The sequence below is a fragment of the Armigeres subalbatus genome, chromosome 1 (assembly GCF_024139115.2).
Source record: "Armigeres subalbatus isolate Guangzhou_Male chromosome 1, GZ_Asu_2, whole genome shotgun sequence".
NCBI lineage: Eukaryota > Metazoa > Arthropoda > Insecta > Diptera > Culicidae > Armigeres > Armigeres subalbatus.
Genome location: NC_085139.1, coordinates 4,402,424 through 4,474,512, shown reverse-complemented (window position 1 = coordinate 4,474,512; position 72,089 = coordinate 4,402,424). Strand labels below are relative to the sequence as shown.

At 40.5% G+C, this 72,089-nt stretch overlaps 2 protein-coding genes across 2 annotated transcripts; one reads left to right on the top strand and one right to left on the bottom strand.

Moving 5' to 3' along the window:
- Positions 1 to 16,227: 16,227 nt before the first annotated feature.
- Positions 16,228 to 65,656, bottom strand: LOC134208010 (zinc finger protein 37). Its single transcript, XM_062684112.1, has 3 exons — positions 64,191 to 65,656; positions 17,007 to 17,393; positions 16,228 to 16,938 (listed from the first exon to the last, which is right to left on the bottom strand). Exons 1-3 carry the CDS (start codon positions 65,591 to 65,593, stop codon positions 16,902 to 16,904), a joined length of 1,827 nt encoding a protein of 608 aa, XP_062540096.1. The 5' UTR covers positions 65,594 to 65,656; the 3' UTR covers positions 16,228 to 16,901.
- On the top strand, positions 24,027 to 26,685 carry LOC134207984 (uncharacterized). Its single transcript, XM_062684094.1, has 6 exons — positions 24,027 to 24,111; positions 24,427 to 24,695; positions 25,056 to 25,316; positions 25,563 to 25,708; positions 25,766 to 25,905; positions 26,360 to 26,685. Exons 1-6 carry the CDS (start codon positions 24,027 to 24,029, stop codon positions 26,683 to 26,685), a joined length of 1,227 nt encoding a protein of 408 aa, XP_062540078.1.
- Positions 65,657 to 72,089: the final 6,433 nt, after the last annotated feature.

Genomic DNA, 72,089 nt, shown 5'->3' with positions numbered 1-72,089 from the left:
CTCATCACTCATCACTTATCACTCATTACTCATCACTTATCACTTATTACTCATTACTCATCTCACATCACTCATCACTCATCATTTATTTCGTATCACTTATCACTTATCACTTATATCTTATCACTCATCACTTATCGATCATCACTCATCGCTTATCGCTTAGTGATAAGTGATGGAATCACTCATTACTCATCACTCATCACACATCACTCATCACTCATCACTCATCACTTATCACTCATCACTCATCATTTATTTCGTATCACTAATCACTTATCACTTATATCTTATCACTCATCACTTATTGCTCATCACTCATCGCTTATCGCTTAGTGATAAGTGATGGAATCACTCATTACTCATCACTCATCACACATCACTCATCACTCATCACTCATCACTCATCACTCATCCCTAATCATCACTCATAACTCATAGCTCATCACTCATCACTTATTAATCATTACTGATTATCAACATAATCATCACTCATTCCATTACTTATCACTTATCACACATCATTCATCACTCATCACACATTACTCATCACTCATCAACACTTACTCATCATTTATCACTTATCTCATATCTCTTTTCTCGTATCGCTTATCACTTATCACTTATCACCTAGCACCTATCACTAATCATCACACATCACTCATCACTCATCACTCATCACTCATCACTCATCACTCATTAACACTTACTCATCACTTATCACTTATCTCATATCTCTTTTCTCGTATCGCTTATCACTTATCACTTCTCACTTATCACTCATCACCTAGCACCTATCACAGCTCATCACTAATCATCACTCATTCCATCACTTATCATTTATCACTCATCACTCATCACTCATCACTCATCACTCATCACTCATCACTCATCACCCATCACTCATCACTTATCACTTATCACTTAATCTGAAAGCTTTTCAATCTTTTAGTCTTCCAATCTTTCAGCCTTCCAGTATTCCAGTCTTTCAATCTTTTAGTCTGTCAGTTTCACAGTCTTCCAATCTATGAGTCTTTATTTCTCTTAGTCCTTCAATCTTCAAACTTTCAACTTTTCTGTTTCCAAACTTTCAGCCTTTCTGTATTTCAGTTTTCCAATCTTTCAGCCTTTCAGTTGTTCAGTCTTTCGATCTTCTAGATTTAGTCTTTCAGTATTTTAATCTCTCAGCCTTTCAGTCGATCAGTCTATCAATCTTTTAATCTTTCAGTTTCACAGTCTTGAAATCTATCAGTCTTTATATCTTTCTATCTTCCTGTCTTTCATTCCTTCAGTCTTCAAACTTTTGGCTATTCTGTCTTCCAATCCATAAATTTTCAGCCTTTTGTCTTTCACTCTTCCAATCTTCCAGCCTTTCTGTCTTTCAGTCTTCCAATCTTCCAGCCTTTCAGTTATTCAAGATTTCAATCTCTCAGCTTTTCAGTCTTCCAGTCTTTCAATCTTCTTCTAGATTTGGTCTTTCAGTCTTTCAATCTCTCAGCCTTTCAATCTGTTAGTCTTTTAGTCTCACAGTCTTCAATCTTCAAACTTTCAGCTATTCTGTCTTTCAATCTTCAGTCTTTCAGTGTTTTAGTGTCTCAATCATTCGATCTTTCAGTCTATCAGTCTTCTTTAAATCTTTCAGTCTTCCAGTCTTCCAGTCTTTCAGCTTTCCAAACTATTGTTTTTTCAATCTTTCAGTCGCTCAGTTTCTTAGACTTTCAGTTTTTTTTTTCAGATCACACATCACTCATCCCTAATCATCACTCATAACTCATAGCTCATCACTCATCACTTATCAATCATTACTGATTACTCATCATCAACATAATCATCACTCATTCCATCACTTATCACTTATCACACATCATTCATCACTCATCACTCATTACTCATCACTCATCAACACTTACTCATCATTTATCACTTATCTCATATCTATTTTCTCATATCGCTTATCACTTATCTCTCATCACTCATCACTTATCTCTTATCTCTTATCACTCATCACCTAGCACCTATCATAGCTCATCACTAATCATCACTTATTCTATCACTTATCACTTATTACTCATCTCACATCACTCATCACTCATCACATATTTCGTATCACTTATCACTTATCACTTATCACTCATCAGTTATCTTTTATCACTCATCACTCATCACATAGCACCTATCATAGCTCATCACTAATCATCACTCATTCCACTAATCAACACTTTTCATTTATCACTCATCACTCATCACTCATCACTCATCACTCATTACACATCACTCTACACTCACCACTCATCACTCATTACTCATCACATTCCTCATTACTCATCTCTCATCTTTCATCACTCATCAATCATTACTCATCACTCATCAACACATAATCATCACTCATTCCATTACTTATCACTTATCACACCTCACTCACCACTCATCACTCATCACTCATTAACACTTACTCATCACTTATCACTTATCTCATATCTCTTTTCTCGTATCGCTTATCACTTATCACTTCTCACTTATCACTCATCACCTAGCACCTATCACAGCTCATCACTAATCATCACTCATTCCATCACTTATCATTTATCACTCATCACTCATCACTCATCACTCATCACCCATCACTCATCACTTATCACTTATCTCTTAATCTGAAAGCTTTTCAATCTTTTAGTCTTCCAATCTTTCAATCTTTCAGCCTTCCAGTATTCCAGTCTTTCAATCTTTTAGTCTTTCAGTTTCACAGTCTTCCAATCTATGAGTCTTTATTTCTCTTAGTCCTTCAATCTTCAAACTTTCAACTTTTCTGTTTCCAAACTTTCAGCCTTTCTGTATTTCAGTTTTCCAATCTTTCAGCCTTTCAGTTGTTCAGTCTTTCGATCTTCTAGATTTAGTCTTTCAGTATTTTAATCTCTCAGCCTTTCAGTCGATCAGTCTTTCAATCTTTTAATCTTTCAGTTTCACAGTCTTGAAATCTATCAGTCTTTATATCTTTCTGTCTTCCTGTCTTTCATTCCTTCAGTCTTCAAACTTTTGGCTATTCTGTCTTTCAATCCATAAATTTTCAGCCTTTTGTCTTTCACTCTTCCAATCTTCCAGCCTTTCTGTCTTTCAGTCTTCCAATCTTCCAGCCTTTCAGTTGTTCAAGATTTCAATCTCTCAGCCTTTCAGTCTTCCAGTCTTTCAATCTTCTTCTAGACTTGGTCTTTCAGTCTTTCAATCTCTCAGCCTTTCAATCTTTTAGGCTTTCAGTCTCAAAGTCTTCAATCTTCAAATTTTCAGCTATTGTGTCTTTCAATCTTCAGTCTTTCAGTGTTTTAGTGTCTCAATCATTCGATCTTTCAGTATATCAGTCTTCTAATCTATAAGTCTTTCAGTCTTCCAGTCTTCCAGACTTTCAGCTTTCCAAACTATTGTTCTTTCAATCTTTCAGTCGCTCAGTTTCTTAGACTTTCAGTTTTTTTTTCAGATTTGTCTTCCAATTTTTTAGTCGCTCAGTCTGTCTGTCTTTCAATTTTTCAGACTTTCAAACTTCAAGTTTTTCAGTCTGTCAGTCTTTTAGCTTTTCAGTTTTTCAGTATTTCAATTTCCAGTATTTTTGGTCTGTTAGTCACTTCGGCTTTCACTTTTCCTCTGTTTCAACCTTTTTTAGTCTTTCAGCCTTCCATTCATTCAGGCTTTCAGTATTTATGTCTTTCTGTTTTTTTTTAATTTTTCAATATTACAATCTTTCTGTCCTTCAGTTTTTAATCTTTCAGCCTATCATTCTTTCAGTCTTACAATCTTTCAGTTTTTCAGTCTCTCAGTCTACAAGTTTCTTAGTATTTCAGTCTATAGCTATTTTAGTGTTCCAGACTTTCAGTCTGTAAGTCTTTCAGTCTTTCCTTGTATCAGTCTTACTCACTTCTTCATTTATATAAAAAACCAAATTATTGTACAAAAGCTTATGACGCCAATACAAACTACCACCTTTATGGGCAATTTCGATCAGCCTTCTATATTTTAATATACCTACATGAAAGGCTCATAGAAGATATGACAAATAAGTTTTGATTTGAACAGAAAGCTGTAAGCGGCAACCGGTTGTTAAATAACTACAAATTCTTCATTATTCATATGTGCTAGTTGCAGGAATAAAGTACCGAGTTACCCCCACCCCTCCCTTAACTTCCGTGGAAAATCGCATAACCCTTCCTTCAACGTTTCTGCAGCCACTGTGACATATTTATGAACAAACTGTGTAATTTCCCTTTCCCAACGAACGAAAAGCGAACGACGACGGCAGGCATTTGAAATTTCAAACTTATTGTCGAACTGTTTGATTAAATTAGCCAACTTTGAATGTTGGTGTTCGGTCGTTTTGACGTTCGTTTTTTTTACGACACTGCACCATGCAATCGTCTGTTGCATGGCGAAGAAAAACAAGTGAGACTATGTGGAAATGAAAACTTTCGTCCGCCACAGCACGGAAGTGCCGGTTGTTGAAAAGCGGAAAATTAAATTATAATGAACTTCACTCAAAAGTTGAATCTGTTTGCAGGGGACGAACGATCTTCATTAGCGACGCTGCAACCTGTCGAAGGTAGACTTCTATCCACCGCGTTTATGAAATACGGCGGAACAAGGTAACACGACGATAATTAATTAACAATAATTTTAATAAGCGACCCGGCGAAATTGAGCTGTTCTTTCGATTCGCTCATCAAACGGGCCTGTCCTGTAATTGTTTTGACTTGTGCTGTAATTAAACTGTCGTCGGCGGAGTCCTTGCTGCTGGAACGAATAGCGGAATGAGGATAAAAAGGCTTCAGTTAATTGGACCGCTTGCGTAACAGTTGCTAACATATCTATAACTTGAATCGTTGATCCCATGCCCATTGGGAAAAAAAACCGAAAGCAACTAATTATACCAGATATGACGTCGTTCCTAATCGTTTCGATTGAATAAAGAAACAGTAGGCTGATGCTCGTCAGAACAAACCATCATCGAAGGAATCCATGAATTATTGACAGGTTGGCGTGAGGCTAACTTCGATGGACGTTCTCTGCCATCTATCACATGGATGGATCGGTGGAAAAGGTGGGTGGAGTTCATAGCTGGAAAAATGCACTCTGAACCATCCAATGGAGTGCAACTCATATTATTCTACGTTTGCTCAATTGCATGGGAATCGAAGCGACATTTGTCATTTGGTTGCGGTTGGGATTGGCGCTGAATTATTAACGCGCAATGGTTTGTTGGTTTTTTGCAAACAGATATCGGCACGGTAAGTGGCATTTTTCGCAATTTGCTTGGGTGAAAGTTTGATAGTATGTTGTTTTTTAATGACTTCATTTGCGTGGGGCAGATTAGAGCCAGGAAATTGAATCAAACTGCTTTCATACTATGTGTAGGTGTTTGATGAACGACTTTCCTGGTTGAGACCAGAAGTCAAGAGTACCCTGGTGACGAGGCCCTTCTGGCAGCATCACCCTAAAGAAATTTAGTTCTAGAACATCCTCTAATTACAAATCAATAGCAGCTGGCTGTGAATTGCGACTCGTCTATGAAGCTACAAATCCTTATTTGAACAGATCCACACTTTGGGCTTAGACGTCGTTGAAAATGGCTTCTAGCATAATAGGTCTGGTCAATCGGAATGTATGCTTCCTAAAGAGCGAAATAACCGAGCTCAGCAACTTCCTCGAGGAGAGGAAAATCGACTTGGCGTTCATCACCGAAACCCGCCTGAAACTCCAACGAGTTCAAAACAAGTTCCTGATGATGATCATGAACACTCCTCACAGGACTCGAACATCTGAGGTGCACCGTCTTTTTCTTTCTTGGGCAAGGGTAAACGGTAAGCATATGCGGTATTTCGAAAAATTTCGTTTCAGGTGGTTCGAAACGAAATTCCGCGGAATTTCGCGGAATTTCGCGGAATTTCGCGGAATTTGAGCATGGCGAAATCTAATTTCTTGATTTCGTTTCGTTTCGTAAAATAACAAAAATTTCGCTTGAAAAAACTAGCTTCTAACTAAATTTTACGGAATTCCGCGGAATTTCGAAACAAATTTAAACTTAAACCATACTTTACATTATCGAAAATTTTGGCTGCGCCGCTGTACAAAACCGTAAAGTTGTTTTCAAAACTTTATGTTATACAGATAATTCTATTAATGCTTACTATATAACCCCATTCTTAGTCGACAAATATGCATGTAGTTTTCAGTGTTTCCATGATTAAAATTTAAATTTTGTGGTATTTTTTTACTATATACTCATATTATGCATATGAATGCGGAATCGATCGTGTGTGTTCGAAAAAAGAGTATAGGGGAACTGTACCGGTTTTGGCCATGTTCCTAATTTGGCCAATTTTGCGAATAACTTCAAAAATAAAGCAATTCGCGAGGGTTTTATTAGTTCCAACGAAAGATATATCCCTCACGGTTCAACGCTGCTTTCAACTGATCGATAATTTTGGGAAAATATATATTTTCCAGGGTTGGCCAAATTAGGCACTAAGTTGGCCAAAACCGGTGCACCTCTCCTAGTTTATAAAAAGGAAAAAAAGAAAAAAGGGTGTATTATAGTATAGTATAGAGTATATACATATTGATTTTAATTTCAATTTTAATCATTCAAATTTATTCAAATGCTCATGCTATTATGTATGATACTGCCATCCGTCTTTTTATTTCATCTTTTCAGAAATCAAGAAGTCTATTTTTCGATCTTTGAACCAGAATGAAATATACTCTGAGGATAGCATAAATCTAAAACTAGCTAGTGTTGAAGAAAGATCCTCCATCATCCAGGACATACGAATGGAAACTTGGTGAGAGAATTCCATTATATATATTTACCAAATTATATTGAAACTATATGATTATATACCATAAACCAGAAAAAAAAACAAAACAACCATCAGGGCACCCGATTGAAGCGATTTGGATAGGAAGAGTGGAATCGCCAACTTCCTATTGTTAACATCTCGTGGATAAAGGGCGGGCTCTTCTCCCCATCTATTGGGTCAATCTGGGAAACGAGGGCTAGATTATAATATTGTATGTACGAACTTTCTTCTGGAAGGAGATTCTCTATTCCTCCCGTGGATTCGCATAAGTGTCTCTGCTTATGGAACCACCCCACCCATTTTTGGCCCTTCATACAGGAGTTTGATGAAATACAAACAATAGTATAATCATGATCAAATCGTTTGTCAGATATGGCCAGTGCTATCGGCAGGTGCCTTGCTACAATAGATGATAGTATCATCATCATCATCATCATGAATGCGGAATCGATCGTGTTGCTGCTGGTCATGGGACGGCAGCAAGTCGGGGAGAATCTGAAGTGATGAAAATCTACCTCGCGTAGCAGAAATTTATTTAACTAGTGTGCAATCGATAGTGTTGATGCTGTTCACGCCAGCTAGTGTGGGAGAACGCGAAGTGATGAAACTAATGTCTGCACCGAAGAGCACAAAATTATTTAGTGCGGAATCGATCGTTGGATTGATTTGAAACACAGTTTTCGTCTTCTTCAAAATAACTTCGTTCACAATAAATATTTTGTTGCTCACCAAGGGGTTTCACGTGAACTACCTTCTCAACTAACCAACGATTCCTTTTCCTTAGCGCTCACGGAGATGCAGAGCAGTTCGTGCTCAACTTCCAAGTAGAGTGGTCGCGTTTTACTACTGGAAGCCACACGGTTGAAATCGATTTCTTTTTTTTATTTCAGTTATATTCCGTTTCGCGTTCTGAACTCGTCGTTGAAAATACCGCGTGTTTGTCGCGATGAGTGTTAGACGCGAAAACACGTTCCGCATTGATTACGCGAACGTGCCGAAGAAGCCTTCATTCGAAGAGCTGCATGATTTCGTTGGTTCAGCATTGGGCCTACAATACGAACAAGTTGTTCGACTTCAGCCGAGCAGGGCCCTCGGATGTGCTTTTGTAAAGGTTATCAACATGGAGCTAGCACAGAAAATCGTGGCAGAACACGATAACAAACACGAAACCGAGATCGATGGCAAGGTATACAAACTTCGGATAACGCTTGAGGACGGAGCAGTGGAGGTGAAGCTGACCGACCTATCCGAAGATATCTCCAATGAGCGAATCGCTGAATTCCTCAGCGCATACGGTGAGGTGCTCTCGGTTACCGATCAAGTATGGGATAGCAAATACCGCTCTGCCGGTTTGCCAACGGGTACGAAAATCGTGCGAATGAAGCTAAAGCGTAACATCGAAAGCTATGTCACCATCGATGGTCAGAAAACAAATGTCCATTTTTTCGGCCAGCTTCAAACCTGCCGCTACTGCAGTGAATTTGTGCATAACGGAATCTCCTGTGTGCAAAACAAAAAACTGCTTGTACAAAAAACGTACGCTAACGTGGCCAAGCAAACCGGAGCAAGCACTACAGTTCCAAAACCAAATTCAACCAAACAGACAACTTCGTTTGCGAAACTGTTTGGTCCAAAACCCGGGGAGGCAAGCCAGCAGCAACAAAAACATTCGGTAAAAAAAGTGAGTGGAGCCGAACCGGTTTCCGCTGCTTCAAAACAGACGTCAAAACCAAGCGATGTAGCGCCGAACGTAGCCGAGCAAAATAGTCTTATGCCCCCACCAACCCTTCAGAATTTGCAATCAACGAGCCGAATGGTAACACGACAAACAAGTGATGGTAATGAAACCGACATCTCGACAGAATCGACAAACAGCAAACGACGAGGTAGTCGTCAGCCAGCCAAGAAGTTCAGACATAACTACGGTGACGAGACGAACGAGGAGTTGGATATGCAGAACTAATGGCTCTCAACAGCTACAATATCGCTTATATAAACATCAACACCATTACAAACCCGATCAAAATCGAAGCCCTACGAACCTTCCTCCGGACATTAGAAGTCGATATTGCCTTTCTGCAAGAGGTGGAAAACGAGCAGCTACTCCTACCGGGATACAGCATCGTGTGTAACGTGGATCACAACAGAAGAGGGACGGCGATAGCAATAAAACAGCATGTGCAGTTCTCAAACGTCGAGAAAAGTTTAGATGGTCGAATAATAACTATAAGAGTGCAGAACACCACACTCTGCAACGTGTACGCTCCATCTGGGTCAGCTTTACGCACCGAACGTGAGCGATTTTATAACAACACGCTTGCGTACTATCTTCGGCACCGCACTGAGCACACATTGATAGCTGGTGATTTCAACTGTGTGGTTCGACAACGTGATGCAACGGGCCACAATCACAGCCCCGCTTTACTTGCTATGGTGCAACAACTGCAACTGCTCGATGCATGGGAAAACCTTCGCCCGAACATGGCTACACGTATTATTATTATTTAATCAGACTAAGGCCGAAGTGGCCTGTGCGGTATATAAGAGTCTTCTCCATTCGGCTCGGTCCATGGCTACACGTCGCCAACCACGTAGTCTACGGAGGGTCCGCAAGTCATCTTCCTCCTGATCGATCCACCTTGCCCGCTGCGCACCTCGCCTTCTTGTGCCCGTCGGATCGTTGTCGAGAACCATTTTCACCGGGTTACTGTCCGACATTCTGGCTACGTGCCCGGCCCATCGCAGTCGTCCGATTTTCGCGGTGTGAACGATGGATGGTTCTCCCAACAGCTGATGCAATTCGTGGTTCATTCGCCTCCTCCACGTACCGTCCGCCATCTACACCCCACCAGATGGTACGCAGCAATTTCCTTGCGAAAACTCTCCAGCATCTTCCAGGTCTCGTGCTCGTAGAGGACTATCGGTATAATGAGCGTTTTGTAGATTGTCAGTTTGGTACGGCGGCGAACTCTATTCGATCGGAGCGTCTTGCGGAGTCCAAAGTATGTACGATTTCCAGCCACTATACGTCTCCGAATTTCTCTGTTGGTATCATTTTCGGCAGTCACCAGTGAGCCCAAGTACACAAATTCTTCTACCACCTCGATTTCGTCACCACCGATGCCAACTCGAGGTGAGTGGCTCACATTGTCTTCTCTTGAACCTCTTCCTATCATGTACTTCGTCTTCGACGTGTTGATGACTAGTCCGATCCGCTTGGCTTCCCTCTTCAGTCTGATGTAGGCTTCCTCCATCTTCTCAAAGTTACGTGCCATAATATCTATGTCGTCGGCAAAGCCAAATAGCTGGACGGACTTATTGAAAATTGTACCACTCGTGTTAATCCTTGCTCTTCATATGACCCTTCATCACCATCACCTTGCCGTAACCCTCTGCGGGTTTCGAAGAGACTCGAGAATGCCCCTGAAACTCGATCTACGCACATCACACGATCCATCGTCGCTTTGATCAACCGTATCAGTTTATCCGGAAATCCGTTTTCGTGCATTAGCTAGTCCCGATCGATTGTATCATATGCGGCTTTGAAGTCGATGAATAGATATTTCATGGGCACGTTGTATTCGCGGCACTTCTGCAGTACTTGGCGAATGGCGAACACCTGGTCCGTGGTGGAGCGTTCGCCCATAAAACCCGCCTGGTACTGCCCCACGAACTCCCTTGCAATTGGTGCTAGTCGACGGCATAAAATTTGGGAGAGTACCTTGTAGGCGGCGTTTAGCAATGTGATTGCGCGGTAGTTGCTACAATCCAGCTTATCGCCCTTTTTGTAGATGGGACACACGACACCTTCCATCCACTCCTGCGGCAAAACTTCCTCCTCCCAAATCTTGGTAATGACCCAGTGCAGCGCTCTAGCCAGTGCCTCACCACCGTGTTTAAATAGCTCTCCTGGTAGTTGGTCAACCCCAGGGGCTTTGTTGTTCTTCAGCCGGCCAATCTTCTCCTGGATTTCTTGGAGATCCGGAACCGGTAGAATTATGTCCTGCGCGCGTTCCCCCAGGCCCATCACCATACCGCTATCTTCGTCTGCCACATCGCCATTCAGGTGCTCTTCGTAGTGCTGCCGCCACCTTTGGATCACCTCACGCTCGTTCGTAAGAAGGTTCCCGTTTATGTCCTTACACATATCAGGCTGTGGCACGTGGCCCTTACGTGAACGGTTTAACTTCTCATAAAACTTTCGTGTGTTATTAGCGCAGTACAGTTGCTCCGTCTCTTCACGGTCTCGATCTTCCTGCTGACGCTTTTTCCTCCGGAAAATCGAGTTTTGTCTGTTCCGCGCCTGTTTATATCGTGCCTCGTTCGCCCTCGTGCGGTGTTGCAGCAATCTCGCCCATGCTGCATTCTTCTCTTCTACTAACTGCTCACATTCGCCGTCATACCAGTCGTTTCTCTGATCCGGGGGCACCGTGCCAAGTGCAGCGGTTGCGGTGCTACCAATGGCGGATCGAATATCTCTCCAGCCATCTTCAAGAGACGCTGCGCCTAGCTGCTCTTCCGTTGGGAGTGCCACTTCCAGCTGCTGCGCGTATTCTTGGGCTAGTCTACCGTCTTGTAGCCGCTCAATATTAAGCCGCGGCGTCCGACTTTGGCGCGTGTTGTACACCGTCGAGAGTTTTGAGCGCAGGCATACTGCAACGAGGTAGTGGTCGGATTCAATATTCGCACTGCGGTAAGTGCGGATGTTCGTGATGTCGGAGAAGAACTTACCGTCGATTAGAACGTGGTCGATTTGGTTTTCCGTTTCTTGGTTAGGTGATCTCCATGTGGCCTTGAGGATATTTTTGCGGGAAAAGAAGGTGCTTCGGACTACCATTCCGCGGGAGGCTGCGAAGTTTATGCATCGTTGGCCATTGTCATTCGATACGGTGTGCAGACTATCCGGTCCGATGACCGGTCTGTACACTTCTTCCCTTCCTACCTGCGCGTTCATGTCACCGATGACGATTTTGACGTCCCGCAGTGGGCATCCAGTGGGAGTTTGAATCAAATGGTCTGCCGAATCAACCGAGGTGATTCCATGATGTCCCCAGCCGCGGTTTAATCCCAATTGTTCCTCCGAGTATTTGTCTTTCATTTGGGTTTCAAATTGAAACTACATCGACAATACGCAGTAGCGAGCACAACCAAGATGCAAGAGACTCTCCGGCAATCCCAGGGTCGGCTGACTACTGGGTAATCAAGGGTTTTTCGCGGTAAACAAAAACTAACAACACAGGAACTTTCACTTTTCTTGTATAATTTATTGATTCCTAATTGTGGCGTGTGCGTGTTGTTCTGTGTAATCAAATTGTTTGTTAATTTGTTAAGTGTATCCTAATTTAATCGATCGTACCGGTACATACCGCTGCTGCTGTTGATGACGGGGCCGAAATAGCCGCCACAGTGACTCCAGTCCAACTGTGCGGCCAGAAATCTCGCCAGAATAGCGAGGCGAGCGGTGAACGGACAATCTTTGTCCGACGGGGCCAGCGGGCGTTGCTGGACGATGATGGACAGGAGTCTTCCCTCGTAGGCGCGATCGGTCGGCCGTGGCTTAGCCACCTTGGACGGCCGAGAGGGAAACTCCTCCTTGACGATTAGGGCCTACGGCCCGAGGAATCGTCCGGTAAAGGACTTCAAAATCCTTGACGGATTAGCCGCGGAAGCCAAATGACTTCGTTGGCCGAACCGTGTGCTGGACGAATTGGCAGTTCAAAAAAAAAAACATAGAAAAAGAGGTCCTATTGGATAGATTGAAATTAATACCAGGTTTTGAAGTGCTCCTCGACAAATTACCTGAACGGCATTTCCCCAATGTTCCGTCTAGCTCCTGCTAGGAAGGGGGGGAGGGTAACACACTGTTTTCACTGCACTTTAAAAAAAACACGTCTTCAGCACACGGACGCCTGATTTGGTAAGAGGCCGAAATTGGGCAATGGCTACTCTTTTATACAAAACTCCCACTTCATTTTCCCACTATTTTTCATCTTCCCTCATTTTCATTCCATCCAACATGGTATTTTTGACACGACCTCCCATGTTGGATGTTTGATAGCCAGCTAATCATATTTACAGCGGTACCAAACCCTAACGCTCCTGTGGTAGTTCTGCTGTTTTTACACGAGAAACGTGAAGGCTCCGACAAAACAACATGACAACAAAACAAAAATCAACAATTTGTAACCAAACGGTTACAAAATCCAGACATATGAGATGTAGTAAGATCTCCAAATCGTCCTGGAGTTTCAATCAAATAGTCTGCCGAATCAACCAAGGCTTCATGATGTGCATAGCTGCGGTATCAACCAAATTATGTCCTCCGAGTACTTGCGTCTCAAATCCAGACATATGAGATGTAGTAAGATCTCAAAATCGTCCTGAAGTTTGAATCAAATGGTCTGCCGAATCAACCGAGGCTTCCATGATGTCCCCAGCCGCGGTAGCAACCCAATTATGTCCTCCGAGTCAGTGTTGTAAAATGTCATTTGCATTAATTTGTATAATTTTCCCAGAACTTTTTCCAGAAGGTAGCTATCAAATCATGATGTATGACGAACTTATAGCTCTTAAATGTGCCTACAACTTTGTCTAACAAGACATTGCTGTAAATTTGTAATCTGGGGCGTGGGAGGCAAAATGTCATTCAAATGACATTATGTCAAATGACACGTGACATTTTGAAGAGTTTTTACTCTCCAGCCTCAGATGTTATATTTAGAGCAATGTACCCTTGGACAAAAATATAGCCCTACTCAAGCGTTATGAGTACATCTAAAATTATGGAACAAATTTGGCTTCTAAAGAAAGTTATGAACAAATTAGTCAAATGACATGCAGATGACATTTTACAAGCCTGCTCCGAGTATTTGTATTTCACTTCCGTCTTCAATTCTTGCATGTATGCAGTTGTAAGATCTCTAAATTGTCCTGGAGTTTGAATCAAATGGTCTACCGAACCTACTGAGGCTTGCATGATGTCCTCAGCCGCGGTATCATCCCAATCATGCCTTCCGAGTATTTGTCTTTCACTTGCGTCTCAAGTACATGTATATTAGATGTTTTAAGATCTCCAAATTGCCCTGGAGTTTTAATCAAATGATCTATCGAATCAACCAAAGCCTTCATGATGTCCTAAGCCATGCTTTCAACTCAATTATGTTCTCTGATTATTTGTCTTTCACTTGCGTCTTAAAACAAGACATACGCGGTGTTGAAAGATCTCCAAATTATCTCGGAATTTGAATCAAATAGCACAGACAAACAGACATAACACATTGAACATTCACTCATCAAATTCATCGTCGTACAAAGACTAACGACACCTGTTGCTTTCACTTAGTTGGGCGAATCACGAAGCAGATGACATTAGTGAGCAAACGTCAAACTAGAGTAAATGCGATGCGCACGCCACTTGTGACCGATTGGCCAACTAATGATTATTTAAAATGACCGGTAAATTAGTGAACGATGAGAATTTCATGAGTTGTATGTCTGTTTGTCTGTGCAAATAGTCTAATGAATCAACCGGACCGAGGAAATAGTCAGTAGTAGCTAACCGATAGCCGGTAAGAAAGCACTCAATAAAAGTTAAAACAGCACAGGCGCGATTTTTCTGAGCCCAATAAAGTTGTATTTAAATCCTTCAAGATAATAAAGTGTAAATGTGTGAAAAGTGGGGATATCTTGGAAGCTTTATGCTTTAGAAAGACTAGGCTAGGTGTACCAGTTGTAGCTATAGCACCAGTTGTCGCACTAGTGCTTTATATGCCAAATGACCAATCAAATCACCGCAAACCAAGTTCATATCGATAAAGCATATTCATATGACACGATAACACCTTTGATTTCTTCCAAAACAAGCAAAGCATAATTGTAAAAAAATATTTTGCTTAATTTTTATCGTCCTTTGCACCAGTTGTGGCACTAGTGGTCCCAATTTGGCCAGTTCCATAAGAAAACAATGGGATTTGCCAAATAAGGAACCAAAATTAAGAATAGTGCCACAACTGGTGCATGCGTTCCTATTATGGATTAATCAATTTTGAAGATATTAACAAATTTTATTGAGGTTTTCACAGATGTTCTAAGGAACAGGAAGTAAAACCTTTCGCTTGATATATAAAGTCCACCCACATGCCTTTTACTTATTTTTTTAAAAATAGTTGTTCTTATGTATGGCGACAATTGGTACACCGACCCTATATATTTTGGGAATTGAAAAGATAAGAAGCTTGAAGTGGACAAAGGAAGAAAGTAGTGTGCAAGAAAACTGTGATAATTAACACACAACGTAGGACCTTTAGAGTTGGAACAATTTGCTGAACGCGCGAACCCTAATCCCCCAACACATACTGTATATGAAAGTCGTCTTCTAATCACTCCGGACCAACATCACCGGCTGCAGGCTGTGTTCCAATTTACGCTTCCATACCAACCAACAGCGGCAGTCGCCAAGCGATGGAATCGCGTCGCGTGTGTTTGGGGGAATCTTTATTCATTTGTTTTGCTCTCAGCTGTTACGGATGAGTTGATCCTACGCCACTTGCTCTAAGCTTTTGGACCACTTTGAAGCCAGTACCATTAATTATCGAGCTTAGTTTGGAACACGCTATCCATGTACGTTGATCCCAAATTCTCTGTACCATTCCCATTTTTCTGATTAGTCACGAACTGTCACGAAGTAGCAACTACGAATTGCATGATTATCCAACAATTGCCAGGCATTCCTATTTTATTTGTGCATTTGAAACGAAATTGCTTCACTTATTGAATTTTGTTGTGTGCCTTAGTTAGAAATACAATCAATATCAAGATTTAAAAAATCAATCTGAAAGTGTCATACACAAGCTGACATCAACCACAAAACCGGAACACGATTCGAAACTCTTTCCATTCCAGTCCAGTCGTCATGGAATATTTAATAGATTTCCCTGACGACATTTAATGATGGTCAACATGAAAAGACTCTGTCGCATCGCCAGCTACCCACGTCACGTCAACCGCAATTCGCCAAAGGCCGCAGCAAACAAACAGACGAAACGGAGACACCTTTCGCAGCACGCCGCATCACAAAACATATCCTCAAGGAAATCAATCATATCGAAAAGAAATTATATCCACCCCGCCGCAATTCCCCGTTCTGGATGGGCCGGTAAATGCTGTTTGTTTTTCAATTTCCCTCTTGGGGTGGAATCAGTGCCGCGCAGTTCGTTGTCCCGGAAATTGGCCCCAGGCAGCGATTACGCGTCAGACCATTCATCCAGTGGCTACCTACCTGTTGACAGTCTTTTACCAGCTACTCACCCTAATCGTGTAGTTGCTCGATTGCACGCAGCAAGCCATGGATTGTGAAAGAACAGTAAAACAAACAACCCTCATCCAAGTAAACTGATTATATTGCTATTGCCTAAAGAATGATTCGTCCAGTACAAACCACGATTCCTACTTTCTTGTTCTTATGCGATTCCGATGTGTATTCTTCTGCAATATACGAACGACTTCGTTCCACTAAACGTCTAACGGTCTAATATCTACGCAACATATTCTATATCGGGGGACTTTCCCTTTGTTTTTGGTGAATGAAACAAGAGGGGAATAAAACGAATTGCTACCTTCTAAAAGGGATTCACTCCTAAGGGAAATTCCTAAACAATCGCACTTTGGTTCAAAAGAGCGTCTAATTCGTTTATTATTCGGAACAACTAGTGAGGGATGGTATCGAACAGTATAATAATCTTAGCGCTTCACAGAGTTTCCTTATCAGCTAATATCTGGCATTGGTTTGAATATCTTTTGATCAAAAAGAGTTTTGTCTGAGAATCCACTCCATTACCCATTCGTTCATTCCAGGCGCTGCTCACAGCCTCGGTGATTCACGTGATCAACGATTCGAGCCGCGGCCGTTGGTGTAACTGTTTCGGATGTCGCCGAACTGGACTGGTGTCCATACGTTTGCTTCACTGTTGGAGGCTGCTCAGTAGTCGTAGGGACCGCCGTTGTCGTAGTGGATTGCGACCAGATGGGCGCCGCTAGACGCGGAACTGGTCGCAGAACGTTCTGTCAGGTTTTGTCCCGTCCAAAGTGAAACGGTTGAAAGCTGTTGATGAGAAAAAAAACAGTACTAAGATCTCGATAAGAGCCATGGTGCAGACAACAGCAAGTTACCTTTTCAGATAATCTTCGTACTGATGGTGTCGGACGTATTGGAAGGCAGACAGGCGTTCACGTTGCTGAAGATAGAGTTCGCTAAGCGACTGCCAGCGTCGCTTCTCCAGCTCTGAGTAGTTCCCATTGGTGTGGCAGCCATAGGCGGCGGCTGCAGCAGCGAACGGGAAAATCCCAGCCCGGGGAAATGTGCCCGGAATGGCGTGGTTCGCTGGGACCGAAGCACCGGACACTGCCGCATGGGATCCTGTTTGGCCGCAAAAGATGGCAGCTGCTGTGGCTGCATTCTGTTGAGCCATCGTAGCATTCATCAGACCGGAATTGGAACCATCATGCCGGCTGTGTATTGTTTGGTGTGATTGGAGGTGCTTTTTCAGGTAACTTTGACTAGAAATATAAGAAAGATGAAACATGCATGATTAGTGATTACCAAACACGTTTTTCAAAAAAAAATATTTTAAGCTTTTTTAGTGGAATGTATTCAACCGACTAAGACGAGTTTATTACTTTCCATTTAATTCCACTACGTTTTGTTATCTTTGCAGATACGTATTCCGAGTCGAGTCAAGTACGAGTACTTGTGTCGAGTCAAGTACGAGTACTTGTGTCGAGTCAAGTACGAGACACTGAAGATGGCCTCACAGTTGAGGTCGAAATACGCATCTGCATAGATAACAAAACGTAGTGGAATTAAATGGAACGTACTAAACTCGTCTTAGACGAAATCAACCTTGTTTTGCAGAATCTCGAAGTTTTAGATGGCGCAAGCAAGATTTTTTTCTGATTTCCGATGTAGCACAGCCAAAAATAAATAAACATACGCGATTTCCACACAGACTCTCTAAGAAATATAGTATTTAACTTTACTGATTTATGACAGTCCTTAAATTATTGTTGTTATTGATACACAATCGATTTTTTGGAGTGCTGTCAAAAATCGACTTTTTAAATATTCGGGGGAAATTGATCCCTCTCCATGAACTTGAGTCATGGTATGAACCGGCTAACTCAGGTGCAACGTGGCACGCAACGTAGGCAATTCTCCATCGAACCACCGGAACGTGGCGTGCAACGTCATCAACTTCTGACCAGACCTACGGAAATGCAGATTCAGCAGTAATAATCAATAAAACCAATGCGCGTACCGCGCTCTCGTTTCAGTATCTTTTTATCAAGTGTCCGCGTCGGTTATCGTGTCCAAAAAAGCCAACAATTAGTAAATAAATGTTCAAGTTAAGTGAATAAAGTGTTTTAAGTCTTTTTTAAAAACCCGAACCGCCTGTCGGATACAAGATTGGCGCAGCCGTGCGGTTCTAGTGAGGTAGAAAATAGTGAACAAACAGTGTAAAGGTTGAGACCAATAAATCCAACCAAAGTGAGTCCGCGATACACAGTGGCTAAGTGCTCAGTGCAAAGCATCTGGTGAAACTCGAGGAGGCAACCAGAGTTGAGGCTCCACCGCCGTTCACATTGTTCAACTACCAGCTAGAAGAATCAGCACCCGTGATCCCGCACACACGATTGTAAAGGTGAGTGTTTTATTTTTCATTTTTTTCCTCGCGTGTTCCAAGAGAGCTCGAGCATTGAATGATTCATATACATTCACTGCAAGGAAGCAGTTCTTAGAGAAGCTTACCTTGCCGGAATTGCAGAAACTTTAGAGAATCTACAATTCCAGGACAGACACGAGTTCTAAGAGAACGTGTCATCCACAACTTAAGAATAAACACGAGTTCTAAGAGAACGTGTCATTCAAAAACCGAACCCGTTTACCCTGACGCATTTTTATGCCTAAGGAAAAAGCATTGAAAAACGCTAGGCGCAATTTCTTTGCCAACAAAGGCGCTAGCTCATCGGAAGAATCGTTAGCTTCCACCGACCAATAATCTAACGACAGAAATAACAATGGATCAGATTTCTGCACAATTGGAACACCTAACCCAGCAGCTTGCTGCACTCAATGCCAGACAAGTAGCACAAGATTCCGAAGTGAATTTACTCAGAACCGCTTCAAGAGTAAACGTCACGAGCGGTAATGACAATGGAATGTTGCAACTTTTATCGCGAATTCCCGATCCTATCAAAGGCATCCCTACCTTTGATGGGAATAAAAGGCAGTTACATGCTTGGCTGACCACCACAGAAACAACTTTAACACGGTTTCGACCACTTGTGACAGATGCTGTTTTTGAAATTTATGTACAAGCTATCCTTAATAAAATTGAAGGGCGAGCTAAGGATATTCTTTGCCTTGCAGGCAACCCGTCATCATTTGACGAAATGAAAAGTATTTTGATTGAAGCACTGGGTGATAGACAGGAGCTTTCAACATACAAGGCACGTTAATGGGCAAATAAACAGACGCACGATATGAGTATTAAACATTACTATAATAAAACAAAGGAAATGGTCCAACACATCAAAACTATATCTGAGCAAGATCCACTTTTTAACGCCCATTGGGAAGCAATTTCAAAATTCATAGAACAAGACGCACTAGCCGCATTTATGGCAGGTCTTAAGACCCCTTACCAAGGATATGCTCAGGCATCCGGCCCCAAAGATCTCGAGGATGCATATGCGTTCCTATGCAAATTCCAATCTACAGAAAAAATAGCTGAGGTTCACAGACCCCATAATTCCAACAAAAACTTCAAGGATTCAGGATTTGGAAGCAAAAGAGAATCCTCATATTCGCAGCAAAAACCTAACATACCCCCACCGAAAGCCGAACCGATGGAAACTAGGACAACTAGAAGTCGTTTAACTATAAACAACTTCGTTACTAAACCAGAGGAAAATCCCCCAACAGTCCCCAATTCAGATTCTGAACCAGAAGACGATGTGGACTTAGACTTAAATTTTCATTTGGTCGACATTCATGCAAAAACAACTTGAATTATCTCCCATATTTAAAGCTACTCCATCCTAGAACGAAAAAACCACTCAAAATTTTAATTGATACTGGGGCAAATAAAAACATAATTGCACCAGATGTAATAGAATGTGTTCAAAAAGTATCTGATACACCCATTAAAAACATTTGTGGATCACATACTATTAATGAAAAAGGTAAAATTGATCTTTTTAATGGCATTTTACATCCTTAAGTTTCATTATTTCTTCGACGGTCTAATAAGATCAGAAACTCTCGCTAAACTCAACGCACAAATTAAATATGAAAATGAAACTATTAAACTTATGGATAAGCAATTTTCATACTCAAAATTCTATCCTGCAACCCAATTGTATAATCATTGTATAGTTGTCGACACCACAACTAATGGCGACTGGTTCGTACCTACATTCCAGAAGCTAGACAAGAAAATTTTCATACAACCAGGCCAAAATACTGAAACCTAATCTAACGGTAAATAGTAAATAATTTCGAAACATTATCACCTATTCCCATTGATAGTCAAACCAAAATTACAGAAGAGGAAATACTCTCCTTCATCAGAACAAAGCACCTCTCTCTACTAGAGAAAAATGAATTGGTTAAAGTTCTTTACGAACACCAAGGCGTTTTACTTAAAAAAGATGAGATACTGTCTTCCACCTCTGCCATGAATCACAAAATTATAACCAAAAACGAGATGCCAATTTATACTAAAAGTTACAGATACCCCCACCATTTTCGTAAAGATGTCCATGAACAAATTGAAGACATGCTCAAGAACGGTATAATCAGACCTTCTAAAAGCCCATATTCATCCCCAATTTGGGTAGTCCCTAAAAAGACTGACGCCTCTGGAAAAAGGAAATTACGTGTTGTCATTGATTATAGAAAACTCAATGAAAATACGATTGATGATAGATACCCCATGCCCCAAATTGAAGACATTTTGGATAGATTAGGAAAATCGTTGTATTTTACAACAATTGACCTAAAGTCTGGTTTCCATCAAATTCCTATGGATCCAGCACACATTGAAAAAACCGCTTTCTCTACAGACAATGGACATTTCGAATTTACAAGGATGCCCTTTGGATTGAAAAATGCTCCTGCAACATTCCAAAGAGCTATGAACAATATACTTGCAGAGTACATAGGTACAAAATGCTTTGTCTATCTCGACGATATAATAATCATTGGCTTCAATTTGAAAAACCACCTTGAAAACCTCGAATGTGTTCTTAAACGCTTAACAGAATTCAATTTAAAAGTACAACTGGACAAATGTGAATTTCTCAGAAGAGAGACTGAATTTCTCGGTCACATTATCTCAAAAGACGGCGTGAAACCCAACCCCGACAAGGTGGAAAAAGTTTTAAAATGGCCTCTGCCAAAAAACCCCAAAGAAATTAAACAGTTTCTTGGTTTAGTCGGATATTACAGAAGATTCATTAAGGATTTTTCTCGTATCACAAAACCAATGACAAAATTTTTGAAAAAAGATTGTGAAGTTGATCTCAATGATAAGCAATACATTTCAGCATTCGAAACCTTAAAGCAAATTCTTACCACAGACCAAATTTTGGCCTATCCCCAATTCGATCAACCGTTTATTCTTACAACTGATGCTTCTGGATATGCACTAGGCGCTGTGCTATCTCAAATCCAGGATACCGTTGAGCGTCCTATCGCGTTTGCATCTCGAACCTTGAACGATGTAGAAACGAGATACGCTACAAATGAGAAAGAGGCTCTTGCCATTATATGGGCCGTAAATAAATTTCAATCATACCTACATGGAGCAAAATTTACCCTAGTAACAGACCACAAGCCCTTAACTTTTATCAAATAAGAATATGAAAATTCTCAGATGGCGATTGGATCTCGAAAATTATGATTATGAAGTTAAATATAAAGAAGGAAAATCAAACGTGGTGGCAGATGCATTGAGCAGAATGCCAATTGAAACAAATGTAAATGAAATCGATAATAATGAACATTTTATTATTCCAGGCCCAGAAGACAACCTAGAAGATCCGGAAAACCCTCCCAATCCCTCTTCAGATTCCCAAACTATCCATTCTGCAGACGAATCTGCGGATTATTTCATCCACTTCACTGAACGCCCATTGAACTACTATAAAAACCGATTAATTTTCAAAAAATTTCATACAGAAACAGTCATAACTGAAACACTTTTTGGCCTTTACAGAAGAACCATCATTTGCAGACCTAATTATGAAAAAGCAGACATTACAGAATATTTGAAAACATTTCATAATGGAAAGCAAACAGCCATCATGGCACCTGAATCTTTATATAAGTCTCTTCAAGATTCTTATAAAGAACATTTCAATCAAAACGGTCATTTCGTGATAACCCAAAATCTTGTAGAAGATGTGCAAGTAGAGGACAGGCAAAACGAATTAATTATTAAAGAACATAATAGAGCCCATCGTGGTATTGCTGAAGTAGAAGCCCAATTGAAACGTACGTACTTTTTCCCTCGGATGCAAACAAAAATAAGGAAATTTGTGAATACATGTGAAATTTGTAATACTCATAAGTACGAGCGTAAGCCGTATAATATCAAGATATCCCCTAGACCAGTTACAGAGAAACCGCTAGAGAGAATTCACATGGATATTTTTATAATGGACAAATGTTACTTCTTATCATTGATAGATTCGTTTTCGAAACATCTTCAAATGATTTATTTGAAATCAAAAAACCTTATACATGTACAAAAGGCTCTGGCGAAATACCCCAAGAAACAATTGTTGTTTGAAGAAATGTCTCTTACAGCTACGCTATTCAGCTGTATGTTTAATTATAATGGATTTATTGCATTTGATACTACTAAACCAACCTTGTTCGCCCAAAAATGGAGAATCTATTCAACAACAGTAGTTCTATAAGCATGTTGAAATAAATGTTTAAGCTATCACCTTGCCTCGATTGTTCAACTGCAAAAACAATAAAAGGGCTACACCAACATTAATTCAACGCTTGTTACTACAAGGCTTATTACCCGAACTAATAAAGCTTTTGTTCAATGTTTTACAAATAAGGCTGTTCGACAACAGTATGTTTGTGTAACATAGAAGATTGGGGGAAACTGTTATTCAACATTAGTTCGAGGAAAGGTTCTGAATACAATTTGAATAACGTTGGATTAGGTGGCTATAATATATCTCAAATAAAGCTTATTACAAGTTTCTACAACAAGCTTTTTTTTTAAATAAAAATGTTAAAAGAGGACTTCTCACGGATAGTTTTTATCTTGATATTATTTTATGGCTTTCATGAACTATCGATTTTTCAACTAAATAATTTATAGAACTGTGACTTGTTTTTATACATCAACTACGGTTATCACAATCTCCAACGATGCGAGACTCGAACTCAGGACCCTTCGATTGACATCCGCCTGCTCTTCCGCTGCTCCATGCAAGGTTATATAAATCGACCATGTTAAATGTAGTTATAAATTATTTAATACCAAACTGAACCACTTATTGCACAAACATTGCATAAACAACATTTGAGCATATTTATTAAATAGAATGTATATGTCAACAATATTGTTGAACACGTTTGCACTGCAACGTTTATACACATTCAGATAAGCACCGTATGTAGTTGCCCCGATTGTAGTTTAAGAATCGTTGAATAATCAATTCAGAAACAATCTGGTAACACTGCTTCCAATAGTCAATCCGTGCGCGCACCCGTTGCCCATCACTGTCAAAACAACAACAACAAACAGTGCCGTGCAGTGACTAAAGCGGTGAATATTTGCAGGAAAAATGAACAAAGGTACGTATTTTTAGTAATCTAATGAAAAACCATTGTTGAAGTGCAATTTAATATATTGTAGATTACTTTCTTGTTGTGGAGACAGTCGAGGCCGGTAGACCCGTCTTGTCGGTAGTGCCGCACAAATGGGTAGCTGAAAATTCCCTATTCTGGCCTCCAAAGCAGGCGAATGTGCTCCGGAAAGACGCCGGTTCAAGTCCAATGCCTTCTTGGACTAAATTGCCTTGTGCAGTGAAACGGAAGTACATTCCCAGTTTTGGGGAAGCGGGCGAGAAGCCGATGAGCTTTCAGGGCAATCCACCGACATGTCAGACTTCGCTACGACACGAAAAAAAAAGTTGAAGAAAACCTCAAAAGCCCTCGATCTAAACCACCTCATCACTGAAAAACGTAAGTAGATTATTGGTTCAGGGATCGTTCACATATTACATATTCACATATTATGTAACCATTGACAAAAGAACATTTTAAACTCTCATCTGCCCCACGTAACATAAATCAGTATAAATACCTAAACAAAAAAAATCCCGTAACACTCGACTAGATGTCCTCCCCCTTTCCTTACGTTACGTAATATGTGAACGATCTTCAACAAAATTTCAAAAATAGCATACGGAATAAAAAAGCACACTCTTCATTAAGTTCATAATTTGGATATTACATCTGCCAATAACATTAAAATGCTTTTATTCCTTTTCGTTACAGAATCTCAGATTCAAGGAAAGCCCTCAACCGGACAACGAGACTGGACAGAGAAGTCAAGCACAACAGCGTCCCAAATTCCTGTCGTTACTCAAACGATTGACCGAGTTTATTGTGATCTAGATTTATCGAATCTAATGACGAATTCACAAGGAACAACGTTGGACTCTCATCCGACTCTTGCACCTCAACCGGCTCAAATGTCATCATCAACATCGGCCCCAGTGGAAACGGAAGTGATTTCGGAAGGATACGTCCTTAACATCCAGCAGGTATAAATTTTGTTTATTGTAGTAGTAGAGTTAATGTAGCATAACAATCGTATTTTTTTACTTTTTATTTCTTTGCTTCACTGTCTACATCGCTTATAAATGAACTTATTTCAAAATAAGTCAAACTCAAAATTTGGTACTGTCATTATATGGATATATGTGCAAAGTTCATAGAAAATCAAGCTAACATGAGACAGTGGTATGTAGTGTATTGCATATCGCCTCAGTTACACAACAAAAGAAGCAATACAACCGGCAACTGATGCGTCTGGTTGTATGTGCTAACACTTTTTTTTCTCGTAATGAATATCAAATACTAAATTAAACCAATCTAATTGGTCTTCCACTTTCTGTTTTCAGCCGAATACGGATAGGATCATTAAGGAAGTTTCCGAAAAAGTCATCGAGCAAGTGAGCGTTAATGTGCTAAGCTCGATGGAAGCAATGCTGGCAAAAACCGCAGCTTCCTTGGAGATGAAGATCGATGCTGCCATTCGTCAAAGCAACAATGAGTATTATTCAGAAGCTTCAACATCCTTCCAGTTTTCGCCAGTGGCTACCACGGATGGAATAGATGCATTGGAAGAGAGTCTCAACGATGAGTCGTTTGCCAAGCAGTTCGTAAGTTGTATTTTTTACGATAATTATTTGTATTATTAACGTCTGTGTAACCGTGGTAATGCTATTTTTTGGAATATGTTGCCCTGTTCTAATATAGAAATCTACTGTCATTCAATTAATTATACCTGCAATACCATTATAGGTATTGTACACAAATTATGCAACCAAGGGAAGAGGTTTAACTCAACGTAGCAATCCATTCTTTTATATAAATAATAAATTAATTAGTTAATATATTTTTTTTAGTTTGCGCACATGAAGAAGAAAATTGGAAACAGCGGCGATGCGTGCAATTGTCAGAATATTGCTTATGGATTGATTGATCACTTTTTCGAAAGGAAGGTGATGCTCGATTGTTCCTGGACCGGAGAGAGTAAAGGAGGAAGTGCCAAGTATCCCATGAAAAAAAGTGTCAATATTCTTAACATGTTTTTCAAACTGGTTCACAGCGTGAACAATACATTTTCACAAGCGCTGTTGGAGGATCTGTTCAAAAGATTCACAAGAAATGCGAAGAAGCGAAGTGAAACAAAAGGCAAAAGGCAATCCTCAATTCATCGGCGATCAAAAACAAAAGGTTCTGAGAAAGGTAGGGATATTGAGTTTATTAAAAAAAATAATACTTGGCAAGGGTAATATTGAAAAATTATTGAAATTGGATGTTTTTAATGTAAAATGAGATCTTTTGTATAAGCGAAAGCTGAATAATTTTACCGCAAAATATGTAGCTTGTTTACATGAATTGACTTTTATATCCAAATTGGAATATTTTAAACGGTTTAATTTAATAAGAAGTAAACAATAAGCAACTTTTTTTTTACAAATTCTAATTTTCTATATTGTGACAATTACATCGCAACACAGGTTATAAGGGGTCGTCCATATACTACGGAAAATTAAAATTTCGTATGAAAAAATTCCGCGATGGGGAGGGCCTGGTTTATTGACGATCCCTAACTTATTTTACTATTCAATGAGCACATCCACTGTGATTACTTGAGTTTACTTAGCCAATTTCTTAATTATTTAAAAATCAATTTCAGAAATTCATTGTACTCCGCATACTACTGCTATCACCACCAATGACGTACACCGTGCCCCACAGATATCTGGTATCAGCGTTACTGAAGTTCCGGCGCGTCCGGTGGAACTTGGTGGAAGTAAGCGCTCAGATGTGGTAAATGTAGACTCAGATTCACCTATTCTCATGAAGATCGAAGAAGGCGCACTGAATGTTGCAATAAATTCAGAACATGGAGAGGATGAATATGAGGAGGAAGAAGAAAATGAAGGAGAAAATGAAGAGCACGAGGATGATGAACATGAGGACGAAGAAGAATCGTCGCAAGAGTCCGAAAGTGATTTTTAATGCGGTCCTGTAGACTTCGGTGGATTCCAATAACGATCTCATTTGATATAATGCTGTTTTAAGAATTTTTTTATTTGTTTTGTTCCAATGAACTTTGTTTTCTTGTTTTATTTTAATGAAATACAAATACAATCCTTTCATAAACTTTTACTTCGATATAAATGTGTTCATAAAGAAAAACTGAGAAACATTTTAGCATGATATTAAAAGGAAAAAGTGTGCAAAAGAGGTATGTAAACACATCTATCTGTTTTGTAAGAAATTGCAACAAACTTGCATAAAATGTCATCAATCTTAAAGCTTTGTATGCTCTTAAAATTAGAAACGTGAGCTAAATAAATATGAAAGAACGATGATCGAATTGGCAGCTTGAAAAAATCAGTTTGATTAGCGATTACTTTTCCATGTATTAGAATACTATTGTTAGGGTTAACCGAAGCATCAGTCATTTGAACAATTTCGAAATTCTTCGTTAAAAACCACGAATCTTTAAATGCATTATTAAGTTCCAATCCTGATCGCACTGCACATTTAACTGAACTGCCACGTTTTTTTACTGATGGAACAAATACAATATTGGTATTGTCACTATCTTTAGGTCCCCGATTCTTTTCCAGTATTCTGTTAGCAACTTGTTCAAGACAATAGTTTCCCTGCCTCACGCATTTTTTCAGTTGGAATAGATAATTCTCGAAGGGATATGCTGAAATTGTGCTAAGATTACCAAATCTTTCTACATCATTTACTACATGCTCAAGGTTGTGAATATTACTCGTTACGAATTCCTCACCGTATATTTCTATGAATCCTTCAATGAACTTTTCGAACAATGTTTGGGCGAGAGGAAGCCATTTCCTAAAATATTCAGTTGAGCATAGTCTAACAGCAATAAACAGAAGCAAGAAGTGATTGTACAATTTGTCGTCTATTATATCTTTAAGTACAACTATGCCAACATAGTTAAGAAATGAGTGCCATTCGGTGCCTTTCCAAAAGGCCAAACAGTCTAATCCTCTCATTTGTCGGTGTATTTCTTGAGGTAATTTGATTTTTAAAATGGAATCAGAAAGTTCCTGTATTTTTATAGCGGGCAACTTTCCCTCGTATCCTAGAGTTCCGTCTCGCCATCCTGTTAAGAGCCGTTTCATCACACCCAATTCCAACAAGTGAAGGGAATCGGCAACAACGAAGTCTTTGATCATATCAAATTCGGGAAGCTTCAAAATCGGTGAATCTTGTCCTGAATGGTGCTTTCCGTATTGCTTTTGACGAAATTTCAAATCCGTCCTCAAAGGGCAATGCAACATGGGAAACACAACTGTCCGGGATACGTAAGAATACTCTCCATTAATAGTGCACTTTAAGCAGCCATCCTTTCCGTTAAAGTTGATTACACCTGAACCATTTTTTAAAGAGAAGAATTTAAAATTAATGTTAATATTTGTTTTCTTTCATTTTATGAAAATATCACAGACAAACACACACACTATTTGGAACGAATTGCAATCAAAAACGAATACGTGATTATTGGAAACAGTGTAGTTGGCGAAGCTACGAATACGTGCAACCAATAAGGAGATCGCTTTGCCAATTAGCTATATTTGAAATCGACCGCTTAAAAGGCGGACGATGGAGATCGTGTTCAAACAAACGTATGTTATCTGTGAATTGATATTGGCCAAATTTAAAGGGAAATTATACGGTTTGCGAATGCTTTTTGCTCAAGTGCGGATTGAACATATGAACATAGACAAACAGACGTAAAGCTTGAACATTTTTCTGACAAACATTTTTCTATCGCTCAACTCCTCTACCACCATCTTGCGAGCATGTTACACGAAACGATGTTTCGTATGACATCGTCACCAGAAGGCGCTGGAGTGAAATGTCAAACCCGAAGGATTACGAAACTAGCGCCTCTAGTTGTGAATTGCGTAATCAATCAAATTCAAATTGATCGTTGAAGTCATGGTCGATGGTATTTTCTCTAGTGTTACGTCTGTTTGTCTGTGATATGAACATCATTAATTTTTGGGTGACAATTTTCTTCATTGTACTGAAATTCTAACTGCAATGCACTGGCAAACAGACGATCGATTTAAATTAGCCGCAAATATGCGGTTTATGGAAGTGAAAATTATGTCTATTAGGGATGTATGTTAGTTAAGTCATGCACAATGTATGTTAGTTAAGTCATATAGAGCAGAGAGTCACGAGCAAAGTTAGAGTGAGGGGAAAGGGATTAATATCAATTTTAATATAACATAATTTTTGCATAACTGTCTATATGTATGTAAACTATACCTTTAATTAGAGCTCGGGCTGGTGAATCACATATGAAGCAACGTAGTTTAATACGTATTATGTGGCCTTTGAAGTGAAATCCGTTTTGAAGTAATGGTATTGCATCATTTACGAACTGCGTCAAGTACTGATCTATATCAGTAGGTTTTGTTTTTCCCAAAAAGATTCCAATAGGCATCGGCTGTAGTTCTGGCATATTATGAACGTTGCATAGTATGGGCCAAAGTTGAAATTTTGAACTTTTATACACAGGCAAGCCGTCGATGTTAATGTTAATACTTATGTTTATATCTCCTGATATATTGTCAAACCACCTTTCAAGGCAAGCTTGTAGCCCATGGTGCCAGTATGTACCACCTGGGATCTTTTTGCAGAGTTTTCCAATATTCGAAGGAGTTTCCAGTAGCGTTCTTGGATCCATAGGTAAAGTTGTGTCGTTGTATTTTTCTTTGATCAACCCCAGCAAGTCCTTCAACGCATTATGATGGATGTTGTGACGAAGAGACCAGGACCTTAAGGCTTCACGTGAACTTTCTGTTGTGGAACTCACACATTCATTCTGCTGATTAATCAAATCATGCTGCTGCTTGGACTCAATATTGGCTAAATCATCAGCCGGACGAGTTTGAAGAACTGCATCAAATTTTTCGGAATCAACTTTTGAGGTAGTTGCAAATTTTGATTGCAAAGAGCCGCCACGGTTGAATTTTTAGAGGGTTTACAATTTAGTTCTTCGTATTGATAAGGTACCGATGTTTTATCTTGTGTGTTTCGGTCTGAAATTATGCTTTTTAGTATAATTTTATAATATTAAGCAAAAACAAGCTTTATACCATTCGTAGGATCTGGTACAGCTTTGAGTGCTGCGATTGACGCTGCTTTTTCCACTGTTTTGTGTTGTACTTGTAGCGTCCTATACAACAACCGGTATTTTTCACTAACCCGCTTTAATTTTCGGTGATATGTACCACTCTTTTTGAACTTTTTCAAGGATTTATCCATTTTCACAAAAATTCAATACACAGTGACATCCGCACAGCCAGATACAACATAATTGATTTTGTCAACAATGATGAACCAACAGCAATTATGTTGTGTTGAACAACATATGAAAGAACATCACTATAAATAAATAAGTAAGTTATTCTAACAGTTATCATACAGTAAACTTATTTCACAACTAATCAACATGTTTGGTTCAAAGGCTTCCAATCTAATATAAGACACATTACTTCATTGAATTGTACAACTTCGGCAGCGCTGTTGAATAACAAATTCAAACAAATGTTATTAAGCATCACATAAACATGTTATTCAATATCAACTTGATTGCACAAGATAGGATTTATTTTGGTGGGATAAAGAATATTTACAGTGAATAATTCAACTGTACTTCACCCAACCTGGGAAATTTTAGGGCAACATTTGTTAAACTTTTATTCGATGCTTTATTCAAATAACAACAAAACAGGGAACTAATGCGGTGATTTCAATCAGTATAACATTTATTAAACAACTTCTTAAACATGCTTTATTGTTCAACTACCACCGCTTCTATACAACAATTGTTCAACAAGCTTGTTGATTTATGGCTCTGAATTGTTTCTTGGGACATTAGCCATCATGGCGTTCCAAAAACAATCATAACCGATCACGAAAGTACATTCCTATCAATCCAACTTAGAAGTTTTCTTGCTGAATTAGGGACCGTACTGCAATATGCAGCATCGTCAGAATCCAACGGTCAAATAGAAAGAACTCATTCCACAATAATAGAAATTTTCAATACTAACAAATATAAATTCAAAGGAATGGGTACGAAATCGATTATCCAATTGTCTGTCGCATTATATAACGATACTGTTCATTTGGCTACTAAGTTTATCCCAAACGAAATAATCTTCAACCAAAACAACATTTTTAATCCAGAAGCAGTATTAAAAAACGCCCAAGAATTATTTGTAAAAACAAAACAAAATATTATCAATTCAATGGAAAAACTTGTAGAACAGAATGTTAATAAAGAAGATCCCCCACCCTTGGAAGAAGGACAGGAAGTATTTGTCATACCAAATATTCGAACTAAAACGCAACCCAGGGCAAATAAAACTAATGCAAATAGGGTATCAAGCAAAACATTTAAAAACAACAGAAATATAAAGAGACACAAAAACAAAATTAAAAGAGTTAAAAAATAATATTGTAATATCCTTAATATTGTTTCATTTTCAGATGGTTGTAATCTACCCACGATTTTTTATGTTTATATCAATCGTCATGTGCCATGAATTAACAATTAGGAACATTTACAACGATGCAATTCTTATGCAACAAATGAACTTATGTAAACTTCAAATTGGAAACATACGTATTGTACATCCGATAAATCTTACAGCTATCGAAGATACTATCAATCTACTAACAAATGTAGTTTATAACAAAAATCCCAACACTAATATACTATCAGAAATTGGTAAACACAAGATTCGAGAATTATACACAAATCTGCAACAAATCAAACCACAAAAATCTCATAGATCCAGGAGATGGGACATCATCGGTACAACGTGGAAATGGATTGCCGGGAACCCAGACGCTCAGGATTTGCGAATCATCAATGGAACTCTCAACGACCTGATAAAGGAGAACAATATACAATACAAAATCAACGATCAAATTGGTCAGCGAATCCAACAGCTCACCAATGTCATCAACCAAATCATCGAAAAAACCTATTCAAACCAAATTTTGATTAACGAAATCGACATGATTACGACAATACTCAACATCGATATAATCAACCAAATCCTCATAGGCATCCAGGAAGCCATACTATTTTCAAAAGTTCACATAAAAAACAGCAAAATCCTCTCTATGAAGGATATAAACCTCATCAAAACCATGCTGAGTAACCAAGGAGTCCAAGTAGAATTACCAGATGAAGTATTAAACTTCGTGAAACCACAAATGGCCATCACCAAGGATACACTCCTATACATTCTCCATGTACCGCAACTTGAAAACGAAGAATCAGCAGTCATCCGGATTTATCCTCTCACAAATAACAATTCAACTATCGAGGATTACCCGATGATTGTAATCAAACATGGTTCACAGCTGTGGACTACTTCTAAACCAGAAGATTACGTTCAACTAAGTACTTTCACTAGAAGATACGAAGATTCTTGTATCTACCCACTTATTATGGGAAGAACAACCCACTGCAGTACCAAATTCAACAACGAGACGACAATGCAACTCATAGCCAGTAATAAGCTGTTAATTACAAACGCCTTCAATGATGAACTCAAGTCGGATTGTGGACCCGATGATAGGAAGTTGTCCGGAAATTTCATTGTATCCTTTGGAAACTGCACAGTTAACTTCAAGCAGAGTAACTTCTCGTCAACGGAGATTATCAATGAATCCAACACTATTCAAGGAGCCTTACATAACATTATAATAAACAACCACCCTTCAAGCAGTCATGACATTTCTATGATAATCATCAGGACCATCCGCAAAAGGAATCAACTAGCCAAAGTATCCCTACAACAAGAATCAATTGAAACCTGGAAATGGAGCCTATTGGGAGGAATATCATTGTCGACAACCCTGATAATAATCGCTTTCGTCGCCATAATTTTCCATTTTAGAAATTCTTTCCACAGGGTAACAAAGAAAATAGCCAAGCGAAACAAACCCAAAACCAAAACCAAAGGAAAGGATAAGTTACCAAGTGTCGAGGACGCCACTTCTTCACCCCCCGGAGGAGTCATGGTATGAACCGGCTAACTCAGGTGCAACGTGGCACGCAACGTAGGCAATTCTCCATCGAACCACCGGAACGTGGCGTGCAACGTCATCAACTTCTGACCAGCCCTACGGAAATGCAGATTCAGCAGTAATAATCAATAAAACCAATGCGCGTACCGCGCTCTCGTTTCAGTATCTTTTTATCAAGTGTCCGCGTCGGTTATCGTGTCCAAAAAAGCCAACAATTAGTAAATAAATGTTCAAGTTAAGTGAATAAATTGTTTTAAGTCTTTTTTAAAAACCCGAACCGCCTGTCGGATACAAGATTCTTGCTTTGATAAAATTAGAAAGGTGCCCTCAGATTTTTTAAATATTTTTCCTTTAAAATACGCGGAATTTTCGAATTGCTCTGCGTATACGTGAACGATTTTTGTTATTGAATTCGACAGCACATGTAATTTTAAAATTTGGGGAGACTTGATCCTCTTTTTATGATATCTACGCAATAAATATTTTTTCCTGCCAAACCTTCATCAAATCTGTCAAATCTACAAAAAATTAGAAGCCTGAGAATAGATTTATATTATTTTGAATTTTTTCGCCAAATTTTTGTTTGGGTGACTAATGGGGGATCTAGTGTCCCCATATTGAGGCAATAACTTCAAATCCAAATATCCTAGAACTTTGATGGAATGTTAATATTTTCATCAGTACAGATCATTAAGCGTATTTATGGCTTTGTGCTGTGAAAAAACGAAAGCATTTGGTCATTGTTATGAAAAGTTGTTAAAATTTTGCTTGGCCAATCAAAAAATCTTTAGGAAGGTCAAAACATACAAACTGCCCTGCAGAATAAATAAGGTTGTCAATCCAAAAAATAACTCACCACATAAAGGTCATTTGTCTAGAGGTTCTATACTAAAAAATACGCTAGAACAAAACTACTTTAGTCCTCGATAAAATAGGGGGTGATCAAGTCTCCCCGGGGATCAAGTTTACCCACCTTCCCCTATATATTAAACCGTCGGATGTAAAGGCAAACTTGTTTTTGCTGCTTTTACAGACTGCCAAGGCTGAAAGAAATTCCTAAAGTTAATTCGCAACATCATGAAGTTTGAGATGTCGCAAGCGATCAAAAATGGCCATTTCTCGCGGAGCTCCATTGATCTTCTTTTGCAAAATTATGTAGTTTGGGATATCGCATGCAAGTTATAACTGTTCAAAATGGTCATTTTCACTGGGTCATCATTGCGGAAGAATCCGGAACATGTCCAACTTGTCCGGCAACCGCAAAATGAGCTCCACCGTTCTTTTTTTTTTTCTTTTTGACCCTTCCTTCGGACACTCAAAATAATTGTCACTTTAATTCCACTATAAAAAGTCATGTAGACTTTAAAAATCAAAATTTTTATCGGCCTTACTGGAATCAAATAAAACTTACTCAAATCACAAGTGCATCTTAATAAGAAATATAGTGGAATTCATAAGAGAACATAGAAAATAATATCTATATACTCTTCTAGTGAATTCTACTTATAATGAATGTATGAAAAATAAATGAGTGGGGTTCTCCGAGCGAAATGTGTGTTTATTAACAATCGCTAATGAAACATTTTGCAGAAGCATTATGAGCACGATTTGCAAAAAAAATATGTTTGAGTATGAATTGATTTTCTACTCCTTTTTTTTGTCCTCGTCCGCTTCTAGTGGACGGAATATCAACTACATACAGGGACACCATAGATAAAAAATTATCGAAGTTTCACTTAAAATGTAAGTACATGGCCAAACGAAAATTCACTTCAATTTTATTTTATTTTCTAGTGAATTAAGGATTATGAGTGCCATCACTAATGAATCATTTAAATTTTACACCCGAAACTACATGGAAAATATCTGCATATATTTTCAAGTAGCTTCTAAGTGAAAATTATTTTGAGTGGAAGTGTCTATATTTTAACTTTGTATGTAGAGATGTCGTAAAATCCCGATTAATCGATTAGTTACTAATCGATTACTCTTGATTCTTGTCGATTATTGAATCGATTAATCATTATATAGTAATCGATTCAAAATTAATCGATTATCACAACGATGAATCGATTAATCGAAATAATCAATTAATTTTCGACATCCTTATGATGTCGTAAAATTCTGATTAATCGATTAGTAACTAATCGATTACTCACGATTAATCTCGATTATTGAATCGATTAATCGTTGGGTAATAATCGATTCAAAATTAATCGATTATCACAACGATGAATCGATTAATCGAAGTAATCGATTAATTTGCGACATCTCTATTCGTATGCGTTACGCAGGTGTGTTACGTATTAATCTATCAAGAAATCTCGTGATGTATTAAATAAAATGTATGGTATTTGAAACAAATTCACTTTGACATTGAAAATATAATTATAACAAATGATATGATATCGAATTATGCCTATTTTTCTGATTTGTTTTAAAGGAACAAATAATTTTAATTGAGGAACATATAGAAGCATGTACAAAAAAATCTTCTCAGAAAAGCAAAAACGTAAAAATTGAAAGTGATTTCAAAAATTTCTTCAGTGGAAGCTAGATAGCAAATGTGAGCATGTTTTGAGACACTAATAGATCACTTGTATGCATGTATGTGTGCGTATGTGTGCAAATTCTGAAATTTACTACCATGAAAATCTCGCTCATTTTTAAGGTATTGAACAAATTTAGTTTTACCAAATTAGGCATCCATAAGGCGAAATATATGTTATTATTGAACGCTATTAAGTTTCGCTCAGATCAATGACTGATTTAGTTAGTTCTGGATTAATTAATATCGAGGTCTCTGGAAATTACGAGTACAATATATGCAACCAGCGTTACGAAAGTTACTAACCATGTCACAATAGTTGTTCAATCCGACGAGCGCCTTATAGATAGGCAGCATGAAGTACAGTACGTTATCATTCGTTGAGTTGTCACTCAACCCATGACATCCGCCTTTGGGTAGGCAATTATTTTGTCACTTTCACGGTAAATCGCCGTGGGAAGCTGAGTAGTTTTATCTCGTTTTAAATACTGGAGTCTGGAAAAAAATCCTTATAACTAAGGAAGGGTCAAAATCTCACTGTAGGTGGATTAATCTGTTTTTTTTTAGTAATTTTCTTCATTTTTTTAGTAATTCATATAAAAACAGTACAATTCAAATTATTTTTTCTTAGATCTAGTATTGTAGACTTTCCACTCTGATTTGGAAAAGGTTCCGTCGCTATAGGCAGCTCTGATCTTCACATGCTCTTTTACATTATTGTTCTATGGCGTCCGTTCCATTCGTTTCGTTTGTTCCAGTTGATAATCTTCTCTTTGCCGTTGCGGTGCCGTATTCAAGCTCGTTGGTGTTATTTCCGTTCTCGCTATGGCCGTCACCGTCGTCGTCGTCGCCTTCACTTGGATCGGCTTCTGTCGATGGGTTATCTGTTTTGTTTTGCTTATCATCTTGTTCTTGTTTTGCAAAATCATGAAGTATAAGATGTCGTAAGCAAGGTTTCATAAATGATCAAAATGGCCATTTTCCCTGGAAGCACCATTCCGTCAGATTCCGTCCAACTTGTCCAGAAACCCTCAAAATTAACTCCATTGATCTTCTTTTCCAAAAACATGAAGTTTGAGATATCGCAAGCGAGGTTTTATAAATGATCAAAACTGGCTATTTTCCCCGGGGAAACATTATTTTGGATGATTTCGGAACATTTCCAATTTGTTCAAAAACCATCAAAATCAACTCCATTGAACTTCTTTTACATAGTCATGAAGATTGAGATGTCGCAAGCTTCATAAATGATCATAACTGGCCATTTTGCTTTTTCCCGGAGGGGTATTATTCCGGAAGATACCGGAACATGTCCAACTAGGGTGGTTCAGAAAATTGATTTTGCTCCACAGTGCTCATCTGATTCTGTACCATGTTCTGAGTGTCCTCTGAAATTTTGAGCTCATTTGAATTAAAACTGATTTAGCACAAGCCATTTCAAGTTTGCATGCAAATTAGTATGGGGAAATTTATTTTTTCATTATACTGTTAATGACGCTTACTCATCAAGCGTACGTTAAAAGAAAACCTATATAGCTAAAAGGAATACTCAACAGCTTTCACTCAGTGAAAACCGCATCTCAATTAATCGTTCCAATAATTAGTAATCGAATTTAATCTATACCGTGGTTTTCTGGAGCTAATTGCATAACTCATCAACAGGCAACATTGCTGCTCGTGGCACGAAAGATAGCACACACATATTCAGGCTACTATGTTGCACTACACATTTCAGTGATGCCCTCAAAGAAGTTTAACGATCATGACTAAAGATTCGCAACCTGTCTTAAAATCGATTACTAATTATTGGGGCGGTTAATCAACATGCGGTTTTCGTTGGGTGAAAGCTGTTGAGTATTCCTTTTAGCTATGTAGGTTTTCTTTTAACCTGCGCATAATGGGGAAGCGTCATTAACAGTATAATGAAAAAATAAATTTCCCCATATGCAAACTTGAAACGTTTTGTGCTAAATCAGTTTTAATCCAAATGAGCTCAAATTTTCAGAGGACACTCAGAATATGGTAAAGAATCAGATGAGCACTGTGGAGCAAAATCGATTTTTTGAACCACCCTCAATCAACTATCTTCCGTTCAAATTTGGGGCCCTGAAAAGAAGCGATATACGCGTCTTGGTGCGCCTTCACAATCACTGACAGCAACCAAACGATTTTGCCCGCGACTGTCATGAGGTGCCTGCCTAACGTGTGTTAGCAGAGCTTATTTGACTCAGATAGTTTTGGCGGTCGATGCTGTGTCCTGCGATACTGGCGTGGTGTTGGAGTGGGGGGGATTTCAGCTGCTGATGGACATTTGCAGTATGCTAGTTTTGTCTTAGTATTATCGGCTGGCGCATTGTTCGATAGAATTGTTCTTTCGATGGATACCTCTAGAGGTCGTCAATGCGGTGGGATGGAGATCACCCTTAGGTGGCATGTGGCGGCTGTGGTGGGCGCATCGGCCTCTCACTTCCTCGCGAATTCTCATTTTGACATGGTCTGCACAGACTTCCAGGTGCTTCATTATGTTTCCGGTGTTTAATTTCATCCCCAACGCATCACTTAATGGATCAAGCAGCATTTTGAATCCTTTTAATTCAAACTTATGTACAGGAACGTCTTCAACTCCTGTCATCCTTACTATGGCCTCCACTAGGGTTTGATGATCAATTGCGACGGGAACTTTACTTACCCGCCGCCTTTTGGCATCTACCTTATGTCCACTTTCATCGTCTCTAAGCAACCCACGCGCGCGAGCGAGCTCCGTATGCTCTGCTCGAAGATGCCGTATAAAATTCCCGCAATCCAGCCTCTGCGGTTTTTGTTTATACGCGCACTCGAACTTTTCATTTATTTTGCACACCAAAAATCCGTCTTCGAGGGCCATGCAGCTTTCCGCGATGCTTCTGAACGATCTTTTCCTGGATCCAGACATACCTTTTCCTGGGCCACATTTGTTTACGGTGCTACTTTCTGCGGTTTTATCGGTTGCTTCATCATTTGAACATACAACCGCAGCTATTCTACCGTCACTTCCCGTAACAACTGCGTTTACATTTCCAGCCATAGCACTTCCAGTTCTTCTTCCCGTAACTGCGGCGTCGTCTTTTTTGCTTCTTCCACTGAATATACCGCTTCTGCCTGTCACGCCTTTTCGATTCGCCACGCCTCTAGCATTCGTGCCACTCCCTGCTCTCCGATTTAAATTTGCAACCGTGCCACTTGTACCGCTATTTCCCGTCACAACTCCATTCCTGTTCCCATCTCCAGCTCCACCCGATACATCGTTAGCTCCTGCTGTGCTTTTCTCAATCACCACGCCATATCTGGCCGATCGATTTGAATTTACAGCCGAAGCACTTTCACCACCACTTCCCGTAAAAACTCCATTCATGTACCCATCTCGACCTTCATCCGATGCATCGCTTGCATCTGCCGCGCTTTTTTCAATTACCACACCACATCCTGCCGATAGATTTGAATTTGCAGCCGGACTTTTACCACCACTTCCCTCAACAACTTCATTTTCGCCTTTAAGAATTATGCTATTATCAACGATGTCACTTCCGACTTCCATTTCGGATATTTTAAAATCTCGTCCGCACACTTTGAACAACCTGCCGCGATAGATCACGCACGTTTAATGAGATGCACCATGCAAGAAAAATTCTTACGCCCCACACATTCATCAAAACCCGAGCCAACCAACACAGAAAGAACAGGATAAAAGCTGTAGTATACACCCAGGTTTTTTTTTACACGGTTTGGTTTTGGTCATTTAAGACCTTCAGCGTCCATGAAGCAATGAGTTAACCCCACAAAAAAATTCACAAAAAATCAAAGAAAATTCAGGGCGTATTTAAAAAGCTGTGAAAATTCAGGTTAACTGAGAAATTAATGAAATCCAACCGTGTAAAAAAAAACCTGGGTGTATGTCGTTTCCGACAGCCGTATTGTGTTGAAAGGGAGAACGAGCTCCTGTCGATGCATCATTTGATTGTAGAGAATGAACAGACTGTTCGTTTTCGTCAAGCATACAAAGTACATAACCCAGTAATCAACTGTCGTGCGCAATATAAGACGGCAACGTTGCATGTCGCATGAGAGCAATGTGGTAAACTGTGTCATGACGAGCTCTACTACGAGGCTGTAATGGTATACCATTACTTCCTACAGGAAGAAGTCGACATCCCTCAAACAACTGTCCTAAGGCTGATGACATACCGGGAGCGAAGAGAAGCGAAGCGAAGAGGTTGGAGATAAGCAAAGCGAAGTGAAGCGGCGATCAAAGCGAGCCATGACATACTGAAAGCGTTTTTCAGAGTGTTGATCTCGCAACAAATACAAGTGTAAAAACATGGATTTCCTCAGATGTAGAATATTTGGCTTCCTCAAGCACATTTAGCACAAAGAGAAGAGTGTTGGGAAGATTTATAGAATGTCGCAATTGAAAACCGATTTTATGATGTGAGCGATAGATTATCACCACATACAAACAGACGTAGGGCGTAGCTATGGTAAAACTTTTTGGACCCCTATTTTACGTTTGCTCCTATGGAAGATCCATTAATTACGTTACGGGAAATTTTCAACACCCCCCCCCCCTACGTCACACTTTTTGTATGCAACATCTGAAAATTTTGTATGGATCGTCACACTTCACCGACAAAACCCCTCCCCCTTCAAACGTTACGTAATTTATGGATGTTCGTCTTACAACATTTATATATACACTGAATATATATAAATGATACTCGGGAGATACACTACTAAAAATCCACACATATTTATTGGCAAAAATCCATAGATTTAACTTATGACGTATATCAGCGCACACATAACCATTCTCCACGCGAACTACTTATAAAATATATATCCAAATAAACTTTATGTGTGGTCTCGAATAAGCAATTATTTAATTTATGTGTGGTTCTATATCGATTATATTAGGGTGGAGCTATTGCAAAAATCTTTAACGGCGACACATATATCTTATATAGATATTTTTGGCAGTGTACGTACATCATGAAAACAACTTCCACAAACCTTTATGAAAAACGGCGTAAACAAACGCAAATCCTAAAAATCCCCAGAAAAAAGCAAAACCATTTCCCACCAATGGCCGGCAAAAAAATTGGGACAACAATTTCTTTATCTATCGAATTGTTCCCGAAGTTTTAATATGCAGACATAAGCAGCGGAGTGCGAGGTGATGGAACAGCTGTGCCGTTCTCAAGATACACGCAAGTTCTATCAGAAGCTCAACGCATCCCGCAAAGGCTTCGTGCCGCGAGCCGAAATGTGCCGGGATAAGGATGGGAGCATCTTGACGGACAAACGTGTGGTGATCGAAAGGTGGAAGCAGCACTACGAGGAACATCTGAATGGCACTGAGAGTACAGGCAGTGAAAGTCAAGGCAGCGGAGATGACTACGTCAGTTCAGCGGACGATGGAAGCCAACCAGCCCCCACCTTGAGGGAAGTTAAGGATGCCATTAAACAGCTAAAGACCAATAAGGCAGCTGGTAAGGATGGTATCGGAGCTGAGCTCATCAAGATGGGCCCGGAAAAGCTAGCTACTTGCCTGCACAAATTGATAGTCAGAATCTGGGAAACTGAACAGCTACCGGAGGAGTGGAAGGAAGGGGTTATATGCCTCATCTACAAGAAAGGCGACAAGCTGGAGTGTGAGAACTTTCGAGCGATCACCATCCTTAATGCCGCCTACAAAGTGATATCCCAGATCATCTTCCGTCGTCTGTTACCATTAGTAAATGAGTTCGTGGGAAGTTATCAAGCTGGCTTCGTTGACGGCCGCTCGACAACGGACCAGATCTTTACTGTACGGCAAATCCTTCAAAAATGCCGTGAATACCAGGTCCCAACGCATCATCTGTTCGTTGATTTCAAGGCGGCATACGACAGTATAGACCGCGTAGAGCAGTGATCCCCAAAGTGCGGCCCGTCAAGCCTTTTCCTGCGGCCCGCGAAGGATTTCAGAATATACACTACATATGGCCCGTTGATAAGCAATAGATGACACATAACGTTTTTCATCATGCTGAGTTGTAGTTATACTCAGAGAATCTGTCAAGTTCACATCATTACGATGTTTAAGCACCATCATGATTAATTATATAGGCCACATGGAGATCACCTAACCAAGAAACGGAAAACCAAATCGACCACGTTCTAATCGACGGTAAATTCTTCTCCGACATCACGAATGTCCGCACTTACCGCAATGCGAATATTGAATCCGACCACTACCTCGTTGCAGTATGCCTGCGCTCAAAACTCTCGACGGTGTACAACACGCGTCGAAGTCGGACGCCGCGGATTAACATTGGGCGGCTACAAGACGGTAGACTAGCCCAAGACTACGCGCAGCAGCTGGAAGTGGCACTTCCAACGGAAGAGCAGCTAGGCGCAGCGTCTTTTGAAGATGGCTGGAGAGATATTCGATTCGCCATTGGTAGCACCGCAACCGCTGCACTTGGCACGGTGCTCCCGGATCAGAGAAACGACTGGTATGACGGCGAATGTGAGCAGTTAGTGGAAGAGAAGAATGCAGCATGGGCGAGATTGCTGCAACACCGCACGAGGGCGAACGAGGCACGATATAAACAGGCGCGGAACAGACAAAACTCGATTTTCCGGAGGAAAAAGCGCCAGCAGGAAGATCGAGACCGTGAAGAAACGGAGCAACTGTACCGCGCTAATAACACACGAAAGTTCTATGAGAAGTTAAACCGTTCACGTAAGGGCCACGTGCCACAGCCTGATATGTGTAAGGACATAAACGGGAACCTTCTTACGAACGAGCGTGAGGTGATCCAAAGGTGGCGGCAGCACTACGAAGAACACCTGAATGGCGATGTGGCAGACGAAGTTGGCGGTATGGTGATGGACCTGGGAGAACGCGCACAGGACATAATTCTACCGGCTCCGGATCTCCAGGAAATCCAGGAGGAGATTGGCCGGCTGAAGAACAACAAAGCCCCTGGGGTTGACCAACTCCCAGGAGAGCTATTCAAACACGGTGGTGAGGCACTGGCTAGAGCGCTGCACTGGGTCATTACCAAGATTTGGGAGGAGGAAGTTTTGCCGCAGGAGCGGAATGAAGGTGTCGTGTGTCCCATCTACAAAAAGGGCGATAAGCTGGATTGTAGCAACTACCGCGCAATCACATTGCTGAACGCCGCCTACAAGGTATTCTCCCAAATTTTATGCCGTCGACTAGCACCAACTGCAAGGGAGTTCGTGGGGCAGTACCAGGCGGGTTTTATGGGCGAACGCTCCACCACGGATCAGGTGTTCGCCATTCGCCAAGTACTGCAGAAATGCCGCGAATACAACGAATCATCGACTTCAAAGCCGCATATGATACAATCGATCAGGACCAGCTACGGCAGTTAATGCACGAACACGGTTTTCCGGATAAACTGACACGGTTGATCAAAGCGACGATGGATCGGGTGATGTGCGTAGTTCGAGTATCAGGGGCATTCTCGAGTCCCTTCGAAACCCGCAGAGGGTTACGGCAAGGTGATGGTCTTTCGTGTTTGCTATTCAACATCGCTTTGGAAGGGGTAATACGAAGAGCAGGGATTAACACGAGTGGTACAATTTTCAATAATTCCGTCCAGCTATTTGGTTTCGCCGACGACATAGATATTATGGCACGTAACTTTGAGAAGATGGAGGAAGCCTACATCAGACTGAAGAGGGAAGCTAAGCGGATCGGACTAGTCATCAACACGTCGAAGACGAAGTACATGATAGGAAGAGGTTCAAGAGAAGACAATGTGAGCCACCCACCGCGAGTTTGCATCGGTGGTGACGAAATCGAGGTGGTAGAAGAATTTGTGTACTTGGGCTCACTGATGACTGCCGAAAATGACACCAGCAGAGAAATTCGGAGACGCATCATGCCTGGAAATCGTACGTACTTTGGACTCCGCAAGACGCTCCGATCGAATAGAGTTCGCCGCCGTACCAAACTGACAATCTACAAAACGCTAATTAGACCGGTAGTCCTCTACGGACACGAGACCTGGACGATGCTCGTGGAGGACCAACGCGCACTTGGAGTTTTCGAAAGGAAAGTGCTGCGTACCATCTATGGTGGGGTGCAGATGGCGGACGGTACGTGGAGGAGGCGAATGAACCACGAATTGCATCAGCTGTTGGGAGAACCATCCATCGTTCACACCGCGAAAATCGGACGACTGCGATGGGCCGGGCACGTAGCCAGAATGTCGGACAGTAACCCGGTGAAAATGGTTCTCGACAACGATCCGACGGGCACAAGAAGGCGAGGTGGGCAGCGGGCAAGGTGGATCGATCAGGTGGAAGATGACTTGCGGACTAGACTGCGTGGTTGGCGACGTGTAGCCATGAACCGAGCCGAATGGAGAAGACTCTTATATACCGCACAGGCCACTTCGGCCTTAGTCTGAATAAATAAATAAATGATTAATTATATTCATCATTTCATATATGTTACGTAGGCCAACAGCAAACAACTTCGATGGTATTACCCCGGGCTATGAAAATAGCAACTTCGTCCATTTTTTCGCAGATTCAACCGAACTAGTGTTGTCATATACTGCTCTGAAATGAAGAAACTTTTAATAGAGGGTTTGGCAACATTTAAATTTACTTTATTTTTAACTCCAAAAAATAAGCTACTGTCGCGTCTTGCAAGACTTCTTTTGACTCCAAGAGCTACTTTGGATTTTTGATTTTCTAAAAAAAACTTAACGGAAAAAATACCAATTTTGAAACAAAAAGTTGCCATCCAAATATCAACTCAACATGACACCCGAATAGTGATAATGGAAATTTGATAGTAATCTACGTTATAATTCTTGTTTCAAACTGTCCAAAGTAGCCACCGACTTGTCAAAAGAACCCTCGAACGATGGTACCAAAAATATTTAACAAAGTCAAGAATTTAACCATGCTTCGATTGATTGATGAATAAAAGGTTTCTGTAAAATCCAATTGATCGGAAATCTGGAAACACGGTAAATAGTGCGGAACTCAGATTTATTCGATTTCTTTTCAATACTTCTGGCAAGTTCATCTAGCTTTGAAAACATGTTTGTCGTTATGACACGACAAGTTATGATCAATGGTGTCCCGAAATCTTCATTTTTATCTGTTCAATGACACAGAATTGGGAGATTTCAATATTTTGACTGCCCAAATAGGAAATAAAATTATCAGTTTCTTTATTTTATGCATTTTCACGCAGAAATTTTGCATATTTAAAGTCCTTGATAGAATAAGGTTAAGGAATCGTTACTGTTGTGTGTAGTGAACAATAATCCTACAACGAAAATTCAAAGATTTGGATTTGGACGACATATGATGATTTAGGAAAATAGATTAACATATGTTCTGCAAACTATGCTAAAAGCATGTTGTTGCGAAAAGATTTTCCTCGTGTCAAGTCCGCTGCCACAAAAATATCTGTTAGTATCAACTTAAAGTCAGATTAGGTGATAAAAGGATAAAACCTGTAGAATAAAATGTTCTTACAAGTATGTTATTAGAAGAAGATACATCGCAACAAATTTTATTGAAATGTGAAATAGATATTAAAAATCGTTACGATTTACAGCTTATTTTACATGAAATGGAAAACAAATCATGCAAATGTACTGCGGCCCGCTTCAACAGTTCAAAATTGCTATGCGGCCCTAGATAGTAAGCATGCTGGGGACCACTGGCGTAGAGCTATGGAAAATTATGGACGAGAACAGCTTCCCTGGGAAGCTTACCAGACTGATCAAAGCAACGGTGGATGTTGTGCAAAACTGTGTGAAGATTTCGGGCGAACACTGCAGTTCATTCGAATCGCGCCGGGGACTAAGACAAGGTGATGGACTTTCGTGCCTGTTGTTCAACATTGCGCTAGAAGGTGTCATGCGGAGAGCCGGGTGTAACAGCCGGGGTACGATTTTCAACAGATCGAGTCAATTTATTTGCTTCGCGGATGACATGGACATTGTCGGCCGAACATTTGCAAAGGTGGCAGAACTGTACACCCGCCTGAAACGTGAAGCAACAAAAGTTGGACTGGTGGTGAATGCCTCAAAGACAAAGTACATGATTGTGGGCGGAACAGAGCGCGACAGGGCCCGCCTGGGAAGCAGTGTTACGATAGACGGGGATACCTTCGAGGTGGTCGAGGAATTCGTCTACCTCGGATCCTTGCTAACGGCTGACAACAACGTTAGTCGTGAAATACGAAGGCGCATCATCTGTGGAAGTCGGGCCTACTACGGGCTCCAGAAGAAACTGCGGTCGAAAAAGATTCGCCACCGCACCAAATGTGCGGAAACGGACATGAAACGGAGCTAAAGCCGGAAGGGTACGATGGGCAGGACATGTTGCAAGAATGCCGGACAGCAACCCTGCAAAGATGGTGTTCGCTTCCGATCCGGCAGGTACGAGACGGCGTGGAGCGCAGCGAGCGAGATGGGCAGACCAGGTGCAAAACGATTTGGCGAGCGTGGGACGTATCCGAGGATGGAGAGATGCGGCCTCGAACCGTGCATTGTGGCGTCAAATTGTTGATTCAGTGTTATCTGTTTAGATGTTAACTAAATAAATGAAATGAATGAACATAAGCAAAAATTGCGGAAACCCGATCTTCGTTGAAGTTGTTTTTTCTGCGGTTAATTAGATTTACGCAATTTAACGGGCTTTTCAAGATACGTATCTCCCGCGTAACAACCGACTCCAGTGTAAAATCAAATATCAAAGCGATTGAACACAACAATTTCTTCCGGTTCAAACGCGCATTACAGATGGGTGAAAAATCTATTATTTAAAATTAATCCTAAATACGAGAACGATATTAGAATAACAAGTTCTACATCCATTTATCAGTGATAACAGCAAAATACGTGCTTTTTGTTTCAAAATACCAGAATATTCTCAATTTTAATGAGTACCGCTACTATGAAATACATCAGATTTGCTCCGTACATGTAGCTAAAACCATACATATTTTAATGTTTTCATTAAGCAAATTAACAAAATAAACAATGTTGCTTTCCCCTCCCGCAATACTTTTCACCCACACCCATTTTACACAACTTTACAAAAAAGCACGTGGTAGCACTCTCTGAGAGAGATAATTGCCCAATTCAGCCCGCCAGAATGTCGCTGTCAGTGTCGCAAAAATTATTTCATCATTATGCAGTTTACAATTGCTTGAGAATTTGCCGTAAACGGAGAACAAAAGGAATTGGCAACAATGGGGATGAAATTTATCACTCATGCAGTGGTTCGGCGAGAGAACAGCAGCAGCGCCGACCAATCACGCAATGAGGAAATCAAAATAAACAAACACCAGCTGGTTTTGGAAAATGAAAACATGAGCCGTTTCTAGAACAAAAAAGACAAATAAGACAAAAAAGAAAAATAAGACATATAAGACAAATAAGATAGATAAGACTACGAACAATAATGTAAGATCTTCCAGAAATTCCTTCGAAAGTTCCTTCAGGAATTCCATCGGAAGTACCTCCAAGGATACCTTCGGAAGTTCCTCCAGGAATACCTTCGGAAGTTCTCCAGGAATTCCGTCGAAAGTTCCTCCAGGAATTCCGTCGGAAGTTCCTCCAGGAATCCCTTCATAAGTTCCTCCAGGAATCCCTTCGGAAGTTCCTCCGGGAATTTCTTCGGAAGTTTCTTCCGGAATCCCTCTGGAAGTTCATCCGGGAAATTCTCTGGAAGTTCCTCCATGAATTACTCCGGAAGTTCCTCCAGGAATTCCTCCGGAAGCTCCTCCAGTAATTCCTGGAGGAACTTCCGCAGGAATGTCTTATTTGTTTTGTTTTATTTCTCTTATTTGTCTTATTTATTTTCAATAGTTTATCTCATCTCATTCCTATATTTGATTTCAATTTATATATATGGTATCCTCGTGTTCACAAATACGAATACGCTTTTTTCTAGTGTCACGCTAGATACAAAGTTGACGGACTTTCTACCGCTCTCATCGCTCTTTTCCTGCCGTGCGCCACAAGAAAATATGCTGTTGGCTGCTCTCCCGAAATGGTAACTTTTGTATGGAATTTAAAAAACTTGGTTGAAGTAAAAAGAGCTTCCTTCAAAATTTATTGCGGTGACATACACTTTTTATTACATCAAAATGATCGTTGGAAAAATTCAAAACTTTTGTCAGTTGGGTTTTACGAAATTCGGTTCCTTTGTGCCTCAAATCATCGGGGAGAGGTACTGAGAAGCAAAAATTTCAGTTGTACAATAGTTCAGTATTTAGAGCTTAATTCAAATTTGGGAAATAGTAGGTCCATGAAATTTTGTAGGAACATTCCTTGATAAATTTCAAAAAGATTGTCAGTTGGGATAAGCGAAATTCGTTCCCAATTCCGAGTTATAGACATTTTAGTACGAAAATACCGCTCTACCGCGAGAGAGCTTCCCTCAGATCTTAAACAACGGCCAACGCGTGTGGTTGGGCGCTGTGGATCGCAATGGCGATCGATGGCTGCTACACAATAGTGGATGGTTGGCGGTGTTCGGACAATGTGGCGTCTCATGGGATGCGGCGAGAAAATGGATTCCGCAGGTGGCTAGGATGACTGCTCGGCTGCGAATGAAAGAACTCGATCTATCAGTGGCCGGCGTGACTAAGACGGCCGCAATGGTGACGGTTCAGTACCTTTCCGGTTCACGGATCAAAAGCCGTGATTTGTAGAATTTCCAATGAGAGCTCGTTGATCGACGAAAACGGTGACCGAGAGGGTTGAGCGATGCGGTTGATGTCCACAGGTCGGTAGAGGCGTCGGTTCGAATCTCGTTCACAAAAACTGACAATAAGGTGGGGTATACCCCGTTAGGCAGGCGTTGTCGCATCTATCCTTAGGTACGGCGGCCCGTTCTGGGCTAAAGGACTGGGGATAACCAGTTACCTGCAGAAACTGGATAGCATCTACAGCTTGATGTGTCTCAGAGTGATATCGGTCTACCGCACGGTATTGCACGACGCATCCTGCGTGATTGCGAGTATGATGCCAGTCGGGCTGGTCATCCGGGAAGACGAGGAGTGTTTTGAGCTACGTGGCACCAGAGTAGAGTTTCCATCCCGGGACATCCCGGGATTTAGGAAAATTCGAGATTTCCCGATTCCCGGGATATTATTTTTGAAATCCCGAAAATCCCGGGATACCCGGGACAAAAAATAATGTTTCATTTCCGGTTCGCAAACAGTGTATTTTTTCTTCTTACAAAAGTTATTTATTTTGAACGCGAAACCCAACTAAAATATGATAAACTCATCTCATATTTTTACAAACATTTTTTTTTTCAAGTTCTTTTATTTGGTAGGCTCAGGCATGTATATACTGAGCCAAGATTCTTTGTGATGCACAATCGATATCATCTTATTATTGAATTAGTAAGAGAGGAACAGGCATTGTAATATCGGAGATAGTTATTAGAATACCTTCACAAAAAATATTAGATTCCCCAATAGCACTCAATGGAGGGCTACTGACTGATACTTTTTTTTCCAGCAGCTACTCTCTATTAATTATACGACAAGTATCTAAAGTACAAGATCAGCTACATCTATTTGGCGCCTGCTTGCTACCCATCTCCCGTCTACAGCGAGGTTGTGTACACTAGCTGATATTCGCCTTGCTAATCTCCTCGCGCCGCCCATCATTGAGTCAGTCTTCCTGAGCTTCTTGCCTCCAAATCAATTCTCGATCCAATTCATGTCCTTCCAATCGACATTCGTACAACAAACTTTCCAGCACATGCGCAAGTACAAGTGGTCCGACCCCGATGCTCTGCCTATTTTTTGGTGTATCGCTTCGATCAAAATCAGCTCTGGTCAACAGGCTACAATCAATTTGTCCAATTCTCGGCTTCTGTCAAAATTGTATGCCAACTTTATTCACGTAATCTATTAACCTTATTATCGTTAAATTATCGAACACCGATAATAATTGAGTTGATTCATCTTTATCGCAGCAAGCGATTACGTTGAACACAATTAACTTTATTGGCGATAACGATAAATTAACGATTAACATCAAGATTAGGTAGCGATCTGTTCAAGATTAGGAAGAGCTGCAGGTCTTGGCAAAAGTATCAATTAGTACCCTGCCATGGGTTGGACGATACTCTAGTATTGTGTTTTCTTTGTGAGGGGGTCTATTGGTTATGGGCCCAGTACGATTCTACTGCACATCTTCCATCTTTCGTTACTAGGGTATTGAGTGCAACCCCAGCAACTGTCTGAATCCAATGCATTAATATTCAAAACAATGCAAACAGTCAAGCTGACTTCAACCGCCAGCGAACCCTTCTTCTCAGACTCGGCGATCATATATTCCAAAAGGGTACTCTACCTTCCTAGAAAAACGTGAATATTTTTTGATTCTTGAAGTCGTTTTTTTTTTTCGAAAGAATGGATTCAAATTAGAATTGAATTGAGTTCCAATTTGAAATCTGTATTATCTGGCCTTTCTAAAATATGAACTTTACCCCTGAACATTGAATAAAATCGATTTTAAATCAAGAAATAAGTTTTCTAAGAAAATCACGGGATCCCGGGATTTCCCGGGATTTACGAACAAGTTCATCCCGAATCCCGGGAAAACGGAAGTGGTCGGGAAATGGAAACTCTACACCAGAGGAGCCCACGAGCGTACAAGGGTGACTACGGTTGCCAGATGGCAGCGCGAGTGGGATAACTCCTCGAAAGGTAGGTGGACCCACCGACTGATTCCTAACATATCAAGCTGGGTGGGGAGACCCCATGTGGAAGTTCACTTCCATCTGACAAAATTCCCGTCAGGCCATAGCTGTTTTCGACAGTACCACCACAGGTTTGGGCACGCGGAGGTCCCCGTCTGCCCTGACTGCCCAGGTGTTGACGAAACTGCAGAGCACATACTGTTCGTATGTCCTCGCTTCGACGTCGAAAGAAGAGCAATGCTAGACGTTTGCGGCCGGGACAAAACTCCGGATAACCTTATACAGAGGATGTGTCAAGCGGAGAAGTGGAACGCATTCTCGACTGCAGCCACTCAGATTGCCTGCAGCTTGCAGAGAATATGACGCGCCGAGCAGCAATCGACAAGCAGTACTAACTTATGATTGGTTAGTTAGAGCGAAAAGTGCCGAACGCGGAGAAGTGTGTGAATGGTCTGCCCATGCAGAGGTAATGGCGCAGCGGGTGGCAACCGAGATCGAGAAGCATGGCAGAAGGGTGAATGAATTGGTGTATGCATGGACTGCACACGCCGAGCTGGGAGTAGCGCAGGAATGTTGGTTCCTATGACTACTGACACCCCGTGGCGAGGCAGAGGAGTGTGGGTGAGCATCCAAGTCAGTCTCACATGATATGAAAGGAATGAGCACACAAATCAGTCTCACACGGTATGTTTGAGGTGAGCTAGTCTCATATGGTATGAGCGAGGTGAGCACCCAAGTCAGACTCACAGAGTATGTCAGAAGTGGGAACCTAAGTAAAATGTCTCATAAGGGATGTCAGAGCGAGAGTTAGGTCGAATGACTAGAGTAGTATGTGTAAGAATCGAATTGAATGAAAGAGGTGAGCATCCAAGTATATTATGCCTAACGTCGCGGACCCATAAGGTGCCTGCCAGAGTAGACGCGTCTACGCGACGCCGCGCGAAATCTGCACCCAAAGGAGTAACAGTCAATAATAAGAAGCTGTCAAATCGTATGGACCCTTCGCTACGCACTTCGCGTCTACTTAACTGGTGGAATTAAATGGACAGTACTTAATTCGTCTTAGACGATCTATTTTTAATAATTCTTACAAAAAGATCTAATGATTATTGAACCATAACTTGAATACAAGATTTACATATCAAGAACCAAAAACAATTTAACTTACCCTTCACTTGTCATAAGACGAGTTTGTACAATCCCATTGAATTCCACCACTTAAATGTATCTTGACAGATACGTATTTCGACCTCAACAGTAAGGCCGTCTTCAGTGTCTCGTACTTGACTCGACTTAGTCGTGCAAAGTACGATTTGTCTAGCTGCAAGAAGCTTCACGAGTTACAACATTTCTCCTCTAAGGCCGCGTTCCGGCCAACCCGAGGACTCCCACCCGAGTCATACGTCCCAACTGTTTCAGCGTCCTGGGCTCCCCGGGCACTCCAACCCGGGTGATAAGTCCCACTTTCACCGTCCCTCACCCACTGCCGACGGTACGAGCAGAGCAGGCCCCTCCTGGCCGCACAATGTTACCCCCAGTGGTTTCAGTTCCTCTTCATCATCATCCCTTGATGCATCGAGCTCCGGGTTAGTTCACTAGCTCTGGCCTGCCCAGCAAACTTCCAGGACCAACGCCAGCTATGGTAAGAAACCCCCTTAGCATTTTACTTTTCCAACCCCGCCCCTTCTGCTGGAGGTCAAGTTTTGTCTCCAATGGAACATTAATGGGTTCTGGAGTAACCTTACGAACCTCGAGCTGCGGGTGCACCACAGCTTACCCTGGGCTATCACCCTGCATTAGGTCAATCGTGTATCCGACACCATTATGGAGACAAATACTGTTGGACCAGCAAGGTTGGAAGCAACATCAGCCACTCCGTAGCCATTGGGGTACTGCGAGATATCCCCTTCGATAACCTCGATATCGATGAAGACCTACTGGTTGTCGGTGTCCGGCTGCACGAAATGTTTAATCATAAATAATCATCGTAATCATAAATGTTCCCTTACGGCGTCTTCCCCGATGGCAGAAGAAAGGTAAGCAATTTGAAGCAAATCATACTCCCCCTGTTCCTCCATGATGATATGAACGCCCATCGTCCTATGTGGGGATGGTCCAGGGCCGACCCTCGAGGCACTGCTTTAGTCGAAGTGTTTGTCACTCGCGTCACTCTCAATGAAGGGTCTCTCACCTTTTTCAATGGGCACTCTGCCACTGCGGTAAGTAGATCCGTCCTACCGCGCTTCTCCTGCAAAGCCGGTGCCGATCTGTACGGCCTCTTCCACCAATGCTCCTCCTCCTGTTGACCAACTGCGCGGACCAAGTTCCCTCGTCCTTCACCGATTTCACCGACACGATCCTCGCTGTTACTCAGCGATGGTGGACCAAGAAAACTCGGCGTGCTCTCAAAGCTAGGCGCAAGGCCTTACACCCTGGAATACTTCAAGGATAAGTACCGACTGTGCAAAATAGTCGTCAGGGATGCAAAGTCGAAGCAGTGGGAATATTTCATCGACAGCATCAATCCGAGGCGGGTAAATGCAATCAGTAGTCGATCGAGAGCTGTTCCCATTTACCTCGATCCGGGCAATCATCTAATTTCCGACCCTGACCAGGTTGCCAATGCTCTCGGTGATTACTTTGCCTCCCTGGTAGCCACTTCACAGTATCCGGCTGATTTCCACACCTAAATACCACCCTTATTTCCGCGGACCGCAAGCTCCACACCCCCGCAATTCCTGGGGAGACTACTTTTTGAACCATGCAGTATGCAGTCTTTTCCCGCAGCTGAGTTGGCCCATGCACTTGCTAAGTGCAACGGGAACTCGTCGGGCCGGATGAGTTGAGGTATACCATGTTAAACGGCTCCCTCCGGTCGCTAAGCACCATTTTCTCAAATTCGTCAACGATCTTTGTGAAAACCGCACATTTCCGGACGAGTGGAAGAAAAGTTTCGTTGTGCCTATTCCTAAGAGCAGTGTAACAAGCCAAGATGCATCCGAGTTTAGATCAATCTCCCTAGCCTCTTGCGCGTCCAAAACCGTCGAGAGGATGGTCAACTCATGGAGAAATTGAAAGCCGACGGATGGTTTGGTCACCACCAACAGGCTTTTCGCCCAGGCAACATCCTTGCTTTTATTCGAAACTTCCTCATAGGACACTCCTTCAAAGTTCTAATTGGAAACCAGGGTTCGAGGATTCTCCCGGAGGAGACTGGGGTACCCCAGTATTCCGTTCTGGCGGTAACTCTGTTGCTAGTCGCCATGAACGATAAGTTTCGTTCACTTCCACCGAACATTTACGTATTTGTCTATGCCAAGTTGACAGCTAGCCTCTGTATCGATAAGAGTTACTTTTGTTAGCGGCTAGTGGAAACGTAACAAACATAAGAATCGTGTTACTCGACAAAGTCCGAAGAGGCGTTTTGCCAAGAACTACGGTTCTCGTGAAAGTGTCCAGTTTACCGTACTGATGGAGGACTACCGCAGAGACTCCGTCTATCTAGACTTTAGCGGAATGCCAGTCTGCCCTAAGCTAGACAAAGTTTACGAACTCATCAGCAAGCAAATCAAGCTCGACGTGGCCAAGGTGAACTGTATCCAGCCAAGCATGACGAAATCTCGAGTCATAATAGAATTAAAATCGCAATCATATGTGGAACAATTAGTAGCTGAGCATAGTCTGAAGCACTCCATCGAGCACAACAATGAGCAGTATGCTATTCCCATAGTTCCATACGGCCATGCGATTGAGGTTAGGGTAGCTGATTTGCCTTCCAATCACCAAGTACCTAGGCCCATACGGAGAGGTTTGATGAGGTTTGGAAGAACTTTTGGCCGGGATTGCCGACCGGAGTAAGGCTAGTTCGTATTCGAATACAAAAACTAATCCCGTCTTACATTCCGATACACACGCACACCGCTTACATTACTTACCGTAATCAAATTCGCACCTGTAAATACTGTGTCCGACCCCTCCACATTGGCCGTAGTTGTAATGAAGCACGCAAAGAGCAGGGAGTGGACATCGATAGTCTCCTTACGGCAGCACAGGTAGTTACAAGGCAAAATCCCACCACAGGCATCTGAATCAAAAACCGATGATCATCCACCACAATCAAGTACCCCAAATGCGATGGAAACGAATGATAACCAGAGCACTGTCACCAACAAAAGCCTTGTCATGGCAATAACAGATCGCATAATGTCATCAGCAGCGGTGCATGCTACGAGATCCAGATCTTCGTCTTCCATGCGTCCCCCTCTAGGAACATCACAAGCGGCTGGTTCTAGCCGAACAAGCTCTCCAATGAGCGCTGTAGAAAACCAAACTTTGAACCCTAACACAAGTGATTTCTTCATATCTGATGATGCTGATGGGGAAATAGTAAACACAGCAGCACCAAAAAGGCATCGATCACCAAACACATCAGAAACACAGGAAGCTGCATTTTTGGAGGTGAAGCGCAAGAGCAGGAGCAGCAGTAAATATTCCTCTTCTCGGTAAGATTAGCAGGTATAGGGTTTCTTACTCCATTCCCGGCCTAACATGCGTATAACTGCATTATTTTATTTATATTTATGATAGGAAGCAACTTTCCTGAACTTTGTGGGCTGTATAATACTGCAATGGGGTTCACTTCTGCTTAAAAAATAGCTATTCGTGCTAAATATCGTTCAAAAACGATTTTGATTTTTTTTTTTATTTAAATTAACGAGGTGCAGCACTCATTTCAGTCATAGCGATTCCCATTCCGGCATACAAAAAACCAGTTCCCGGCCTAAGCAAAATTTCACTCAATCTCTCAACATTTTATTCTCATTCTCTCTCGGGACGGTAGAAAATGCGACGTAAACAAAAATATGCACGTTACACGACAACAAGATGCCAGATGGTATTATTCATAATCATTTTTATTTGGTTGAGAAGATATATTTACTCATCCAAATTTCTTCCAAATACTTAAAAACAATATTTTTTTCACCTTTTGAAATCGAGAGAATTATAAATAACATGATAGCGTCAACGTATTAGACAGTTTTCCTATTAACGATAAAGGATCATTTTCATACTCCTGGCCTTTTGGCAGCACGGTGCGGCTAGAAATACTTAGGCCGAGGTGATTTTTTGTTCGGTTTGAGGATACATTCTAAAATGTATTCTAATATGTTTAAATAAGTTCTAGTGAAACGATCAAATAGGAAGAATTGAAGTGCGTTTGTTTATAATTATTGTGTGGTGATTAACAGCGTCAACCAATGGTTGTATCGAGCACTGTGACGACTTTCAGGTAGGTGTTTATTTGATGATACTGTTTTGTAAAAGTGAAAGAATCACTCCGGCTCAGTGGTGTGGCAACGGAGAGCGAAATTTTGAAATCTACATTTTTATTTTCTATAATTAGATCAATTATGAGTAAAACAAATGGTTGAAAAATATTGAGTATTGTGCGAGATACATGGGAGACTTTTTTTTAAATTATCAGTCATAAACCTACGGGTTCGAAACAGTATAAATCATTAGTTTTCTGTGCAGTGAGCCGGGAACCGGGTCCATAGGCCCAAGTAGTGTTTTACCCTATGCCTAGCCGAAGCAAATCTAGATACTGCCACCTTTTTACAAAAATCTCTATTCGCACTATTGACACCACCGCAACGAACAAGCTATCACAATCGACGACTATCCAAAACAATCACCGAACACTTACATAGACGATTGCTGGGAATGCAGCAAACATTCAGGACTAATTTTAACGAGGGCTTTTATCTCCGTGAGGTAAGCCCTAGTATATGTCTTGTCGAATTCTACAGAGTTACAGCCACCAATCTCAATCAATTTTCAACTCTATTTAATGCACCATCTGAACAACACCATTCATCTCGCATCACAACAAACAACAAACGCAACCCATTTACAACGAAGACCGACGCCCAATATAGGTCATTGCGCGCGGCAAACCTAACCTCACTATTTTGACAGGTACTGGTCCTGTTGTTTACGTTTCGGACTTAGAATTTTTTTTATCCAAATTAAATCTGCATATTTCACGATGTTGAAGACATTCTGTACATTCCGCATTCAAATATTGGTAATTATCGATAAGTTTAGGTAATTATCGATCAGAAAATCCAAAGAATGATAGAAGTATCTCAAAATTAAAATAAAGTCGTCTGTAAACAACAGGACCAGTACCTGTCAAAAGTCGTGCGTGACGTCATTGTGCAATGGAGTATACTACGTTTGATGATTATTCTTTTTGTTGGGTAAGCTGCACTAGTATCCAGTTTTCCGCGAGCGGTAATGGCCGCCAGCTTGCCTGCGGGTTAGTCTCTGATTTGACATTTCTGGAGGTCAACTGCACCCACCACTCCGAGTATTCTGACCAATGTGGCATAAAAGAAGGTGCTGATTAAGTGAATTCAAGACTTTTAATATACCACATTGATCGAAATGCTCGAACGGTGGGTGCAGTTGTCCTCCAGAAATGTCAAATCAAAGACTAACCCGCAGTCAAGGTGGCGGCCATTACCACTCGCGGAAAACTGGATATGTCCGGTCGAAGCACATTCAGATACTGTCGCACTAGAACGGAACATCTATACACGTCATCCCGGCGGAATCTGATCACTTTAGTCGACACACGACCGCTGGGATTTGGGATGTTTTAAGTCACTTCATTTTCGACACCGGCCGCGACGACACTTACTCCCGGCGAACAACAAGATCAGCGTTCCTCGGCGAGCGAACGAACAAATCTGCAGGTAAACAACAACAATAATCTGGCTGTAGGAGTATATCTCATGAAGTGGTATACACGGTAAAACTGGAATACTCATTTTAGGGGTACTTTTGAATCATTGTTGAGAATATTGACTATACGTCAAAATAAGCATACTTTTGAGTTACGGCGAAGGAGTATTTTTTATGCTTTTTGAACTAAGCAAACAAATTGAGAAATGCGTAAAAAGTAGTTCGTTGTGAGAAAAGAAAATTTTCATTCTACTGACATTGTTAAAGTTAGCGACAGCGATTACGAAAATTTTTCGTGAATAAATGTAATGTAAGGTTATCTGATCTTTAAAATGAAACTTGTTGGCGAGGATATTTAGCAAAACTTGTAAGCATACTCAACAAATCAAATTTTTCTTCCCATTTTTTCGAAACTAAATGAATTCTACCTAATAGATATTTCATGGATGTGAACGGAAATATCAAGCTGCACCCTCGTCATCAACCTATTCCTGACATTAGCGACTACGAGCTGGAGTCGATACAGTGCCGTATATTGAAGCTTGGGAGACTCACTCGTGACGAGATTGTCCGGAAGAAGAAACGGCGTCGAACGCTAAAAAATCGTGGGTACGACGCAACTTGCCTGATCAAGCGGATCGAAGAAAAAAGAAGATAACAGGAGACTGAAAAGTCTGAAAAAGATAATGGTAAGCAAAATAATTGTTATTAATAGAATCGCATATTCAGTACTTGTTTTTTAAATGTTCTAGATCGGCAAGGTTCAAGACGGATGGTCAAGGCCTAGGATGAATACAGCATGAATTCTACTTAATAATTATTTATTTCTATTTTTAATGTGAACTATTATTTAATTATTTGATTTTATTTGTGTGCTATTTTAGATTTTCAGTGACAGTTTAAAAACAAGCTGTGCGTTGTAATTATTTAAAATCGCCGACAATAAAAAAATACCTTGAAATCGAAAAACTGTTCTTCAATAAGTGAAATTCATATGTATGAACTATATTCAACTCAAGGAGTAAAAAGTATACATTTTTTAATTTTCGCCGGAGTAAAAAATACGCATTTTTTACTTTGGAAAAAGGAGTAAAAAGTATGCCTATTTTGACGTATGGGCAATATACTCATAAATGAGTAAACAAAATATACTCCTTTTAGGCGTAGTTCCACTTTTCAAGGATTATGCGTACTTTGTAGTCCAAAAAGAGTATATTCCGGTTACCGTGTATGTATTCCTCTGCTGACACTGCGAATGATGTATGTCTCTGTCAGAGCCTTGGAACGCCTCAGGGTTGCTATACGGTGGGACTCCACGTACATTATGGAACGTACACACGGTCAAGCAGTTTGACCAACATTGACTCCACCTTCCGTTTATTCCAACATCCATCAAGTTTTATCAACAGCGACACGAACAATCAATTTATTCGACCAACATTATCACACACGAACGACCGAAGCACCAACTCGAGCACCAACCATCAAAAAATATATGGGGGTTTGTGCAACTTCACTACAAATGCTCAAACATGTTCGGCGAACCTTGACTCCACCCCCGACAACTCAAACCAAAATCAAACCGTTTTAATTTTTTCCAACCGAGCCGCCAACTGTCAAATGGTTGTTCGAACAACTTCACACACGTTCAAACAAAGCAGCAACCGAAGCGATTTCTTGGGGGTGGAGTCAATGTTCGTCACACTGCTTGACTGGTGTGTACGTTGCATTAGGGTGTTCGATTTATTAAGTTACAGAATTGCAACAATCAATATCTGCAATATTTCAAATGAAACTAAGTTTGATGCATTGAGGTCCTTTATCCGATTAGCAGATTTGGATATTATTTTATTACAAGAAGTGAATAATGAGCAGTTAATAGTACCAGGTTTTAGGCTAATTTTTAATGTTGATAACCATCAACGGGGAACAGCAATTGAGTTGCGAGATCTTTACAATGTGCATCATATAGAGAGGAGTTTAGATAATCGTATAATCTCCATTAGAATATGATCAGTAACATTCATCAATATTTATGCCCCATCTGGCTCTCAGCAGAGGAAAACTAGGGAGGATTTCTTCAACTCGTCCGTAGCACACTACATACATCACGCTACAGAGTATATAGTACATATTGGGAGGAGATTTTAATGCGGTAGTCAATTTGAAAGATGCTTCTGGAAACAACAGTGCGAGTCCAATGTGCAAAAGGCTTATGAAAGCCGCTAAATTAGAAGACTCCTGGGTGATTCTGAATGGCAACAGAGTAGAGTTCTCGTTCATTAGATCGAACACGGCATCACGGCTGGATCGAGTTTTGATCTCCAACGCGATGAAATCGCAAGTGCACACAGCAAACTTTGCTGTTACATCTTTTTCAGACCATAAAGCTTACATAGTACGAATGTCTCTTCCAAATCTGGGTTCCCGGACGTGATGAACGAACTGGCTAGAAAATGGGTTTACTGGGTCAGAGCTAAACGGAATTTTCGAAGTTGGATGGAGTGGTGGATTATCCACACCAAGCCTAAGCTTATCTCTTTCTTGAAATGGAAAACCTCTATTGTGCACCGTGAGTTTAGAGATGCGATGGAACTATATCGATCTCTGTTGAAGGATGCTTACGAAAATTACCTAGATAACCCGGGGCAACTTAAAACGATAAACCATATAAAAGCTCAAATGCTCTGTCTTCAAAGAAAATTTTCAATGAACTTTCGGAAAACAAACGAGATGTTTTTGTCCGGAGAACCTACGACCCTTTTTCATGTTGCGCAAATACATGGGAAAAGAGCAAAAAGTTTGATATCAATGCTGGAGGGTGAAGATGGGGAGGAAATACGAGAACAGTCTCAAATAAGGAGCACTATCAGGTCCTACTTTGAAAGTATGTATTCTGCTGCTGATTCAGAAGAACAAAGGCAATTTGTGCAAAAAAAAAAATGATACCGGACAACAATATAGCCAATGACAATCTGATGCGAACTACCACACCTGACGAGGTTTTTTTGCGCCATCAAGAGTAGCTGTGCCAGGAAATCTCCAGGCGTGGATGGATTGCCAAAGGAGTTTTACATGAAAGCGTGGGAAATTATCAAAACAGAGTTTACAAATGTTATCAATGACGCTCTCCAAGGCAACTCAATGAAACAATTTCACGATGGGGTTATTGTTCTTGTTCGGAAAAAGGGAAATATCAAAAGTGTTCAGGGATATTGACCAATATCTCTGTTAAACTTCGACTGCAAAGTACTTTCTAAAGCCTTAAAATACCGAATGCATGATTTACTTCCACTATTATTGTCAGATCATCAGAAATGTTCGAATGGTAAACGGAGTATATATGAGGCAACATTTCGTATTCTGGATAAGCTATGTCAATTGAAACATCATCGAAAAAATGCATTACCGTCAACTGGGGGGAAGATGATCATTGAGGTGAAGATGATCATTTGATGTGTCAGTCAAAAGTGCCAAATTTTTTTATGAAACGGTAGTTAACAATATTCTCCGTTCAAGTAATGTTACCGCTAGGTAGAAATCCGAGTTTTTCGATTATAATCATGAAAATGTATTTTGTGGAAGAATGAAATGAAGCGGGCTTGGTAGTCATATGGCTACTGCTTCTGCCTCATACGCAGGAGGTCGTGGGTTCAATCCTAGGTCCGTTCCATTCTCCTACTTTGTATCTTTCTCTTTATTTCTCATGTTCTAGCAATCGCTAGAACTGGAAATGGACTTCCATACCGTTTCCATTATTATTCCTATACCTTCAACTTGAGTATTCTATCAGTAATCTGATAGAATTGGAAATGAACTATAGAGCTCGTTTCCTACATCCAATTAGAAATTCCATCAGTTACCTTCTCCTATCTATCACATTGGCAGCTCGTTAACCAAGACGGACCTGTGCCTCTCCAACCTAACCCAGAAATTCCAACAAATTCCGCACGAACTCGTGGCAAGTGCAGAGGTATATTCGGCTTGCAGTGGGCGAGTGATTGCATCATCATTTCCTCCCCCTTCCCTATATTGACTTGCATTCTGACGTGGCAGGCGCCAGTATGACCTAACAAATGAGATCACCAGTACTTGTACATTGAAGATGTGGGCTAGTCCCAAGCAAACATCTGTTGGTTCCCTGTGCAAGAACAGCTGATCTGGTCATAATGGAGTAGCAACTACGAGCAGTCAATCAAGCTCAAGCTCAAGCTCAAGCTATAATCATGAAAATGTATTTTGTGGAAGAAAGAGAGAGATAGTCATAAATGACGCTATTTTCGTTTCAAATATGGACTTCTTAGACTTCTTTACGTAGTAAATTCAACATTCATACAAATAACCTAGTGTATTTTGACTACTAGGTCATAATGGTTTTAGTTAGTTCATCAACTTCACCCCAAAGATTATTCAAAAAATCTGTGATAATTTAATTTATTTTAATAATTGCGAACGCATTTCATAAAACTAAAGTTGTTGATTATTGCAACGTATAGCAGTACATGTTTTGAAAATATTTCTTTCGATTTAATATGTAAACACACATTGTTATTGCATGTTTTGTCTTAAAAATGATCATCTTCCCCCCAGTTGACGGTACTCGTATCCTTTGATCTAGACCATGCCTTCGACAGAGTCAGTCACCAGTTCCTACAACGAACTCTTGAAGATGAACTTTAATCCTCTCCTGATACAACTTCTTGCGAACATTTGGAATCAATCCTTCTCCAAAATTTTGATGAATGGGCACCTGACGCAGGAATTCCAAATCAAACGTTCCGTAAGGCAAGGAGATCCTCTGTCGATGCTTCTATTCGTTCTGTATTTGCAACCGTTACTTGACGCTATTTCGCAGTAATTCCCAAGAGCCATCTACAATGTTTATGCTGATGATATCTCTATGTTTTTCGATAACGAACAACAACTGATCCAAGTGACCAATATCTTTTTGGAATTCGGATTAGCATCTGGTGCAATTCTAAACAAGCAAAAAACAAAGGCAGTCATGATTGGAAACTTAAACTTAACAGCGGAAACGGAGTGGATTAGTATCGAGAATTTTGTGAATATCCTTGGAGTGCAGTATGGAGATAACATAAAACAAGCACAGAAACAAAATTGGCAGTCCGTTCTCAATGGAATTCGATCACGTCTCTGGCTCAACCATCCAAGGAAATTGAATCTCATTCAAAAGACAATTCTGATCAATACCTACGTCAATTCGAAGGCTTGGTATATGGCTTCAAACTTGACGATCAGCTTGGGTTTTGTTAACAAAATCAAAACAGAAATCGGAAAGTTCATATGGTACGGTCAAAATTTGCAAAGAGTCGCCTATGGAAACATAATATTACCGAAACTTCGAGGTGGATTCAATTTGCATTGTATTGAAACAAAATCAAAATCCCTGCTAGTTAACCGTCTGATAAGTCTGGTTTCGCAACTTCCTTTCCTTAGCGGCTTCCTTGAAAATCAAACTGTTTCGGTACCTCTGATCTTTAGCCATATACTCCTAGTAAAAACGGAAATATTTAGACTGCCGAAAACCATATTGGAAATGGTTTTCAAACATCTTCATAGCAGAGAACTTACGTCCAAGCAGCGTTCTAACTGGTACATGGTCATGCACTCCAAAATCAAACATCGGGAATTGCTGTACTGACGAGGCATTATCGATAATCCGTTCTGTGAAATTTGTCCTGAAGCGCCAGAGTCTGTAGAACATAAACTGTTTCGATGTCAAAGGGTGCGAGACATCTGGAGATCCCCGAGAAGACATTTACTGTCCAGAGTACACAATTTAACCAGAAATTTAATCAGGCTTAGAAACGTGAATAGGAATTCGAAAAAGTTGATTAATTATTTTAGAGCGTCTTAGGGGAAATGCTACAAGGTTAAAAGACTATTATTCTTCCATTTACTTCCACTATTTACTTCCTAGTAGTAAATTAATAGGAAGTAAATGGAAGAATAATAGTCTTTTAACCTCGAAAAAGTTTATTATTACTACACTAGGAAAATTCTACACTTACCTCCTAGAAACACCAGAAAATGAATTAGGATTAGATTATTTTGTATTTTATATGGACATTAGTAACTAAATAACTAGACGAAATATAAGGTTTTACAAAAAAAAAATGCCGACGATATATTGCTGGTAATCGTTGGCGACAGTCCAGGCCGCACGCGAATATGAACCCATTCTGCCGTCAGGGCTGTCCATCGCTTGGCCAGCTCTGTGGGCTACACTATGACCGCCAGTAAGTGCATCAGAGGACACGTCTGCCGTTAGAGGCACCAGTTGTCCGGACCAAACGTCAAGTTGGAAGAGCATCCCATCCCTAACAAAAAAATAGACCGGAGCCTCTCATGCCTACCGCACTTCCGCGAAGCCAAAGTTAATTGTAAGACAAGAAATTCGGAAATTACCAAGAAACAAGAACTGACTTCCCGCATAAATTCAAACGATAGCCGAACCATTATTAGAACGGTTGACGTTCCACGTTGAACCATAATGATAATGGGACTGGACCAAAATCGTACTGTAGTCTGATAACGTTTTGACCATAGTGGCTACGGTTTTCGTAGACCGGACTGTATGAGCAACGGTTTGTTAAGAATACTAACCGTAAGAAAAAACAATTTTCTTCATACAGTTTTGGAGGAAAGATTTGATCAGTATTATATTGATTATGGTTCGTAGACTAAAAACCTCATTGATTAAGGTTGAGGTAATTGTTTTACCATAGATATGTATTGATCGAAGAGCTTAATGTTAATGGGTAACGATATCAACTATGTCCATGTTATATTTGACTGTACGATGAACGGTAAATAATTATGCGGGTAGTTCGCGCTTTGTAGGTAACCTGGTTATCGAATTTGAAAGCTTTGAATTGAATACTCAAGTGAAGTCACTTGGACGTTAGAACAAAAACGCAAGTTGCCTAAATAATAACATGAGCATCATTCGGAATCAGTGTATACTATCAGAAACTTTACCAACTACCATTCTTCCATGAGCTCGTGAACTCGTGGTGAACATTTCAAACCAAAAAGTAGCAGGTTTAACACAACAGATAGAAACGCCGGTTTCGCCACTCAGTGAAGAACAAGGTACTCGGATGTACCTTTTGCTGCTGCCGGCTGGAATTGAGTTTCATCGAAGTAAACAGTCGATACCTCATTACAGCTGATCGATCCGAAAAACTTCTCCACGGTGGACAAATTTAGTGTGAGTTATTTTGCTCCATATTTGTTACCTTCAAACATACACCTACGATTTTTTTTTCACATTTTCTTAGAAGGAGAGTGTTACATTCTGGTCTTAATGTTAAATAGCATATTTTTCTATAATAACGTAACATACCGTCTAAAACTTTTCCCACATTGATTGCATCCGAAACTTTCTTCTGATCCTTCTGCCGGTCTTCCTCGTTCAACACTCACACCATCATTATCCGTAATCTCTATGCACTCGTCATCCCTTGTCTTATCACTTCCCTCCCCAGCCGGTATTCCACTTCCCTTTTTCTTCCCTTCCACTGCTCCCCCACTACCACCGCGTGGCTTGTGCCATCGCTTGTGCGACGCCAAATTCGCCGGACAATTGAACACTTTATCACACTCCGAACAACGGTACTCGATGTGCACAATCCGCGAACACCGATGCTGGGCCAGTCCGAACGCATCGTCGTACAGCGCCCGGCACAACTGACACAAATACGACCCGATTTTGTTCTCGATCTTCGACAGGATCTCTTTGGCTTCGTCCGTTATTTCCACCACATTGAACGCCGGATCAATGTCTCCCTTGCGTACCACCAGTTCCTCCCCGTCCTGAAGCTTGCGGATGATTGTCCCCGATACGGGGCTCGTGTTGTCCTCGTCAACTATTTGCTTCCGCGTTTTGATTCGCCGTCGCTCCGATTTGGGACGATGATGCGGGTAAGTTCTTCCGGCCGGTTGAGCTTTCTGAGGTGAAGATCTATCGTAGTCAACGAAGCTTTGCTCAAAAAGCCGTGCAAATCCTTCGATAGCCTGAAGATGCAGTTTCTCATTCTCGAAGTAGCGTTGACCGTCGACGAGAACAGCTTCGCTGTTTTCCTTTTCCTCGCTGTCTACGATGTTGATCGACTCCTGGCTGTCATCGTCATCGTCGTCGTCTTCGATGTCGACACCGTCCATGCCTTCGTTGTTTTCCAGAGATTCGACGTCTATGTTCGAGGATGGTGAATGACGGGATGCGGAAGCTGAATCCTCCTGACCGGTGATGTCGATGAACTCTTCTGGAGGTTTGACGTTCGTTGTGGAAGTAGAGGGAATTTGTTGGAGGGACTTAAACGGTGGCAGACGAGCGGAGTCGTCGAAGTAGCGAAAGTGAGACACGGACGAGGAGGTTAGGGTAGTATTGGCGTAATATTTCTTGTCGTCAATGCAAACGGTATCGGAGAACTGGTTCATGGATCGCTGTAGACTATTGTTGACCAATTTGAGTTTCCATTCATCCTCGTCTAAAGTGCGATTTCTTTTGCGAGGGGGAGACGGAGTTGAAGGCGGAGTCATTGGCACATTCCCTTGTCGGAGGGACAAATCCAGTGGAATCTGAAACTCGCCGCCACTCAGAATTCCCGGAATTGGAGCGATTGAACTTTGTGGATACAAAAACTGCTGAAAGTAACTAACTTCCGATTGAGACTGGCCAGATTGATGATGCTGCTGCTGCTGTGGACTGTAGGGTAGCATTCTCTGACTATCCTGAATCAAACTCATCCTTGGCACTTAGCACATCACTGGATATTTTTTTATAGATTTGTTCACTAGCCTGGACCGATTTTTTCCAACGTTCAACGATGTCCGCGGTTCAGCACCAACTGAATTGAACCTGTTCGAAACCTGCTATCGAATCCTGCCAACAGTATGCTTGCATACATTCCTCCAGCAACCAATGAATTCCTTGGAACCTACTGCGCAGGATCGTCACCGCCTACAAGGACGGTGCAAAAGTCCCATCCGGCAGCAAGAGAATCCTGCGTTTCGTATCCGCTCTCTCCCTGCGAGTGCGGAGAACACGTCGCAAATCGGAAGCAACAAGTGACATTGCATCACTTGCTCTGCTCGGGAATCCACAGGAACGTGGTTCCGTGCTTCGCAAATAGCTTCAGGCCGGCAACCACTTCGCTCGATTTATCTCCCATTCGAGGGTATTCTCTCCCACGGCAACGGCAGCTTCTTCCCCGGTTTCCGTAAAGTCACGCCCCGTTTTCGGCTTTATTGTCTATTTGCTGCTGCTGCTGGTTTGGCATTTGAAATTCACCGCGCGGATCACAGCAGGTGCTCATTGGCATCGAGCAGAATCTGATGCAATGCATCCCCTCGTGTGGGAATGGGTTTGAGGTGGATTGTCCGGCCAATTGTGGAACGGGGAGCACTTTTATGTATTATGAAGAACGTGAAAATGTGGTCAATTTTTTTTTCTCTCCACGCAGGAATGCTAATGGAGATATTTTGACTCCGGTGCCGGGGGTCTGACACATGTGAGCTCGTGGGTGGTGGGTGGATGGTCGGATTGTGATAGGAGCCGCTAGTGGAATGCTATTTCACTTGACATGGGTGTGAATTGGAGTAGAATCGTTTATGCTTTTGCCATCGAGTGTGTTTGGAACGAATTTCTGGAATATTGAAATTTATGATTAATTATTGCTCACATGGATTGCATTGAGTTATTTATGTTTTTGAATCGGACATTTTGGGCGAATAACTTCAATTTTGACATTGCTATACAATGAAGTTAATGATATTTTGCAGAATCGTAAATATTTTAGTCTAGTCTAATCTACACATATACAGACATCATTTAGATTAGAAGAATCTTGAAAAGTTGTAAAATTGATAGTAAAACTATTTATAGCCATTTTTAATGTTTGCAGTAGGTACATCAATGATAATCAAACATTAACTTAGCCAGGCCTACCGTGCAGTGTTGTTGAAAAAACAGTAATAAAGAAAACAGTAATCATTCTGGAGTTTAGACCAGTAGTCAGTTCGCGTTGGACAATCGATGCAATCAACAATTCAATACCAAATTTTCAAAACGACTTATCTACTTTTGTAAACAAAGATACAAGCGTCGATTTGACGAATCTGAGAGCACTCCCACGCAACCCAACACCATCAACACTTAGGCGAAGGGTTCTGCTATCTGTTGATGGTGTTGGTTTGCGTGTGAGTGCTCTCAGGTTCGTCAAATCGACGTTTGAATTTTTGTATACAAAAGCAGATGAGTCGTTTTGAACATTTGGTATTGAATTCTGCTTACTTGTCTTCCTGCTTACTTACTGGTTGCTTACTTACTTACTTACTTACTGTCTTACTGCTTACTTACTTCTCTTCCCTCTAAATAAAGTTGGACTGCGCCACCCGCATCTACACTCAGGCAAATGAACATACGAAATACATAAGGCAAAACTTATGAATCTACAAGATTGCTGAAATTGGTTGAAACATAAGTCCCTCATGCTTTTCATATTGAGCGCTTTAGACTTCATTATTTCGACGTATGTTGTTAATTCGTTGCATGTAATGAATTTCATAAGGCACCTTTTGGTACTTTGTTCAAAGCTAAAATGAAAAAAATCATAATGCATTTTATGAAAAACATCATGCTCATTTTATTTACCCTAATCGGAAGGAAGAAGCTTCTGTCAAGAGGATCATGTTCTCACATATTGCAAAGTATTCAAGTCGTGCGGCTGAATTTGACATCGAGGTGGTTTGAAGAAAAGATAAAGTGGAAGTGTTCTCAAAGTGTCAGCGGTGAATAACATAAGTGTTCAACGGTGAAATAACAATTGCACCTACATGTGCAAAGTATTAGTTTTAATTCGAATAAGATACTAAAATTTGTCTTCGAATGTGGATTTTGAAACGCGTCCGACACCGCTCACTTATTCATACCCCCTCGATGTCCTCGATTAAGCCGAAACGCGAATTTGAAATAACGCATAACCATGAATGAATCAAATATTTTAATTACATATGGTCTAAATTCGAGGAAATTTTCAATATGCTCAATTTAGGAATTCATAATGCAGCATTATGGATCGATAATATATTGGAAAATGCAATAATAAATTTGTAAATTCGCATTATGAATTCATTAAGATATTTCATAAGAATTACGAAATTCATAAGGCGTGATTATGGGTTCCAAATGCTACTTCTGAAATTCATAAGGTAGAGTTTATGGAATTATTCATGTCTAGCGTACAGCGTTCATAATGCATCATTGTGATTTCATAAATCAGACTTAAGAAGATGTTATGTTTTGTATTGACCATGAAAATTTACTTCATAATGAGTCCTTTTGAATTTTAAACCCAAAACTTGTACACTCAGGCAAATTGGCTTTCGAATATCATAATGCTGCCTTTTGGAAATTTGCTACAAGTTTTGGGGTTAAAATTCAAAAGGACTCGTGAAATTATGAACATCTGAAATTTCAAAAGGCAGCATTATGATATTCGAAAGCCAATTTGCCTGAGTGTAATGTTACGCCACCCGTGATTACATTTCGTGCGCAAAGTGCTCAACATAAACAAGTTTGCAACCTCTCTGCGCTTCACGCTTCTGTGCGCATCCGATAGCAGGGTATGAAGAGAAGCAGCAGCATTTTTGAAAATTTAATAAAATCGTGCGCCTCCATATTCCTGTAGAAAGTGGATAGAAACTTTAAGCTTTAGGTTTAAAGTTAGTAAAGTGACGAACCAAAGTTTCGCTAGTGATAACATCTTCTTCTTCTTCTATGGCTCTACATTCCAACTGGAACATGGCCTGCTTTTCAACTTAGTATTCTATTAGCATTTCCTCAGTTATTCATTGAAAGTTTTTCTATGCCCGCCATTGCATGAGTATGTATCTTGTGTGGCAAGTACAATGGATAAACCATGCCCAGGAAGTCGAGAATGTTTCCAACCCGAAAACATCCTAGACCGGCAGAAAGAATCGAACTCGCCATCTCCGGATTGGCAATCCCATGCCTTTGCTCGCACGGCTACTGGAGACCCCAGGGATAACATATAGAGAAGTAATTATCGACTTATAGTGAAACATGCCTTTTGCATGCTTCTACTTACGCACTTTGATCTCCGGCAAGATCGACAATGGAAGACTTCCCGAGCAAAGCTTGAGAGCAAATCGATAACTTGTTTTGATGTAGTGAAATCGCCGATTATGATTACTTAACTTGATATCTTTTTGGTCATTTTAACGGTTAAAATAACAAAACGTATAGCACAAAAATCTTACTGTGACATCGGAACCAATAGCAAAATTAGTTTTCGATTCGCTCTCATCGATAACAGGAAACGTTTTCAATTTGATGTCACAGTAAGATTTTTGTGCTATGTTTTTTGTTATTTTAACCGTTAAAACGACCAAAAAGATATCAATTTAAGCAATCATAATCGGCGATTTCACAGCATCAAAACAAGTTATGCGATTCGAACAACAAGGATTTCCTTTAAAACGTTAGGGATGAGCCGATGGACCTTCCATTATCTGTATTGTTCCACTCATGCTGCCACTTCACCATTGAGTCCAGTCTCACCGCCTCACTATGGGGAATCAGGTGGCCGAAAATAAAAAAAATCGACTTTCTCTGATTCGTAATTCAAGTTGACCTACTAAATGCTAATGCTTTGGAGCATTAAGCCCCAGTATATCAGCACTCTAAGCCATATGGTTATCAAGATATAGGCATTAGAGCCAGACACTTTTTAGTTCTTGAAAAATCAATGCATTATTCAACTGTCAATATCTTCGGCTACAGTAGCTCTTTTACAACTCTTTAAAAAGTTTCTGAAAGCTTGTTTCATGGACTTGCGAAGGGAAAATAGGTAGTGAAACATCCGAAAATGACACGAAGAAAAAAAAAATTTTTTCATACAAAAAGTTCCATACAAAAAAAGTTTCTCAAAGTTTCGCTTAGCGACTACCACTACGACTTTCTTTGGACCTCCCAGAAGGCATTAAAACAAATTCCTGCTGCTTATGGCTGCAAATCTGCGATTCCGATCACTTTTTCGAAAAAAAAAGTCATTAATTTTGAAAAATTAAATGTTATTATTCTCATAATACACGGCAGACTGTGATGGGCTGGATACAAATCCCATGCGTATGACAAAAGAGCATCAAGAACAGTTAAAATAGAGATAGTAGATAACACGAAAAGTGTCGTAGGCTTCGTGGTAGGCCGTGTACACGATAGCTTATGCAGCTATATGATACTCCATTTGGCGTAGGCTCACCAAGAGGAGGCAACTCATTATCTACACGCTTAAAGTCATTCACACAATTTTGTGTTTCGTTCACACAAAACGGGCCTAACCTGGAACAACACATATTATGAGTAACTGAAATGTTACTCATTTTAGTGTAATTGACGGTGAACGATTTCCGATGAGTTCATTTCACACAGTGAGAGAGCGGTCGGAAAACGGACCTAACCTAACCTTTAATCATGTAAATTGAAAATTATCGCAACATTTTTATACTATTTCAGAGGAGTCCCCATTTGTTTCGATATGACCAAACTAAAGTGCGATGTTTATAGTCACACATTTTAGTTGTATCGTATCGAAACATATCGAAAATCTACAGAAAAAGTCATTTTCCTTGCGATGCATGCCGGACGCAACCGCCATCATGGCGATCAAAATGGACTTGACAGTTCGAAGAAAAATTTCTTACACATATTAAAAGAATAAAAGACATTACACAGCGGCTGTGCATGTCTTACACATAATTTTCACACAGATTGCTATTCTCTCGTGTCATCGTCATCATGTGTGAAAATTATTCATGCGATGTGTAATTTACTTTAAGCGTGTATCAAGTATCAAGCAAATAAATATGAAAAAAAAACAATATACTCTTGAGGGTTACGAAAATACTCTAGGCTTCATTTGAAATTATTTCATAAAAAGTAAAATTTTGATATTAATTAAAATCCAATATGTGAATACAAGAAGCAAAAATGTCTGTACCTAAGGACATCTTTCGATAATTATTGGTATGTACCTAGGTGAAAGAAATAAACAGAACATTTATGAATGTCTATCTGAGTGCATAGTGAGCTGTGATTGCGAAGGTAAATCGTGTGAAGTGTTTGTACTTATTATTTGGTGAATCATGAATTATAGGCAACACATTGAAGTATTTAGAGCTCACGAGGGACGTCAGGTAGATCGCGTTGAAAAAGCTTTGGAATATATCTGCCAAAGCTTCGCTGTGGATAAACAAAAAAAGAGTCAACTTCATACAAAATTGAAAAATCTGCATCTGAAATTTGAAAAAAAATGGCAGGCCGCATCCCGGTCCAAAACTTACTTTGACTCATATAATGAGGAATGGCTTGACACAGAATTTGAATTAGAAGAATTTTATCATGCTGAGCCAGAACCAGTGGCTTCAACATCTCGTGGAAGGCCATCAACAAATTTTGAGGATTTAAGTGAGCGTACGAAGCGCAGAAGAATTAATGACGAGCTAATGGATCCAAGAGAGGATACCATAGAAAAAGCGCTACTGGGAGCAAGAAGAACTGCCTACAACAGAAGTGATACGAGTATGGTGAAAGTGATAGGCCATATTTTAAAAAACCGAGATCACGCTTCCAGAATGTACACTACTCTAAGTGATTCTCATGGAATGATGTCCGATGAAGAAACTTTTGAATATTTCCTCGATTGTGATATGCGTAAATATGTTTGGAAATAGAAGAATAATAATTGAAATATAATAATATCGTAGGATGTAGGAAATAGTAAAATTATGAATAAAATATAATTATATTGATTTATACGTTAATACAACATTGATTCAAATCATTATCATAAATCATGTTAAATTTGTCAGTCGTTTCATTGGAGTGTTGGCAACAGAGCAGCTTGCGACGTCCTGCGTGAGAGCGGTGAGATGTTACTGAGCGTAACACGGAGAGCGTCGTCCTTGCAAGACTTGTCAGGCGGGAAAGTTAGTTTTGTGACGATTGGTGTGAAGAACGGATGTGTGGAAGAAAAGATTGAATTTGAAAAAAAAGAGATGAATACAAAAATGTGGAAACTTAATTATTTATGTTTATTTTATTTAAAAAAAGAGAAGACCCGACAGTACAAACACATAAAAAAAATCCTGCAGGATTTCCTACTTACAAAGTGATACAAAAAATGAAAGCGATATGTTCTCCTCAGCTGGATTCCATCGAAAA

Coding starts and splice junctions, on each gene's coding strand:
- LOC134207984 (XM_062684094.1), top strand. CDS start 24,027: ATGTCAGACTTCGCTACGACACGAAAAAAAAAGTTGAAGAAAACCTCA. Junction 24,112..24,426: donor CCACCTCATCACTGAAAAAC/GTAAGTAGATTA, acceptor TTTTCGTTACAG/AATCTCAGATTCAAGGAAAG. Junction 25,317..25,562: donor AGTCGTTTGCCAAGCAGTTC/GTAAGTTGTATT, acceptor TATTTTTTTTAG/TTTGCGCACATGAAGAAGAA.
- LOC134208010 (XM_062684112.1), bottom strand. CDS start 65,593: ATGAGTTTGATTCAGGATAGTCAGAGAATGCTACCCTACAGTCCACAG. Junction 17,394..64,190: donor TGTGGGAAAAGTTTTAGACG/GTATGTTACGTT, acceptor TTATATTTCTAG/TCAAAGTTACCTGAAAAAGC. Junction 16,939..17,006: donor TACGAAGATTATCTGAAAAG/GTAACTTGCTGT, acceptor TCTCATCAACAG/CTTTCAACCGTTTCACTTTG.